Source organism: Nicotiana tomentosiformis, chromosome 10 (assembly GCF_000390325.3).
Source record: "Nicotiana tomentosiformis chromosome 10, ASM39032v3, whole genome shotgun sequence".
In the NCBI taxonomy this organism is placed as follows: Eukaryota; Viridiplantae; Streptophyta; class Magnoliopsida; order Solanales; family Solanaceae; genus Nicotiana; species Nicotiana tomentosiformis.
In genome coordinates, this window is record NC_090821.1 from 2,297,114 (window position 1) to 2,369,202 (window position 72,089).

General features: G+C 37.2%; 4 protein-coding genes and 2 long non-coding RNA genes across 7 annotated transcripts in view; 4 read left to right on the forward strand and 2 right to left on the reverse strand.

Moving 5' to 3' along the window:
- The first annotated feature begins 21,900 nt into the window (after nt 1–21,900).
- Nucleotides 21,901–24,845, forward strand: LOC104099917 (SEC1 family transport protein SLY1-like). 2 transcript variants are annotated; one of them, XM_009607050.4, is made up of 3 exons: nt 21,901–22,059; nt 22,164–22,502; nt 23,102–24,845. In XM_009607050.4, the coding sequence occupies exons 1-3, from the start codon at nt 22,029–22,031 to the stop codon at nt 24,592–24,594; spliced, it is 1,863 nt and encodes a 620-aa protein (XP_009605345.1). In that variant the 5' UTR covers nt 21,901–22,028; the 3' UTR covers nt 24,595–24,845. The 2 variants fall into 2 exon arrangements, with proteins under 2 accessions (XP_009605345.1, XP_070042420.1); XM_070186319.1 differs by having other exon boundaries at nt 21,943–22,059; nt 22,964–24,845.
- Nucleotides 24,846–26,310: 1,465 nt separating this feature from the next.
- Nucleotides 26,311–40,007, forward strand: LOC104099916 (isocitrate dehydrogenase [NAD] regulatory subunit 1, mitochondrial). Its single transcript, XM_009607049.4, has 4 exons — nt 26,311–27,000; nt 38,266–38,505; nt 39,166–39,244; nt 39,467–40,007. The coding sequence occupies exons 1-4, from the start codon at nt 26,479–26,481 to the stop codon at nt 39,739–39,741; spliced, it is 1,116 nt and encodes a 371-aa protein (XP_009605344.1). The 5' UTR covers nt 26,311–26,478; the 3' UTR covers nt 39,742–40,007.
- LOC138899652 (uncharacterized) lies at nt 28,817–29,255 on the reverse strand. Its single transcript, XR_011411398.1, has 2 exons — nt 29,085–29,255; nt 28,817–28,986 (listed from the first exon to the last, which is right to left on the reverse strand). It is a non-coding gene; the product is annotated as an uncharacterized lncRNA (long non-coding RNA).
- A 1,393-nt stretch (nt 40,008–41,400) lies between the features above and the next one.
- LOC138899653 (uncharacterized) lies at nt 41,401–44,416 on the reverse strand. Its single transcript, XM_070186332.1, has 6 exons — nt 44,347–44,416; nt 43,700–44,228; nt 43,383–43,615; nt 43,167–43,245; nt 42,115–43,123; nt 41,401–41,661 (listed from the first exon to the last, which is right to left on the reverse strand). Exons 1-6 carry the CDS (start codon nt 44,414–44,416, stop codon nt 41,401–41,403), a joined length of 2,181 nt encoding a protein of 726 aa, XP_070042433.1.
- A 3,447-nt stretch (nt 44,417–47,863) lies between these two features.
- On the forward strand, nt 47,864–52,384 carry LOC104099913 (O-fucosyltransferase 6-like). The gene is made up of 10 exons (XM_009607046.4): nt 47,864–48,296; nt 48,415–48,474; nt 48,573–48,663; nt 48,846–48,922; nt 49,811–49,899; nt 50,002–50,185; nt 50,515–50,696; nt 50,821–50,923; nt 51,017–51,348; nt 51,435–52,384. The coding sequence occupies exons 1-10, from the start codon at nt 48,090–48,092 to the stop codon at nt 51,916–51,918; spliced, it is 1,809 nt and encodes a 602-aa protein (XP_009605341.1). The 5' UTR covers nt 47,864–48,089; the 3' UTR covers nt 51,919–52,384.
- A 16,784-nt stretch (nt 52,385–69,168) lies between these two features.
- Nucleotides 69,169–72,089, forward strand: part of LOC104099911 (uncharacterized) — a 5,136-nt gene continuing 2,215 nt past the window's right edge. The window contains exons 1-2 of the long non-coding RNA XR_004507975.2: nt 69,169–69,496; nt 69,614–72,089. The exon at nt 69,614–72,089 is cut by the window's right edge and continues 2,215 nt beyond it. This is a non-coding gene — a long non-coding RNA (uncharacterized lncRNA). The remainder of the gene's footprint in view (nt 69,497–69,613) is intronic.

Consider the following 72,089-nt stretch of genomic DNA (forward strand, 5'->3'; position numbering starts at 1 on the left):
AAGGTCACCATCAAGAACAAATACTCGTTGCCGCATATTGATGATTTGTTTGACCAGTTACAGGGTGTTCTCTAAGATCGACTTGAGACCAGGGTACCATCAGTTGAAGATTAGGGACTCGGATGTTCCAAAGACCACTTTCCGTACTTGATATGGCCATTATGAGTTTCTAGTGATGTCCTCCGGCTTGACTAACGCTCCAACGACATTTATGGATTTGATGAACAGGGTGTTCAGGCCATATATTGATTCATTTGTTATTGTCTTCATTGATGACATTTTGATCTACTAACGTAGCATGGATGAACACGGGCAGCATTTGAGAGTGGTGCTTCAGACCTTACGGGAACAGAAGCTATATGCTAAGTTCTCCAAGTGTGAGTTTTGGCTAGATTCTGTAGCATTCTTGGGGCATGTTGTATCATGCGAGGGTATTAAGGTGGATCCCAAGAAGATTGAGCCAGTTCACAGTTGGCCTCGTCCTACTACGGCGACTGAGATCAGGAGCTTCTTGGGGTTAGCAGGTTATTATCGCCGATTTGTGGAGGGCTTCTCATCTATTGCAGCACCTTTGTCTAGATTGACCCAGAAGGGTGCTCCGTTTTGTTGGTCCGATGATTGTGAGGCGAGCTTCCAGAAGCTTAAGACAGCTTTGACTACAACATCGGTCCTAGTGTTGCTTTCCATTTCGGGTATGTATACCGTGTATTATGACGCTTCACGCGTTGGTTTGGGTTGTTATTGATGTAGGATGGGGGAATAATAGCATATGCTTCATGTCAGCTGAATCCCCATGAGAAGAATTATCCTGTGCACGATTTGGAGTTGGCCGCGATTGTTCTTGCTCTTAAGATCTAGAGGCATTATCTTTATGGGGTGTCCTGTGAGGTTTGCACTGATCATCGCAGCTTGCAGCATTTGCTAAAACAAAGGGATCTCAATTTGAGGCAGCACAGATGGCTTGAGTTACTGAAGGATTATAACATCACCATCCTTTATCATCCGGGCAAGGTGAATGTAGTCGCGGATGCCTTGAGCAGAAAGGCAGAGAGTATGGGTAGCTTGGCCTTCATTTCAGCAAAGGAGCAGCCACTATCTTTGGACATTCAGTCCTTGGCTAAAAAACTTCTGAGGTTAGATATTTCAGAGCCCAGTCGAGTTCTTGCATGCGTCGTTGCCTAGTCTTCACTATCGGAGCAGATGAAGGCCCGACAGTTTGATGATCTGCACTTATTGGTCCTCAGAGAGACGGTACTATAAGGTGGTGCCAAATAGGTTACTATCGGCGAGGATGGTGCTTTGCGACTCCAGGGTCGTCTATGTATTCCTAATGTCGATGGCTTAAGGGAGAAGATTTTAGAGGAGGCACACAATTCTCGATATTCCATTCACCCAGGTGCTACGAAGATATATCGCGACCTGAGGAAGCATTATTGGTGCGGCGGATGAAGAAAGACATCGTTGAGTATTTAGCTAGGTGTCTAAATTGCCAGCAGGGTTAAGTATGAGCACCAGATGCCAGATGGCCTACTCCAGGAGATGACCATACCTAAGTGGAAGTTGGAGCGCATTACTATAGATTTCGTAGTTGGGTTGCCACGGACCTTGCGGAAGTTCGATGCAGTTTGGGTCATTGTTGACAGATTGACCAAGTCGGCACACTTTATTCTGGTTGTGACTACGTATACTTCAGAGAGGTTGGCTCAAATGTATATTCAGGAGATAGTTAGGTTGCACGGTGTGCCAATTTCCATCATATCAGATAGAGGCCCTCAGTTTACTTCACATTTTTGGAGAGCAGTACAGAGTGAATTTGGGACCCGTGTAGAGCTCAGCACAGCCTTTCATCCACAGACTGACGGGCAGTCGGAGCGGACAGTTTAGATTTTGGAGGATATGCTCAGGGCATGTGTGATTGACTTCGGAGGTCAGTGGGATCGTTTCTTGTATTTGGCCGAGTTTGCTTATAACAATAGTTACCAATCCAGCATCGAGATGGGTCTATTTGAGGCTTTGTATGGTTGGCGATGTCGTTAGCCCATCGGATGGTTTGATCCCGGTGAGGATAAGTTATATGGTACTGATTTGGTGAAGGATGCCTTAGAAAAGGTAAAGTTGATTCAGGAGCGACAGAAGAGTTACGTGGAGCAGAAAGCACATGATTTATCATTTATGGTGGGTGAGAAAGTTTTCTTGAAGGTTTCACCGATGAAGGGAATCATGAGATTCGGGAAAAAGGGCAAGTTGAGCCCAAGGTTTATAGGCCCATTTGAGGTGTTGAGACGAGTTGGAGAGGTTGCTTACGAGCTTGCCTTGCCTCCCAGTCTATCGGGAGTTCATCCGGTTTTCCATGTGTCTATGCTCCGAAGGTATTATGCCTACTTGTCACATGTGTTAGACTTCAACACAATTCAGCTAGATAAGAGCTTGGGTTATGAAGAGGAACCAGATACTATTGTTAATAGTCAGGTTCGCCAGTTGAGGTCGAAGAAGATTTCTGCAGTAAAAGTCCAGTAGAAGGGCCAACCAGTAGGGGAAGCGACTTGGGAGGCCGAGGAAGACATGTAGATCAGATATCCACACTTATTCAGCACTCCAGGTATGATTCTAAACTCGTTCGAGGACGAACGTTTGTTTAAGAGGTGGAGAATGTAACGACCCAACCGGTTGTTTTGCTTTCTAGAACCACGTTCCCCTAAATAAGACTTTCCATACGTGCTTTTATTATTTTATGACTTGCGGGGATGGTTAGTTCGAGATTTGGAAAGGTTCGGATTGAAATCGAAACACTTGGCTCCTTAAGTTGGCCTTAAAAGGTTAAGTTTGACTTCGGTAAATGTTTTGAGTAAACGGCCTCGAAATCAGGATTTGACGGTTCCAATAGGTTCATATGATGATTTCGAACTTGGGCGTATGCTCAGGTCAGGTTTTGGAAGGCCCGGGAGCGTTTCGGCGCCTAATAATGAAAGTTGGCATTTTGGATGAATTTTATAAGTTTGGGTTGAAGTGGATCTTTACATTTTAGGTGTCCATATGGGATTTCGAGCCTGGAAATAGCTCTTTATGGTGATTCTGGACTTAGGGGAGCATTCGGAATTGGATTTGGAGGTCCGTAGGTCGTTTCGGGGTCATTTGGCGAAAAATGAAAATTTGAAGTTTTTGGAAAGTTTGACCGAGGGTGGAATTTTTGATATCGGGTTCGGATTCTAGTTCTGGAAGTTGGAGTAGGTCTGTAATGTCATTTAAGACTTGCACGTAAAATTTGGCGTCATTTCGAGTTGATTTGATAGGAATCGGACGCGCCAGAGTATTTTTAGAAGTTTTTGAGTTCAAGAGTTAATCCATGCGTTTTGGCATCTGATTCGTGATTTTTGATGTTATTTCAGCGTTCCAATCGTTCGAGCAAGTTCGTATGATGTTGTTAGACTTGTGTGTGTGTGTTTGGTGTGGAGCCCCGAGGGGTCGGGTGAGTTTCGGACGTTAGGGAGGATGAGAAAAACTTCAGTTTTTTGGTATTTCTTGGCAACTGTTGCAGGTCTCACAAATGTGAGAATTTGTTCACATTTGCAAGGAAGGCTTTGCAATTGCGAAGAAGCCTGAGTTGGGCAGTGTTCGCATTTGCGACACTTTGGTCGCATTTGCGACCTTGACAGTGTTCGTATTTTCGACGCTTTGGTCACATTTGCGACTTGACAGTGTTTGCATTTGCGACACTTTGGTCGCATTTGCGACCTTGGCAGTGGAAGCCCAGGGTTCACATTTGCGAGGAGTTTGTCGCATTTGTGACCTTCACATTTGCAAACTAGATGTCGCAAATGCAACATCCGAGGCCTGTGCACAGCTTATTAAATGCGGGACTTAGGCCATTTTGCTTATTTTCTTTCATCTCTGGGGCGATTGTTGGAGCTTATGGAAGGGGGTTTTCACCTAGTACTTTGAGGTAAGTAATTTCTATACAATATGAGTTAGATACATAGATTATGGGTAGATTAACATGTAAAAATTGGTGAAATCAAGGATTTACATGAAAAAAACCTAGGTTTTGGATAAAAATGGGATTTGACCACGAAATTGATTTTGGAATTTAGTGAAAATCATATATTTGAGTTCATGAGGTTATGGGTAACAATTTTCTTCGAAACTTTCAGGAATCCGAGCACGTGGGCCCGAGGGTGAATTTTGAAAATTTTCAATTGGGGTTGGGAAATTGCTTTAATAGTTAGAATATGAACTTTTGAGCCATATTGACTATCTTATATGTTAGTTGACTAGTTTCGAGTCACTTTGGCACCAAATTGAGGGTTTGAGCACAAATCTTGGATCGAGAGTAGGCTTGAGACAAGGTAAGTCACTTTTCTAACCTTGTAAGAGGGAACTAACCCCATAGGTGAATTGAATTAAAATGTGCTTCTATTTGGGGGGCTAAGTACGCACGAGGTGACGAGAGTCCGTACGTAGCTACTAATTATGCTAGTGTCCGGGTAGTCTAGGATCCATACCATGCTATACTTATAATATTTGTACCCTACTTGTTAACTTAATTGCTTAAGTCTTTTGAAACCCGATAAAAGAATTAAATTTCACTTACTTGAACTTGTGAATGGAACACTTGACTGTTATTAAGAATTTATGTTACCTTAAAATATTTTCTATTTGTGGAGCGGGCCAAATGCCTCGGTAGCAGATATATGCATCTATGGTTCGTGTCGTTCGACCCTCGGCAGTGCACATTTTAAATATTATGTTGGATCGGGTCGTACGACCTCGACATAATTTGCGCATGATAAATCTTTGGAAGCAATTATAATTGATATTGCTTCGTTGGCTTGAGATATAAATTGTTAAATGATGAAAAGGGGATAAATTTGGGACTTAATATTGGTGAAGGGATTATTTACTGTTTCCTGTTATTGGGTTTTCAGTATTCTTCATGTAATCCATACTTAAGTAAAATTTTGACATATTATTGTTAGCCCATAGTAAGTATCCAAGTCGACCCCTCGTCACTACTTCTTCGAGGTTAGACTGGATACTTACTGGGTACATGTTATTTATGTACTCACGCTATACTTCTACACTGAATGTGCAGGATCTGAGGCAGGTGCATCTGGATATCAGTCTGGCGCGCACACTTGATTACCACTCTGAGACTTCACGGTGAGCTGCCTTCTGAGCCCGTTTTGCAGCAGCCAGAGTCTTTCTTTTTATTGTATTTTTTTTCTGTCTACTTCACTTCGGATAGTAGATTAGTGTTCTTTAGTATATTCTACCAGATGCTCATACACTTGTGACACCAGGTTTTGTCACACACACTAGTAGACTTGCGGTATTAGTTTTATTCTATGATTATGATCGCACACAGTTGCTTTCGTGTTATTTATTTTAGATCTGTTATTCTCAAATCCTTTTTAATTTAAAGAAATTTTAATTACTTGGAAAAGAATTTGTTAAGGTCGGGCCCAGACGAAATCTCCTTTTCCTAACCGAAATAGGATTTTCACTTTGTAAAAATTGCACAGGCGTGCCGCATGGGGCGACGCACCATGTGGGGCATTAGTTGGGGAAATCTAAAGAGTTGAAATATATTAGGCAGCAAAAAAATACACACGCGCGGCGCCCCACGTGCCGCGGTAGTGGGGATTTCTCAAAGTACGGATTTATTCGTGCGTTTTGACATCCATATGTGATTTTCGACCCCCGAACGCGATCCCGGCTTAATCCTTTAGGCTTTTATTGAGACATCAAAGCTCCAAATAGCTCGAATTCATTTCGTAACATCTACATAGCTCGGAATCACTCCTACAAGGCATAAAACACACAATAAGTACAAAACACTAGCGATTAAAGCTCAAACACAATAAAAGTGTAGTAAATTAGAGTGCAATAAGCGACTAAAACACGAGATTATAGCCTACCATCAAATGTATAAGCAAAAATAATCTTGAAATAAAAATTTAGTACCGTGTTATCCCTTAGTTACTAATCATGAGATAAGTTACCTAAGATAAAAAATAGTACCGGAATAACTTATACCTGACAGAAGGTAGAATAATAATTCAGGATAAGTTATCCCAAGATTAAACAGTAAAATTGACAATCCCAAAATTAATACAATATACCAAACAATCAATAAAAACTAATCCTAGCATAACTTCTCTTCAAACTAAACGACCCCTAAGTCAATTAAATGTTAGGGAAAAGGTATAGTATTAGAATAATCTATATATTATTAAAAGGAGGGGAAAAAGTCCTCTCCTTAAGCCAACTGGCAACCTTAAAATTAGCCACATGTAATGTATAACTAATTAATTATGAACTAATAACTAATTTAGCCATATACCATAACCAGAAAACTATATATTATTAAAAGGAGAGGAAAAATCCATCTCCTTAAGTCAAGTGGCAGTCTTAAAATTAGTCACATGTAATGTATAACTAATTAACTATTAACTAATAACTAATTTAGCCATATGGCATAACCAGAAAAAGCCACATATGACTTATTTCTTAATTAAATAATTATAAACAAATAAATCAAAATATTAGAAATGTTGCTATAAATAATACTTAAAAAATATTATTAATAAATTTAAATAACTTAATAATTTCGAGTATTAATTTAAAATAATATAAATAATTATATCAAGATTAAAAAATCAGACATTGATCTATATTATGTTAAAGGATATAACTGGATAATGATATTAGATAAAGACAAAATTTAATGAAGGCCACATGAAAACATGAAATACTATATATTAGGTAACGTAATAGCAATAATTAAAAATTCAAAAATATTTAATATTAGAAATAAAAGGGAAAGATGATTTGAACTTGAGATTATATTAAATTTATGGTAAAAAATTATGGATAGGACCACAAAATTAAATTTTTACTAGACAAATAAAAATAACAATTGAATAAAAAACTAAAATTTTACGAAGACAAAATAAATGTCTCATGTAGGTAATTTAGTAACGAAAATAAAATTTAAATTTTTATCCTAAAACTAAAAGAGAAAGAAAATATAATTGCATGTGATATAAAATAATTATAAGAAAATATAATTGATTTAAAACATGATAATTTAAAAACTTATTTATTAATATTTTAGAGTAATTCAAGGTTATAACTCAAAAAACAAAGTGATACAATATATTTTGATTATATTACAAGATATTAATATAAAAAGTAATTAGAATTTCATAATAGGGGTAAAAATTATATAAAGAGGAAAATAGTGATAGTGTGAAAATATTTATACTTTTAATTAATTTAAGGATAAGCATATTAAATAATTAAATAATACTCAAATTTATTATTGATAGATTTAAATGATGAAAGAGCTCAAAGTAAGAGGATAAAAGTATAAAACTACATTAAATTTATGGAATAAAAAAATTATATTTATATATAATTATCAAAAGGGTAATAAGCAAGATATTAAGTCAATCGGTGTGCTAACAAAAGATTACATAAATATATAACAATATTAAGTAATGAATAATGCAACAACTATAAACAAAGATTAAAAAGGAATTATTTTTTGGTGAAAATGTAGAAGAATAAGACTTATTCGACTTTGAGGTAAAAATAAAGTGGTAGTAAGAAATTTTTAAAACAATATGCTCAAACAAGACATATTACAACGTGATATGATTGGTATTCTTTAATATTGACCACAGAATAAAATACAAGTACTAAGATCAAGGGGTTGAGTTGTTGCATATATATATATATAAAAAGAATGTAATTCGGGTTGGGTTGTTACATATATAAAAAAAAGTACTAAGATCAAGGGGTTGAGTTGTTACACATATATATAAAAAAAAAAATGTTATCCAATACAAAATATGAAAAACAGTTTCATGTCCTGCTTCTTAATTGATATCTAATTTTTATCTTGAAGGTTTAAATTTTAACGTAATTTGTATATAATTCAAATAACATGTTTAACCCAAAAATAGTTTTTTCGGTCAAAGTCAATATCCAAAATAAATCGGGTTAATGATAACCAAGATTTACTTCACTTTCCCAACAATTTGAAGAATAAATCAAGGAATGAAAATAATTGACAAAGAAAATATGAAATAGATTGGTAATCACTCCCAAAATTACGGTTTAGAACTTTGAGAATAAAGTAAATAATGCTTGCATAAATTTCAATAATTATCTGATAATGTTACAAATGAGGTCTCAGTCCTTATATAGGATCATACAATTATAACGATTACCTTATTTAATTCGGGCTCACTAATGGTATTAATTGTCTTGATTGCCCGTTACCATATACAATTATAACGGAAATATTTATGGCTAAAGATTTATTGTAACCGTATCGATTTTCTTTCATTATTTATGACAGGTTCGTGCATCTTCCCTTCTTAACAACCTTTATTCATTACGTTCTTGTTTCCCCTTTAACAGTTGTCAGATTCGGCTCTTTTCTCAGTATAACTCCGTGGGTGTTTCTCCCGTGCCTTTTCCGCATTCTTTAACTCTTCTAATTAAGGACACCACTTGTCGCTATATGGTCCACATACCATGCTCTGTCACCTTATTGATAGTCCACTTGTCATGTCTTTTTTCACTAATACAGATAGTCCCCCCACTTTCTGAATATTCGGAAAGTGGTAAGTATTTATGGCGGTAATTATTTGCCGTTGTTTCTCGAGTATCATTATGCCCTCTTCAGAATCGATGCGACGTATGTCACATTCATTCAATGCCCATGCCACGCGGCTTCATGTGATTGGTTCTGCAGTTTCTCAGCATTTGTTTAGGGTTTTTTCTGCGGCTGCGTCAGTCATGAAGTGACGGTTCTATTATGACACTTCATAATGATCAACTTTGACGACGGTCGCATCTCCGTATAAATACTTCATCCCATTTGATTTCTTGAAACCTTCTTCCCTCTTCTATGTATCCATCATCTTAACCTTCCTTCGTAGTTCTGTACCTTTCCTCTGTATTTTCTTTGTTAAACATGTCTTCCTCAACCGTGGCTGGTACACCCGTTTTGTTGATGCCCCCACTAGTGGATTAGTGGGTGAAGAAAATATGTCTTTTCCAGAAAAATGGAACTTTGCATGTAAGTTTTTTTTCTTTTTCTTTCTTTGATGTCTTGAGTTCATTTATGTTATTAGATATTCATTTTTTTAGCAACCATGGAAGTTTTCGAAGAAATTCCTGACTTCCGTACTTGGGTAGAAAAAATATTGAATGCTGCTCCCATGGACAAACGATCTTGAAAATTTCTTTCACAGAAATTTGGTTGGAAAGTGAAAACTCACGGTACTCTATATCCTCGCAGTTTCTTTCCTTATTTACTTGTTCATATATAAATATTTATCATCCCTTTTTTTATTAGGGTTTGCTATTCGTGGCATCAGTCCCGCATCTGTTCCATCAACCAGGCTTTCTGTAAGTCTTGCTCAAGAACGGATTTTGAGTGCTTCTTCCTCCAAGAGAAAAATTGTTGAAGCCCGCAGATCTGATGATGAAGAGGATGCAGAAGAAGGTTCTTTGGTGAGAAAACCGCATGGTTTCAGATGACTAAACCCATGTCTCTCATGATCCCCCATCAAGTTCGATTCCCTTCAGACTCATCGATGAGCCAGAGAATGCTCCTTTAGAAATTTCTGATGAAGATGCTAATAACTCATCCAAGATTGAAGAAGCACATGGCTTTGAGGGTGAAGAAGGCCTCAGGCCTATTTCTAAAGAATTGCCACTTACTTCCCTCCCATATTTACCTACTGTTAACCCTCATTTGTTTGTACATGGTGTTACCCCAATGGTTGCTACCGCTACTGCTCCTCATGTAGAAGCTGAGCCTTCTAGCAGCATGCGGGATATGAAAAAAGTTATTATTGAAGTCCTCGAGGGTGGGAATTTGTTGAGAAAATCTAGACAAGCTGAAGTATGGTTAAAACCGATGTTAGGACCCGTGGAACAGAAGAAGTTGGAGGGTTACGGTTCCTTGACTTTAATGAATGAAATTATTCATTCTTCTCTTAAGGTATAACTTTACTTATATCTCCTTCCTTCCTTTTCCTCATTTGTAACTCGTCTTTTTTGCCTCTTTTTTTTGTAGATTAATTTGATAGGCACTGAGCTTATGAAAAGGATCTCTTGGACTAACCAACAACTAATTCAGTTGCGCACCAAGGTTGATAACTGGAGAGAATAATTTGAAGGTCTTCAGTTGGAGAAAGACGTTCTTGAAGAGGAAAAAGGAGCTTTGGAGCAGCAAATGAGAATGGTATCCGCCGAGTTAGCGGTTCTAAAAGCTTCTTCTAGTCAAGTTGATAAGGATAAGGATACACTGGAATCCTCTTTTGCTGAACAACTTTCTAAGGACACTTTAGAGATAAGGAGTTTGAAAGAGCTCCTTAATCAAAAATAGGTTTATGCGGGTGAACTAGTTCAGACGCTTACCCAAGCTCGATAATATCTCCGCGCCTCTAAAGGTAAAATTCAGTTCCTAGAAAGTTCTCTTGCTCCTTTGAAGACAACTTATGAAGCCTCGGAGGCAGAAAAAGAAGAATTAAAAGCTGAAATTAAACATCGGGAGAAGGATTGTGAAGCCCTCGAGGATAAGTCATTACTAGATGTTAGTTGGGCTTTTTTGAACTCTCGCCTCGAGACTTTAACTGAAGCCAGCTAGGAAGGTTTTTACCTTAACGCTGAGACTGCTAAGGCTAAAGAAACAATTGAACAGACTCAGCAACGTCAAAGCTTTTCCACACCCGAAGACGAAGGCTCTAAGGGTGATGGAGATGGACTTGCTCCCGGTGAAGCTGATGTTTAACTCTCTTCTCCCCAAGTCGATCCTTCTTCTCCCGTTGATGATGTTCCTTAGCTTCTCCCATTTCTATACTTTTTCTATTGAAAATGTTTGTTTGTTGGTTTTTGTTTGGAACTCCCTTGTGTTTTTTGGACAACTTTTGGAAGGTTTTTCCGCCCCTATCTTTTTTGGGGTTATAATATAAATACTGCCCCTGTTCGTGGAGGTTATTTTTATTGCTTTTGTCGCATATTATGCTTTTTTCCCTTTTAATATTTGATCTTACACTTGCACTTAAAATGCTTTAACAGACCGTGACTTCAATATACACAGGTTTTTATAAAAGAGGGCCCTTTTATATTAATGACACTGATGAAGATGACTCTCATCTTCATATTGATGCAAATATATGAAACGTGAAGTAGATATGAAAAGAGAAATAATTTGAGGAAGTTTTATTTTTTGAACTCTCAAATGAATAAATTATGTACATCATTTTCATAACTGTTCATATAACAATTTCATAACTACTTTCATTGTAGCAGGTTTACAAATTAGGGTCTATTTTCTCGCGACTAAATTTATGGCCTTAACTTAGAATCTCGTGGGAATATCTTGCATTTTTTTTGCGGGTTTGAACTCCTTTGAAAACTTTTCAAGGGTTTCTTCAAGGTTTTGATTCAGGCTGAACTATGCCCTTGGTATACATTTTTCTTCATTGTGTAACCTTCCGTATGCATAGTCCCCCAGTGTTGGAGCATTGATGTATGAAATCTCGAACACTAGATCAACTCCTTTCTTTTGGTCCTTTCCCTGAAAAGAAAAATACAAACGGGACTCGTAGATAATTTTTTAGATGATGACTGCATAACCTTTTTTCCATCAGAAAAGTTGTAACCTAGATCGGGAATAATTAAGTATTCCTCATGTCTTTCGAATCTAATATTATCATTTGGTACGGGTCAGCTTTTTGTTGTCATCTAAAATAGTTAGTAAAATTCAAAAGAACAAAACAAAATTGAACTCGCGTGATACTTGTCCGTGTGTATTATCCTCATTTAGAAGTAGTACTTCTTCAAATGGACTGCATTCCAGTTCGACGATAATACCTTGCCATCTATGGTTTCCAACTCGTATGCTCCTTTTCCAGCGATACCTCTAACCCAATATGGCCCTTCCCAATTTAGACTCAATTTTCCTGTATTTGCCACTTTTGTTGACCAGAACACCTTTTTGAGGATGAAGTCCCCAATCTTGAAATACCTAAAATTGGCTTTCCTATTATAATATCGTTCAATCATTTGCTTTTGAGCCGCCATTCGAATTAATGCTACTTCTCTCTTTTCTTCTAACAAATCCAAATTTACTTGTAACTCTTCCTCATTTGCCGCTTCAGTGGCATGCGTGTACCTCGTACTTGATTCACCTATCTCAACCGGAATCAAAGCTTCTGCTCTATATATAAGTGAAAATGGAGTCTCACCCGTACTAGTTATTGTTGTTGTTCGGTAAGCCCATAACACCCTTGGTAATACCTCTGGCCATTTGTCTTTTGATTCTTCCAATCTCTTCTTTAAGTTATTGATGATGACCTTATTTGTCGATTCATCTTGTCCGTTGGCCGTAGGGTGATAAGGTGCAGGAGTAATTTGTTTAATCTGCCAACTTTGGAAGAATTCTGTGACTTTCGCGCTTATGAATTGTGGACCATTGTCACATATAATCTCCTTTGGAACTCTAAATCAGAATATAATATTTCTCCAAATGAAATCCATAACTTATTTTTCTCGCACATGTTTCTACCCTATTTGAGAAATAATCTGTTAAAACTAACAGAAACCATACCTTTCCTATAGCTTGAGAAAACGGCCCTACGATGTCCATGCCCCATTTCATGAAAGGTCATGGTGAAATAACTGAATGCAACAGCTCTGCTGGTCGGTGCATGTTATTGCCATATCGTTTACATTTATCGCACCTGGCTACAAAGGTTTTTGCTTCTTCTTCCACTTTTCGCCAATAATATCCTGCCCTTATTAATGTTTTTACCAATGATCTTCCCCCGGCGTGATTACCGCAAAGTCCCTCATGTAATTCTCTCATTACATACTCCATTTGTGACAGTCCGAGGCACCGTGCTAAAGGTCCACCAAATATTTTACGATATAAATTTTCACGAATTAAGCAGTACCAGGCAGCTTTCAGCCGTAGAAATTGTGATTTCTTCTTATCTTCAGGCAAGACGCCATACTGCAAAAACTTCACAAATTCATTTCTCCAATCCCAAGTTAAATTATTGAAATACCTTACTCTTGGTTTGATCGAGTGCTGAATGAAACAAATGTATCATAATGGCATTTTCTGCATTTGTTGCATCTGCGACAGATGCGAGATTTGCCAACGCTCTGCTTCTGTATTTTTTTCCCTGGGTATTTGCACGGCTTTCCATGTTTGAAATTGTCTAAGAAATTCTTGTACCTTTTTAAGGTATTGCTCCATTTGCATCTCTCTTGCCATGTAAGTCCCCTACATTTGATTAACCACCAGCTGCGTGTCACTTTTGATAACAATTTGTTCGATACCAAGTTCTTGTGCCAGTTCCAAGCCTGCAATCACAGCTTCATACTCTGCCTCATAGTTGGTGATCGGATAATATTTTATTGCTTGTCTTATGACTTCACCTTGTGGTGGAATTAAAACAATTCCTAAACCTGCTCCTATAACATTTGCAGCACCGTCAGTAAATAGGGTCCAAGTCCCCGAAAAACACTTGTTGTTCCTTCTCTGCTTCAGAAACTAAATTCGTGATAAAATCCGCTACAAAATATGCTAACACCTGCGATTTTATTGCAGTTCTAGGCTGATATATGATATCATACTCACTGAGTTATATCGCCCATTTAACTAATCTACCTGATAATTCCTGTTTATGCAGTATGTTTCTTAGGGGGGAAAAGAGTTATAACAAAAATAGAATGACATTGAAAAGCTTTTCTAGGTGTGGATATTGTGTCTCAACATCTAGTAAAGACTTACTAACATAATAAATTGGGGATTGTTTATCTTTATCTTCTCGTACCAAAACCGCACTTACTGTTACTTCTGACACAACGAAGTAAATGAGTAATCTTTCACCGTCTTTAGATTTGGCTAACAGAGGCGGATTTGATAGATACGACTTTAGGTCCTTGAGAGCTTGTCGGCACTCGTCAGTCCATTCAAACTAATTTTGCTTTTTCAGCACTGAAAGGAATTTAAAACATTTTTCTGATGACTTTGATATAAATCTTCGCAGAGCTGCTATCCTGCCTGTTAATCTATGCACTTCTTTCTTGCTCGTGAGTATATTTGGTATTTCCTCAATAACTTTGTTCTGTGTGGGATTCACTTCAATACATCTGTTAGAAACAAGAAAATCTAAAAACTTACCTGAAGCCACGCCAAAAGCACATTTTTCGATTTAACTTCATATTGTACTTGCGGAGAATCTCAAAGGTGTCTGATAAGTGTTGAAAATGATCCCCTCCTGTGTTGACTTGCCAACATATTGTCTATATAGACTTTCATAGTTTTTCCCAGGTGTTCTTGAAATATTTTAGTCACCAATCTTTGATATGTGGCTCCAGCATTTTTCAAGCCAAATGGCATAACTTTGTAACAATAAATCCCCCCGTATGTGATAAACGAAGTTTTTTCTTCATCTAGAGGGTCCATTTTTATTTGGTTATATCCTGAATATGCATCTAAAAACTTAAAAGTTCATGACCTGCAGTAGAATCGATTAACTGATCTATATGCGGTAAAGGAAATGAATCTTTAGGACAAACCTTATTTAAATCAGTATAGTCTACGCAAACTTGCCATTTTCCATTCTTTTTTGGAACCACAACGGTATTAGCTAACCAGTCAGGGTACTTTACCTCTCGTATTGAACCAATTTTCAAAAGTTTTTGTACCTCATCTTAGATAACATGATTTTTGAAGGACCCTTGCTTCCTTTTCTTCTGCTTGACAGGTGGGTGTAATGGATCCTCATTCAGCTTATAAGTCATTACCTCCGTTGGTATACCTGTCATATCTGAGTGCGACCAAGCAAAGAAATTTGCGTTAGCACGTAAAAATTTAATTAACTTATCTTTTATTTCTGGGCTCAAATTTGCTCCGATGTAAACTTTTCTGTCTAGCCAGTGGACAAATAATATTATAGCTTCAAGCTCCCCGATAGTCATTTTAATGTTCTTACTTTCCTCTGGCTCTTAAATCATATCGGGTCTCGAGTCGACATCAATCTGACCTTGCATGTCTTCAATTGAGGTTTTAACAGAAATGTCCTCAACTAAATTCTGTAATTGTTATTTCGCATCTGCATCATTAGCTATTGTGCTTGCAATCACTACTGAGTTGATACTTCATGAAGCTTGTTGATCTCCGCGGATTCGACGAATTCCCCACTGTAAAGGAAATTTGATAACTTTATGCAATGTGGATGGGACAACGTCCATATCATGAATCCATGGTCTTCCCAGAATTATTTCATAGGCCATGTCCGCGTCTATCACCTAGAAATTCGTATCCTTGACGGCCCCTTCTGCAAATGTGGTAAGTACAACTTCCCCTTTCGTAACAACGCTTGAATTATCAAACCCATACAAGGACCGTGCTTTTGGTATGACCTTATCATTATCTTGCATTTCATTTACCACCCTTAGTAAAATGATATTCACCGAGTTACCTGGATCAATCAAAACTCATTTTACATTAGTATCATGTACAAGTAAAGATATTACTAGTGCATCATTGTGAGGAATCATCAAGTCGTCCACGTCTTCATCGTTGAATGTTATACTGTCGCCATCCAAGACTTGGCGAACTAGCTTTCCATGAGTGACAGTGACTTTTGATGTCTTTTTCGCGGCTAGGGGTGTTCATGGTTCGGTTTTTCCCTAAAAAGAAACCAAACCAACTAAGTCGGTTCTTCAAATATTGAAACCAAACCAAACCAATTATTTTTTATCGATTCGGTTTTGGTCAGTTTTTCGGTTATTTATCGATTTTTTTCTTAAATATGAGACATACACTACCAAACACATATTTCGGAGACTACATTTTCAACATAACACTATCAAACCAATTGCTCTTTAAGAAATCTATCATTTACCAAGATATATTGATGATAATTGAATCAACTAGCGATGAATAATTTAAGTACTCAATTAAAAATCGATTATTTTTAACATGAAATAAATTTTTGTACTTAGCAAAAGAAAACTACCAATCAACCTAGAATGTAAAGGCAAAGAATTAGATTATTATAATAGCAAAAAACTAGACTAAAAATATAAATGACTAATATGTACCATAAAATTTTAGAAACTTTATATAAAAATATACATATTATCACGACCCCAAATTCCCTCCGGTGTAATAATAAATTTAAATACCTACTTCTATAGTCGGTTTGGTTCGGGTTTTTTTTCGATTATTTGTTTATTAAAACCAAACCCAAACCAAATTTGATCGGTTTTTAAAATTCAAAACCAAAACCAAAACCAAACCTAAAAAGTATCAGTTTTTTTGGTCGGTTTTCTATTTGGTTCGGTTTTTCGGGTTTTTATGAACACCCCTATTCGCGACTATATATGTTACTCCATTGACCTCATCTCGTCCAGTTACAACGCTGACTGTTCTTTTTGGTGATGGAAGTTTTGGAGGTTCCTGTCTATTCTTCATGTATGGTTGTCTCTCTTTTTTCACCGAACAGATCAGTAAGATAACCCTGCTTCAATAAATGTTTGACCTCTCCTTGCAAAAGCATACAATCTACTCTTCTATGGCCATGATCATTATGAAACTTGCACTAGAAATCTGGATTTCTTTTGATCGGATCTGATCTTATTTTTTTTTGCCATCGCACCTTATCCCTCGTACCTCTTAAAACAACCACTAATTCAGAGGTGCTGATGTTAAAGTAGTAATCCCCTATCCTTGATTGCGTACTGGAATCATTGCTTAGGGCATCCCACTCCTTTTTGAACCTGGATGAAGAACTCACATCTTTTTACCTTGATCTTGAATCAAATCATGCATTCTCCTGTTTAGATCGAGAGTCTCGCCCTGCTGGTCCCATGTATTGCTTGTACATATTTTTATCGGACCTCCTTTCTGATTCTTAACGTCTCGAACCTGGTCTTTCATCGGCCCTTGGCTGTGCGACCGTATCTTCTTCTATCAGTAGCTTTCGTACTGTACCTATTGTACACATCATTCCAAGTTGTTGTAGGAAATTCTCTCAAACTTTCTTTCAACCTTCTCGTAGCTTCTGAACTTTTCTCGTTCAAGTTGCTCGCGAATTCCATAGGTGCCCAGTTATTAGGTACCCAAGACAACATCATCCCCCCCGCTAGAATCTATCTACGAATTCCCTATGCAATTATGTACTCCCTTGTTTAACCTTAAAGATGTCTTTCATCCTTTTTTCAACATTTTGAGCTTCCGAATGTGCTTTTATAAATGAATCTGCAAGTTCAGCAAAAGAATCAATAGAATTTTCAAGTAAAAGAGAATACCATGTTAACACTCTTTTTGTGAGTGTTTCACTAAACTTTTTATTCAAAACTGATTCGATTTCCTGCTTGGTTAAATCATTGCCTTTCACGTCGGTAGTGAACGCAATTACCTGATCTCGAGGGTCAATTGTTCCATCATATTTGGGAATATCATACATTTTTAATTTTTTGGAAATTGGTAAAAGGTGCTGCACTTGGCTTCTAGGGTTGTTGTGAATACTTGTCAATATCCACACCTTTGATCACGGGACGCACGCCAGGTATTTGCTCTATACGATCGTTTTGCTCCTTTAATTGTTTCTGTAAAGTTAGCACTAAACTTTGTAAATTAGAATTATTTGGTGTACATGACCCTCCATCACGAAATTCATTAGGAATTTCTCCACTTTTAAAATTATCAAGCCCTGAACGCGGGTTCTCCAAAGTTGTTGTATTAACTGGTGGAGGAGTTTGTGCCACATTGGATAGTCCTCTGGCAAAAGCCTGTAATGCACTGTTCACATGTCCTGCTATCAATTGCTCTAGAGCGTCCTGATCCATGGTTTGGTCGTCTCCCTGTTGTTCATCAGCGCGCGAAGTAGGCATTTAGGTGAACTTCCACGGGATTGCTGAAGGGATCCCGTAGGTGTGTGGTGTGGTGGAGTTTCACCTTGTTGGTTCAATTGGTTGTTCTCGTTAACGGTTGACATACTTGGTTGTTAAAAAATGGAGTTTGGAAAATGAACAGATTATCATATTTCTGGTAACAGAATCAATTTGTTTAACCCAATAATAGATTTTTCGATCAAAGTCAATATCTAGAAGAAATCGGGTTACTGATAACCAATATTTACTTTACTTTTCCTACAATTTGAAGAATAAATCAATGAATGGAAATAATTGACAAAGAAAATATGAAATAGATTGGTAATCACTTCCAAAATTATGGGTTAAAACTTTGAGAATAAAGTAAAGAATGATTGCATAAATTTAAATAATTATCCGATAATGTTACAAATGAGGTCCAGTCCTTATATAGGATCATACAATTATAACGGTAACCTTATTTCATTCGGGCTCACTAATAGTATTAATTGCCTTGATTGCCCGTTACCATATACAATTATAACGGAAATATTTATGTCTAAAGATTTCTTGTAACCGTATCGGTTTCCCTTTCTTAGTTATGACAGGTTCGTGCATCTTTCTTTTTTAACAACCTTTATTTATTCCGTTCATGTTTTTCCTTTTACAGCTGTCAGATCCGGCTCTTTTCTCAGTATAATCCGTGAGTGTTTCTCCCGTGCCTTTTCCGCATTCTTTAACTCTTTTAATTAAGGACGCCACTTGTCGCTATATCGATCGTCCATGTACCATGCCCTGTCACCTTGTTGATAGTCTGTGTGTCATGCCTTTTTTCCACTAATACATAACCCAGATCATAATTTGATATTTGTCCATGCATCGCGCGGGTACTAATACTAGTTTCCTTATATTTGTTTGGAAATTAAGAAAGTCCACCCCAATATCTATAATACTAAAATTGTATGTAAGCAAAATTAATTACAACATTCTACTGCAATTTCATAATATTAAATTTAGCTTGCTTATTTATTGATGGCAGAATAGCCTCACACATACTTGTACTTATTTGGTTTTGACATCCCGGTCCTTTTACTTCACAAAGTTTTATCCAAACACTTGTAGTTGTTCAAAAGTGATGTTTTAAACCCTTTTGACCTCATGTGTTCTTCAAACGCTTGACATAGATGACACGTCAATGCCGACGTCAGATTTTCTATAACACATCATTAATAATTTATTTTTTTATATTATTTAAAAAATTAATATGTCTTTTTTCCATTTCACCATCCTCTCCACCTTCCCCCTCTATTATTCTCCACCATTCACCAGACCTTTACCACCACTTCAAAACAGCCTACAAGGAATAATGTTTTGATAATGAATTTATCAAATTCTTTGCACTTAGCCACATTATTATGTACCTGCAATTTAAGATTTTAATCAAATAATCTTCATGAAAATTCTACTATTCAGAATCCAAAATGGCAGCCTCAATAATATCAAAATGGTCCCCTCGATGACCACTCTTCCACTCCTTCTTTATTTTTAGAACGCAACTCTTAAAATTTGCCTTACCCCTGATGGGTGTAATCCCTCTACGACCACCCTTTATCTAAAAAGCTTTTTCACAATCGCATTCCATCATATCACTAACAATTACCCATAAAAATTATCAACTAGAAATGACTCGCCAAAAAAATCATCACCGCAAACTCCACCCAAAATTATTTAAGATTCCTCTAGCGAAAACTTACCATAAAAGAATTCTGCCGGTAATCTTCTTTCACTTTTTCTATTTCTTTTCCTTGCAAAAGATCGTCTTCGGTAGTGGGGGAAGAAACATGAGGGAGGTGGGAAGGAAATTTCTCATTAAAAGTTGCTCAATCTGGGGTGTCTTCAGATTTGGGGCGACCACGGTGCTACTGGTGGAGAATAGCTGTGTTGCAGTGGATTTTGGATTGGGGGAGGGGGCAGGGAGGGAGTGGAGGAACTGAGGGGAGAGAGGAGAACGTGAAAGAGAAACCCTCTTTGACCTTTTTCTTAAATTTAATTTTTGTCTTTTCTTTTTCTTTTTATCTTTTCTTATTTTAATTATTTCTTGGTTTAAATATTTACTTTCACGCTCCTTCTACGCGTGAAATACATGTATTTTGTCCAACTCAGCTGTCAAGTTGCCACATAGACATGGTCAACGGTTAGAGAGGTTTAAAATATTACTTTCGAACAACTATAAGTGTTTGGATGAAACTTTGTGAAGTAGAAGAACCAGGATGTCAAAACCGAACAAGTACAAGTGTCTATGAGGCTATTCTGCCTTTATTGATTTTATAATAATAGTATCAAAGTATATATTTTTAGAGAATATTATCCGATATTAAACTTAAGAAAATATAAAGAAGAAATAACGTCTTTATTCAAAAAAAAAAAATAGAAAAAAATAAAGATTACCCCAAATTGAATACAGGGAGTACAATACCCTATGCATAGGGAACAAGCAACCGAAACTCTTTGTTCAAACTATGGGTGTTTAACGGGCGGGCTGGGATGGGCTGGACAAAAAAAACCAGCCCGTCCGTTTAACGTTGTGGCCTGTTAGCGGGCTGTACTTTTTCAATTTTTTTTTTGTCCGTTCGGGTTCAGGATTAGCGGGTTGGACCGGGCCGTGCAATTTTATTTTTTTAAAGTAAATTTTATTTTTCTTATTCAATGTTATTGATACTTAAGTGTTTGCAAACTTTTAAGGCTTAGAATTAAACTTTGAAGTTTAAAGTTTTAAATTTTAAATTTGAATTTTACAATTTTAAAATTAAAATTTGAAAGTAAGTGGCTACAAAAAATTATTTAATAAGACCAATAGGCAATATGTAAGGATCAAGCTCTGAAGACTTTCATTTGATATTTTTATTGAATAATATATAATACTTCAAATTAAGTTGCAAGTTCTTTTTTGATTTTGTTATTTTTGAACTTGCAAATTAAAAGTTTACAACAATTATAAAAAAAAAAATAGTACATCACATGCTTTGTATTATTTTTTTAAGTTCATCCATGTCAACATGAAGTTCTTGGTTTCCGGCATTGGTTGAATCAGAACCATAAACCAATATGTAAGGTTCTTTTTTTATGCGACTGTTGAAATCGGCACATTTAGCACGTCTCGAGCTATGGCCGAAAGAACATGAAATTGATTAAAGTTGCTCCTCCACCAACCCAGTGGTAGAAATTTCTTTGTGCGGGGCTCTGCTGACTTTTGCAAGTAGAATTGAAGTTCATCAATATTCCTGCTACTGGTTTGTTGATGCTCCCCTAGTGTAGACCAAATCAAATAATTTTCAACACCATCATTATCATCCAAAGCACTGGTCCCAGATGTTGAAACTGAACTTGAAGGAATATTTGTATCTACAGCAGAAGAAGCATCAACAATGTTAACATAATAATTATATAATATTTCTAAATATTTGTGTAGATCAGAAATACAAGTGTCAATATCAGGAGTTTCAGTTGGTCCAATATCCATATAAGAATATAAAATAGTGATTAATTGGCGACAAGTGATCATCTTGATACAAGGGTTTAAAATAACACCAATTAGGTAAATAGGGGGAATTGAGTAGAAATATTTTTTAAACTTATCTAGCATAGATTCAACAACATAAGTATATCCTTCTTTATTCTTCAAATTATGTACTAAAAGGAAAATTTCAGCAATATGAACTAAACCATTTACAATAGTAGGATAATTTGCAATATTTGAATTTGACCGTTGGCAAAGGTCCAAAAAAAAAAAACCATTAAAAAACGGGCTGAACCGAGCTGTAGCGCGTTAAAAACCTGTTAACGGGTTAACGGACTTAGCGGGTTCCGATGAACCGGTATCAAAAAAGTGTTTATTTGAAACCCGTTCCCGTCCAACCCGACCCACCACGCCCCACGCTACAGTATCGGACTGACCGGGTTCAAAGAGTTGTAAACGTCTCAGCCCGCCCGATCAACACTTATAGTTCAAACCCCCAAAACACCATCGTCCCACTCTCACTCAGAAAAAAGAGAAGAAAACTGCTTAGGAGTTCGGAGTTTGTAGTTACACACGGATCCAATAGAGATTAATGGCGCTCAATCTTCGTCAAAAACATACAGGTAACTGACCTAAATTTTTTCATCAATTTCAGAAATACGAAATGAACTTACTTGATTTTCAATTGATGTTTAATTGATCGATTAATTTCTGGAATTTTGTTCAGAATGCATTACACGGATGTTGAATCTGAACCAGCCGGTGAATGCCGGCGGCACAGCTAACGAGGAGGTTTACAAGATCCTCATTTACGATCGGTTTTGCCAGGACATACTATCGCCGCTGATTCACGTGAAGGATCTCCGTAAGCACGGCGTTACTCTCTATTTCCTCATTGACAAGGATCGGAAGCCTGTTCACGATGTTCCTGCTGTGTATTTCGTCCGACCTACTCACCTCAACGTCCAGCGTATCGTTTCCGACGCCTCTAATTCACTTTATGATTCGTTCCATTTGAATTTCTCCTCTTCCATTCCTAGACCCTTGCTCGAGGATCTCGCTTCAGGTTCCAATTCAATTTCGTCTCTATTTACTTTTTCTTAGCATTTATGTCACACACAACTCACAAGTGATATTGTCCATTTTGGATCTAGCCCTCCACAGTTTTAACACAGTGTTTAAGGCTTGCTTCTCTATATACCCAGCATATCTCCATGTTTTGCCCATGTAGGATTTGGGTAGGTGTACAATTTACCATTCTAGTTAATAGTTTATTTGGCCTAGGTTCATGAAAGCCAAAAATACTTATTTTAAAAAAATGTATTTTGGAGAGTTGAGGTGTTTGGTCAAGCTTTTAGGAGAAAAATAAGTGCTTTTGAGTAGTGGCAGAAACTATTTTTTAGAAGCTAAAAAAAAAGGAGAAGCACTTTTTGAAACCTTGGCCAAACACAAATTGTTGTTCTACATTGGCAAAGATGCTACTTTTTCGAAAAGCACTTCTGACAAAATGACTTTTTAAATAAACAGATTTGGGAAGCTTGCCCAAACAGACTGTAAAGCCCATGTTTTATCCGACGAATTTTTGGGATTTTTTTTGGAGAGACGTTGGGTGTAAGACTTTAAATCATGCAACTTGCTGAATAATGAGACATGTTTTTGGTTTAGGGATGATTAATTCAGAGTCGATTGAGAGGATTGTGAAAGTGCATGATCAGTACTTGGAGTTTATCACGCTTGATGATAATTTGTTCTCCCTTGCCAACAAGAACTGTTATGTTCAGTTAAATGATCCCTCAGCTGGGGATAACGAAATTGATGAGATCATTGAAAATATTGTGAGTGGGTTGTTTTGTGTGTTGGCTACTCTTGCTGTTGTCCCTGTCATCAGGTGTCCTCGTGGTGGGCCTGCTGAGATGGTGGCATCCCTGTTGGATCAGAGACTGCGGGACCATTTGCTGGCGAAGAACAATTTGTTTTCAGAGGGTGGGAATTTGACTAGCTCATTTCAGAGGCCAGTTTTGTGTTTATTTGATCGGAACTTTGAATTGGCAGTGGCGATACAGCATGATTTTAGGTATAGGCCACTTGTTCATGATGTGCTTGGGTTGAGATTGAACAGATTAAGCGTGCCGGGAGACAAGGGTGGGATGAAATCCTATGAGTTAGATAGGTCTGATCCATTTTGGATGGCCAACGGGTCATTGGAATTTCCAGAGGTTGCAGTGGAGATAGAGTCTCAATTGAATAAATACAAGAAGGATGTTGAGGAGGTAAATCAACGAACAGGTGGGAGTGGAGGGGCCGAGTTTGATGGAACAGATTTGGTAGGTAATACTAAACATTTGATGAATGCTGTAAATTCCCTACCTGAGTTGACTGAGCGAAAGCAAGTGATTGATAAGCACACAAATATTGCTACTTCATTATTGAGCGAGATCAAGGAGAGATCCCTCGATTCATATGCTAAAACAGAGAGGGATATGCTGGTGAGAGGTGGCATTGATCGTAATGAGCTCCTTGGAGTGCTGAAGGGAAAAGGGAGTAAGGCGGATAAGCTGCGATTCGCTATAATTTATCTTATCTCAACTGAAAGCATGCCTCAATCTGAAGTCGAAATGATTGAAGCAGCACTTAGGGAGTCCGAGGTTGATACCAGTGCTTTTCAGTATGTAAAGAAGATAAAATCATTGAATGTCTCTTTTGCATCAGCAAATTCTGCAAGTACGAGCAACATTGTTGATTGGGCTGAAAAACTCTACGGGCAGTCAATCAGTGCTGTAACTGCAGGTGTGAAGAATCTATTATCCAGTGATCATCAGTTGGCTTTGACGAGAGCAGTAGAATCGTTAATGGAGGGGAAACCAAATCCTGAAATTGAATCTTATCTTCTTCTTGATCCTCGTGCACCGAAGTCAAGCTCTGCATCTAGCAGCAGTCATCTAAAAGGACCATTTAAAGAAGCTATAGTCTTTATGATAGGTGGTGGAAATTACGTGGAGTATGGAAGCTTGCAAGAGCTTGCCAATCGCCAACAGCCGGTCAAGCATGTCATATACGGGGCAACAGAAATTCTTACAGGAGGTGAGTTCATTGAGCAGCTTGCAGTATTGGGGCAGAAGATGGGATTGGGAAGCAGTGGGGCTGCACCTCCCCATTGATGGGATGGATACAACTGATTAAGCAACTATTTGTTGTTCAGTATCACACTGCTCTTCACTTTGTTAAGCCACAGGTTCATGAGAAAAGCTTACATTGAGCCTAATAGTCTAGTTGAGCGAATGGAGAACTGAGCTGACTGTATTTTTGATAGCGCCAGACTTTGGCATTTGACTGTGGTGCATACTGGTCTTAAAAATATGATTTTTATTTCAATTTTTGAAGATGTGAGGGAGTTAAAGGAGTTTTTCTACATTCGATATACTTGGAACCAAAATCCGCATAACTTCCTATACCTTGTTTCTTTGTGTTTAACATGCTCTTCATTTCCTTTTTTGGGTGAGAGTTCAAGTATCCTTTGTCAGTCCAATTATTGAGATTATACTCATCATAAATAAATAACAAAACTTATTTTGAAAATGAGATAGATGCAATGCTATCTAAGATCAGTATACTTGGAAGAGCCGCATATGGCAAAATACGAACTTAAATGCAGTCTCTGGTTGTTATGCTCATTTGCTCCGCAACAACCTCAGCTGTGTTTATCCTTGATATAACATAATTCACAGATGCATACTTCTGTCATCTTTGGTTTACATTGATCCGAGTTGATAGACCTATAAAGTACAAACCAAGCTTGACCGTTAGGTTCAGGTTTGAGCTTGCTCAAGTAAGAGCTTTTCTATCATGGTTTGAACTTCAAATAGTCCTCATGCGACATTTATGTCTTTGGAAGAGATCATCTCAAAGTGCCATAAGATTTCATTGTTCTCTTTTCAAGTTTAATTTTTCCCCCCCCTCCTTTGTCTCATGTGTGCATACTTCTATTTTTTCACCTTGAAGGCATTGTAAGTTACCTTACTGTCAGAATTTATGTAAATGAAATAGCTGCGTGCCTCTGTATTGTTTCAGGGGGATGCTACGTATTTCCTTGCTATCAGTGACATGGTTTTAAAGGAATTTTTCATATGCTAATGCAAAGAATAATTAGGTAATGGACGAGTGAGTCTTTAACATATCACTTATGTGGTCTGGTTGCATATGATGTCCCTAGTTGTAATGTACCTAACTGAGAATTGAATAAGTCTTGTTGCATATGAGAACATCAAACAGCTCAACAAACGAATTTAGAGGACTGCTTCTGGAGATAGTGTTTGGCGCATTGTAGAAAATTCTTTATAGTTGATTTCTTCTTATCTACCTAAGCCTAGGCCGATAGAATAAACTCGACATCTGTGTTGGTGGGAGGTAATATCTGATGAAATATTCTATATATTCAAACACAGTATAAAAGAAAAGAAATCTATGTTGTTGTATTTATTATCCGAGAGCTAAACAAATTGAGTTGGCGAGGCTGAACAAAGGCTCACACCTTCAAGTAATTGGAAAGTGTGTAGGTTAAAATCAACTTGTATATTGGTATTCTTTGTACCCCGTGCATTAAAAGGTGTCAATATTTATCAAATTGTAGTAAATAAATAACTATAATACTATACTGCATTCAGTTCCTATTACTTATTTAACAATCTTAATCATTAAAATATTTGTCTAAACGACCTTTTGTCATTCTTTAAACGCCTCACTCAATTAATCCTCAATAATTAGAACAATAGATTTGAAAAAATTATAGTAATAAATAATTCTTACGTTACTTTTAAAAAAAAGAAAGTCAAATGGGTAGAATTTTTAAACGTTGGAAGGAGTAATAGAAATGAAATTGGACCCTTTTCCTCTTCCTTTCCTTTTTCCTCGCTCCCTTTTTCAATTTCATGACCTGTCTCTTCCTTTCCTGAAGAGCAGAGCATCATATAATTCGCACACCCTAATTTCCATGCCCCAAATTCAATAGTCAAACCACTCAACCCCATCGATCTATTTTCCGATCAATGGCCAAACGAACCCTACCTCTTCTCAGGCACCTCCTCAGCTCCCCATCCCATGGCTTTTCCCATTCATTAACGTCAACCCGATCCGTCACCTACATGCCCCGACCCGGTGATGGCACACCACGCGCCGTCACTCTCATCCCTGGTGACGGGATCGGGCCGCTCGTCACCGGCGCTGTCGAACAAGTCATGGACGCGATGCACGCTCCTGTGTACTTCGAGCGATACGACGTTCACGGCGACATGAAGAGTGTGCCTCCAGAGGTTATGGAATCGATCCGGAAGAATAAGGTCTGTTTAAAAGGAGGATTGAAGACTCCTGTGGGTGGTGGTGTTAGTTCCCTTAACGTTCAGCTTAGGAAGGAGCTTGATCTATATGCTTCCCTTGTTCACTGCTTCAACTTGCAAGGATTACCTACGCGTCATGAGAACGTGGATATTGTTGTCATCAGGGAAAATACTGAGGGTGAATATTCCGGCTTGGAACATGAGGTTGTTCCTGGTGTCGTTGAAAGCCTTAAGGTACTCTTCCATTAATGTTTGTTTGACTTCATTCCAAATGTGCATTCTATGTGTAGGATTGTTATTTTTGGGATAATATGCATGCAATGTCAAGTGAATAAATCTTTTTTATGCAATCGAAAAGGTTTTGGTGCTATCTTAATCAAGCAGGATTAAAATGACATCTAGAGCAAATGAAAATGACATGAGAATGGAGCAAGTAGAGGCTTGGATTCATTTAAGACCAAAAATAACCTAAATTTTGAAGGTTTCAACTGGACTTTAAAGGAGATTAATGGAACCGAATGACAGGTTTATAAGATTGCCTATCTTTATTTCCTGTAATCTTGTACGGAGTAGTTATCTTATTTAACACAACAATTGCAAACAAGTTAGGGAGATTGAAGTACCCTTGACTTTTGACAAGATTTAGACTTATCTAGCCCAAAGCTTATCCTTGTTGTGTGATAGCCAGAATCATTCTGGATTTAGATCAATTCTGCTTCTACAGGATTTTAAGACACAAAATCCCATTCGTAGTAGGATGTCAAATTTTATACCAGCTGAGTTTAGCCCCATACTTTCTAAGGTTTGTCCCTTCTTGTCTATATTTTCATTAATGTGGTGCTACGCTTTCCTGAGCTGAGGGTTTATTGGAAACAACCTCTCTATCCTCACAAGGTAGAGGTAAGGTCTACGTACACACTACCCTCCCCAGACCCCATGGTGTGGGATAATATTGGGTATGTTGTTGTTGTTGTTATTGTTGTTTGTTTTTTTATCAAAGATTTTTATCATACTGTTTATTACCCTCTTAGGTATACTTAAATGGAGGTCCATGCTTGAATTTTACCAATCATCTTATCAAGATCGTCCTAAACACGTTGGTGGAAAAGCCTAAAGACACCTTAATGGAGTACTGTTAGCAACACTTAATCTCTTCTGTTTCCAAATTTGTTCCATAGTACTTCTTGAAGTATTGAATAAAATCATAGCTTACTTGACAGACCCATGTTTAACACCTCCATTTTTTCTTTCCTTTTAAATCCATTCAGCAACAACATGACGCTCCTCAATTTTTAGTCATATTTTTCCTTTAGTTGAGTCTAATTGTGAGTGACTCATTTGTTTGTATTTAATCTCATGTGCTAGATAAAATAGGATTAAAGGAAATAATCAGAATATAAGAAAACAATTAGAAAAACCGGGAGATAAAAAAGGATTATCAAGAGAGAAACAGTGAAAGCATAAGTCAATAATCTCAAATATCTCTATATTAGTGTTTTAAGAGCGAGAAGCGCAAAAAAGCGACAAGGGCTCGCCTCGGTTCAAAAGCGAAGCGCAAAGCGAAGCGCACGCTTTATTAAAGTGAAGCGCAATTCTTAAAAAACATAATGTAAACCTTGCATAAGACACAATATAAAATTGTAAATAATCAAAAAGTTCAATTTAAAAATTTAAAAGTAGGTACTAGGTACCACCAAATCCTCCACAAACCATAGGACAAGCAAAATCAAAGCTACTAAATTACTAGAATCAACATATTCTCTACTCTTCTTGTTCTTCAAGATTGTCAAACTCTTGAATTTCTCTATTATCTTCATATTGCTCGTCATCTTATTCTTCCCCCTCCTCTTCCTCTTCATGATCACTTTCATCTTCATCAATTAGGGATAAGGATCGACTTGTAGTAGCCACACTTTTTTCCTTCCTAATCGAGCTTGAACTTGAAGTATTCCTCCTTAAACCATAAGGATTCTCCCCAACTCCACTAGCAACCGCAACATCACCCCAAGTGAAATTAGAGTCGCCTTCAAATACTTCTTCATCTTCACAATTTTCGGGGTCTCCGGTTAGCCACTCATTAGCCTCATCAATATTGTCCAAAAGAATTGGATCAATTAGATTGCGGTGGTTGTAGCGACGCCTCAATGCTCTATTGTATTTTATGAACACTAGATTATGGAGGTACTTCAAGGTTAGTCGATTCCTCTTCTTTGTATGAATCTGCAAACAAGATATGTTAACTAATTAGTAGGAGTTGGGACAATTGAGATATAATTTACTTTATCTCAAAACACGAAATAATTCTTTTTATTTCTCACGTGTTCAAAAACGCTCCAGTTCCTTTCATATCCGGATGAGCTACAAGTTAAACTTAGAACTTTGATGGCGAAAGTCTGTAAATCCGGAGTCTCTACACCATATTGGTCCCACCACTCAACTATAGAAGTGAAAAAAAATATTCAAGAGTTAATAAGTACAAAAAATACATTAAAGTTAGAGCTATAAAATATAGAAGCACTTGGTCACCTGACGACTTCATCTTTCTTTGTTTAATAGCAAGTCGGAGCTTAAAAAGCCCCTCAGCTGCCTTGTAAATAGCAAGTTGATCTACTATCTTTTCTTGCAAGTCTTCATCTGGAGTTAACTTGATAACAACCTCATGGAATCCTGTCCACACTTCTCTAGCCAATGAATTATTCTCATGCTGATCATAAAAGAGTGACGGGTTCAGAATAAGTCCAGCTGCATGTAAAGGTCTATGAAGTTGCTCACTCCATCTTGCATCAATGATCTGAAAGACCTTTGCATATTTCTGCTCATCAGTGAATGATGCTTGAATAGCCTCCTTGGCCCTATCCATAGCTTCATAGAGGTAGCCCATTGGTGGTTTTTGCTCCCCATCCACCAAACGGAGTACTTTAACCAAAGGGCCACCAATTTTAAGAGCATGAAGGACATTATTCCAAAAAGAATAAGAAAGAATAATGCGTGCAACATCTTTCCCCGCACTTTCCTTTGCAAATTTACTCTTGCTCAATTCCTCTGAAGTGAACAACTTTCTCAAATTGAATTTTTGCAAGTGGATACTATGCAAAGTCAAGAAAGCAGTGGCGAACCTTGTCTTGCCCGGTTTCACCAAATTTTTTTTTCTCATCATATTCAATAACAAGGGCCGCTGAGAAATATAAGAATGTACCCTAACGCCCTGGCCAAAAACTGTAGAGAAGGGTTTTTCCTTGAAAATGTCCCCGAATATTAAGTTGATACAATGAGCCGCACATGGAGTCCAATAGACATTCTTGTACGCTCCTTCCACCATGCCACCCGCTTTCACATTTTCACTCGCATTATTAGTGACCACTTGAACAACTTTGCTTGGGCCAATCTTTTCAATGGTGTTCTGAAACAAGGTGAACATTTTGATGTGGTCAGTGGATGAGTCGCTAGCATCAATGGACTCAAGAAACAAACTTCCCTTGGGAGAATTCACCAACACATTAATAATCATTTTCCCGGTTCTTGCCGTCCACTTATCCATCATAATGGAGCAGCCATACTTCTTCCACACAACTTTATGTTCCTCCACAATTTTATTAGTCTCCTCCACTTCCTTATTTAGATAAGGACCTCTGATTTCATGATCAGTGGGAGGCTTTATTCCAGGTCCGTATTGACCAACGGCCTCAATAAAGTTTCCAAAAGTGTCGGTATAGCTGACACAATTGAAGGGGAGCCCAGCATCATAGACCCATCGTGCAAAAGCTCTAACTGCACGATCCCTCAAAATGTCCTTAGCAATTTTTTGTACATCTTTTCCACCGCTCTTTCCTTCCGGCTTCTTTGGAAAATAGCAATCTATAGGACCTTTAGTCCTACTCGTACCCGTCGATCCATGGCTTGAAGAGATTGCATCTCTTCCCCGTTTTGTTGGAAGTGACAATTTTTCAATATCACCATCATCATCATCATCATCAAGATTGGTCACCAATGGTTGATGACTCATTTGATTTTTTTGCTACTTCTTCTCAATAAAATTCTTTATTTCATCCCTCACCTCCGGTGGACATTTCGGACAACTTGTGACGTTTCTATCGCCACCAATAAGATGGAATTTAAAGCGATAAATTCCACCCGTTGTAATCTTGTTACAAAACCTGGATACAACATTTGTATTCTTCTCATTAACTCTATCGCCATATCGCCAAGCCGGGTCTTTATCTTTCGATCTTTGAGACATTTTGAAATCCCTATTAAGATATAAGAAAATACATAATCAAATAAACTGAAAATACATATAATATATATAATAATTAATTTTATAAACCGAAATACACATTAAAAAAATCAAATAAACTAAAATATAACATATATAATTTTCTAAAATGAAATACATATAAAATTAATCAAATAAACTGAAAATATAACATATACTCCCTCCGTTTCAATTTATGTGAACCCATTTGACTGGTCACGAAGTTTAAGAAAAGATAGATGACTTTTGAACTTGTGGTGTAAAATGAGGCACATATATTTTGTGTGGCTATAAATCATTGCATAAAGGTAAATTGTTTCTAAATAGGGAAATGGGTCATTCTTTTTGGCACGGACTAAAAAGGAAATAAGTTCACATAAATTGAAACGGAGGGAGTATATAATAATTAATTTTATATACTGAAATATACATTAAAAAAATCAAATAAACTGAAAAATATAACATATATAAATAATAATTAATTTTATATACTGAAATATACATTTAAAAAATCAAATAAACTAAAATATAACATATATATATATAATAATTAATTTTTTAAAATGAAATACATAAAAAATTAATCAAATAAACTGAAAATATAACATATATATAATAATTAATTTTATATACTGAAATATACATTAAAAAAATCAAATAAACTGAAAAATATAACATATATAAATAATAATTAATTTTATATACTGAAATATACATTAAAACTGAAAAATATAACATATATAAATAATAATTAATTTTATAAACTAAAATACATATTAAAATTAATAAATAAGAAGAATAAAAGGAAAAAAAAACAGAATCTGGATGGGTTAGAGATAAAAGGAAGAAGAAGAAGACGCTGAAGTCTGAACAGTGTGCAAACTGGACTGTCAGAGATAAACGAAGAAGAAGATGGAAGAAAGAAGGAAAAAGAAAGAAAGAAAAGCAGAATCTGGACGGGAACAAGAAGAAGAAAGAAAGAAGAAAGAAAAAAAAGAGAAGAAGAAAGGAGAAGAAGAAAATTACCTGGACTGGTCAGCAATGTCGATGAAGTTGAACCCTAGGCTTTGGTCGACGTCGATCGAAGAAGAAAGAAGAAGAAATGGTCAGTTTTTGTCGATTTAGGGTCTGTTTTGTATAATAAAAAAACAGACCCAATTTTTTTTTTTAAAAAAAGGGCCCTTTTTTAACAGAAGCGATCGCTTCATCGCTTTCCTCGCTTCGTCGATTCCTCCATTGAAGCGTGCGCTTCCCTCGGTCGAGTCGCCTCAGGCAGCTAGAAGCGGCACTGGGTCGCGTCGCGTCAAGCGATCGCTTTTCTAAACACTGCTCTATATATATTCATAAGCTTTTCACCTAATTTAAAAAGAAACTCTTTTGGCGCCACAAGAATGAACTAGAATTTTTTTTTGGTTCCACAAGAATTGAAGAAATTTCACATAGACTTTTTCTAACAAATCTGAGATGCAGAGAAATCCTTTCAAAAATCTTGGTCTTCAAAAACTGGACCTTCGTTCTTGGAGTAGACAGTAGACTCTGAGAGTTGAAAGAAGACCTCTTTTTTCCAAATTGAATTAAAGGGGCTTACGGTGAATTTTTGTTGACGTGGGGAAAGGCTTGATAAAGCATGAATAATGATATTGGAAACAAGGAGCAAATATAGGACTTTGAGAATAAAGTTGATAGAACCAGGGGAAGTTAAGGGGAAATTGACACCACATGTCAATGTGGCAGAGAATATGGGAAATGTGGGTCACTTTTGACTTTGTATTTTCTTTGTCATGATTTTCATTAAAAAGCTAGCCCACAGGACCTTAAGGGTAAGATTTTCCACTTTAGGTGATTTGGCAAGAGTCTTCTCCCATTTATTGAACTCTGTGCCTAGTCAAGCCGTGTCATATAAATTGAAACGGAGGGAGTATTTTTTTTCCTGTTTTTTTTTGTTTATTCTAATGACACATCTTTGTATCCACTTTACACCTGTAAAAGTTGTTGAAAAAAATTTAAAACTTAAGTCACTCTACGTGCTCTAAAGAAGTGGAGAACACGTGTTGTTCCATGTCAACTTTACGTATTCAATGAACACATTTGACAACTTTAGTGTTCAATAGGTATGACCTAATGAAGAGTTGCCAAAATGAAGTAGCATGCCAAGTTGAGGGGCAGTCGATATATTTAGTGGAAGAAAACTATTGAAGTAATGATTGAAAAGTTAGGATGAAGGAGAAAATAACATGCCAATTCTAGTTGGAGTAGCTTAATCGATTTGAATTCTTAATAGTTGAAAGTTGTATAAAAAATGGATTGGCGTCAAACATTTTGAATCATCCAAAATTAAAAAGTAATATATATTGAAAAAGTGGGAGTATATTTTTTTCTTATTTAACCCTTTTTACTATTGATAAGTAGCAACCTGCCTCTCCGGTTAAATTCTGTTTGAAAGTGGATGGAAAGTTTGTCATGTGCTTATTTGAATGAGTAAATTTTGCAAGTTTGGTAGGCAGCTCTAGCCTCTAAGTATTAAAGAGAGAACAAAGAAAGTTACAGCTTCTCATATTTTCTTTCTTCCCCTTTCTTGCTTCCTCCTCCTCCTCCTCCTCCTCTTCTGCTGGTCGATCAAAAAGCTTGTAAATTAACACTGAACAACTTATATCAGCAAAGCCAATGGGTGTGTCGCAAGAGAATGGAAAAATTTTATTCACGCGAATGTGCTTTTTGTTTTAAGGTGATAAGAAAAGAGTCAAACAGTAGCATTAATTCTTTCTTTGGGGGAGGGGGTTGGGAGGAAGGAGGAGACCTAGAGAGCTGATCTTAAGGAGGGGGAGGGGTGTTCCTGGTATGGTGGACCTTCAGCCATTGCCAGAAAGAGGTAAAAGTGAGAATGTCTATACCCACAAACTATATAGTTGCTGAGTGAAACTAACAAAAGGTAAACTTATTATCTTTTAAAGAGGTAGTTGAAAAACATTTATAGGGTTAAAGGAATACAACAAGTTAAATAATTGAAGGGGCTCTGTTGCACACTTGCACTTGGTCCTATTGAAAACTGAAAAGATTCTATGGGAAAATGCTAGTGTTTCATCTTTCTTAATAATGAGCCAAGCTTAGATAAGTATCTTACATATAATATTTGTTCGTTACCAGATATCCAATTCGTTGTTAAGAAGTGTATAGCTCTGTCATATTTCTTTCTTGGTTTATTGTGGCCTAATGCATGAACAACCTCAGCCTTCTGGGTTTCTCTGTTATTTTTGGGGATTTTCTTTTGTCAGTCTATCTTCTGGACGTACTCTCCTTTCACCCTTTTTTGTCAAAATCTCTATGTTAAGGCCCAACACATTACATATTTTTTGTTGTTAACCAGCATCTAATATATTCTGCGCAGCACAGCCAGAGAAGTGCTATGAAATTAGTCTGTGTTATAATGAAAAGACCTAGTTCAAGTACATCATATGCTAAGATTTTCTGAATGATTATCTAAACCAGATTACATATCCATCTTTTAAAGTAGTTTGCAAGACAGCTTAATTACACATCTGAATTTAATATTGATGTACAAATCAACCGCTACAATCTTTTTACCTAAGATCTGCTGTGAGCTTTCTTCTTTGCTCTCACTTTTATTTTTCTTCTAAGTAGAATGTGTCACTTCCTGTAACGACTACATTTTCATTATATCAGGACCTAGCTCGTGCTTAGGATTTAGAGGATATACGAATTGTCAACTCCATCATCTGTTTGTCGCAACATTTGAACTTTGTTTGTCTCACTATTGCAATTTCCAAGCTGGGACATTTTGTACATTTTTTTTTTGCATTTTCCAATCACAAGTTACATTGTGGACCTAGCTTGTGCTTAGCTTTAGAGGATGTACGGATTGTCAACTCTATCATCTTTTTGGTGCAATATTTTCATAGAAACCTTGTCTCGATATCGCAATTTCCAAGCTGGGGCGTTTTGTTACATTCTATTTTTGCATTTTCCACTCACTATTACATTGTTGCGGAGTACTTATTTGGTGGTCCCTTGTGCTTTTGTATTTCTCTCTCTCTCTATATATATACACACACACACACACACACAACAACAACAACAAAAAACCCAGTATGATCCCAACAGGTGGGGTTTGGGGAGGATAGTCTGTACGCAGACCTTACCCCTACCTAATGCAGGTAGAGAGGCTGTTTCCAATAGACCCTCGGCTCAAGAAGGGCAAGAAGAAGTAGAGGAAAGCAAGGAAGGAAGAAAGAAGGAAGAGAAGAAAAAAGGAGAGATAAAAGATAAGTAGTGCCAAATAATAGCAATAGGGAATACAATACCTGAGACGGACAAAATCACATAACGTAATAAAAATCTAAGAATATGAATGGACATGCATGCTACTAAGACTATCGGTGAACAACTAAAAACTACCCACTAACCTTCTACCTTAATCCTCGACCTCCACACCCTCCTATCAAGGGTCATGTCCTCAGTGAGCTGAAGCAGCGCCATGTCCTGTCTAATCACCTCTCCCCCGTACTTCTTAGGCCTACCTCGACCTCTTCTCAAACTCTTCATGGCCAACTTCTCACACCTCCTAACAGGAGCATCAATGCTTCTTCTCTTAACATGTCCGAACCATCTCAGTCTCGACTCCCGCATCTTGTCCTCCACGGAGGCTACTCCCATTCTGTCCCGGATAGCTTCATTCTTAATCCTATCTCTCATGGTACACCCACACATCCATCTCAACATCCTCATCTCTGCTACTTTCATCTTCTGCACATGTGAGTTCTTGACTGGCCAACACTCAGTCCCATACAACATAGCTGGTCGAACCACCACTCGATAAAACTTACCTTTAAGTCTTGGCGGCACATTCTTATTACATAAAACACCGGAAGCGAGCCTCCACTTCACCCATCCCGCTCCGATGCGATGTGCGACATCTTCGTCAATCTCCCCGTTACCCTGGATAATAGACCCGAGATACTTAAAACTCACTCTCTTGGGGATAACTTGAGCATCGAGCTTAACCTCTACGTCTGCATCATGGGTCCCGTCACTGAATTTGCACTCCAAGTATTCTGTCTTGGTTCTACTCAGTTTGAAACCTTTAGACTCCAAGGTCTGTCTCCAAATCTCCAACCTCGCGTTAACTCCACTTCGCGTCTCGTCAATCAACACTATATCATCGGCAAATAGCATGCACCAAGGCACCTCCCCTTGGATGTGTCGTGACAGTACATCCATCGCCAAGGCAAATAAAAAAAGGCTAAGAGTCGATCCCTGGTGCAACCCCATCACCACAGGGAAATGCTCCGAGTCACCACCCACAGTCCTCACCCGAGTCTTAGCATCATTATACATAACCTTAATCACCCTAATGTACGCTATTGGAACGCCGCTAACCTCCAAACACCTCCACAGTACCTTCCTCGGGACTTTATCATACGCTTTCTCAAGGTCAATAAACACCATATGCAAATCCTTCTTCCTCTCCCTGTACTGCTCCACTAATCTCCTTACCAGATGAATCCCTTCCGTAGTCGAACGCCCCGGCATGAATCCAAACTGATTCTCGGAAATAGACACGCACCTCCTCACCCTGGCCTCAACCACCCTCTACCCCTATAATTGTTACAATTTTGGATATCACCCTTGTTCTTGTAAAGCGGAACCATCGTACTCCACCTCCATTCTTCGGGCATCTTTTTCGTCTTAAAAATAACATTAAACAGCCCAGTGAGCCACTCCGAACCTGCCCGCCCCGCGCTCTTCCAGAATTCCACCGGGATTTCGTCTGGCCCCGTCGCTCTGCCCTTGCACATCTTACGGATCGCCCCTTCCACCTCTACAGTAATCCACCTATAGTACCCAAAATCCCACCGACTCTTAGAGTGCTCCAACTCACCCAGCACAATGCTTCTATCCCCCTCCTCGTTCAACAGTTTATGGAAGTATGTCTGCTATCTTCTCCTAATAAGTGCCTCGTCCATCAACACTTTGCCATCCTCGTCCTTGATGCACTTGACTTGGTCTAAGTTGCGGGTTTTCCTCTCCCTCACCTTGGCCAACCGGTACAACTTCTTGTCCCCGCCTCTGCCCCCGAGCTCATCATACAAACGAGCAAACGCCGCGTTCTTAGCCTTGGTGCATGCTATATATATATATATATATAAAGGTTTTGCTAACCTACTACATGGTTGTAGTAGGTTAGCATTGTATACATATTTGCTTTCTCATAAATACCCCTAACATCATATCAGCAACATATGAACAAATGGGGGTTTTCCGTCCTTTCCCAATTTCACTCGTCCATTTCTCTTCGTCTCCTTTCCACCCAACACCAAAATTTCTTCAGAAAAAAAATATCAAATCTTGCTTCCCTTATAATTTAATCTCGATTTTTAACTCCTTCACAGGAAACTCCATTAACATTAATCTAAAAACTAAAGTATATCATTTTTGACTCCTCCTCCCTCAGAAGAAGCTCCAAACATTAAACTCAAACAACACCCTCTCTTAAGTCTGTAAACCCAGCAATCAAAAGCTTAACCTAATCTAACCAATTTTATTAGTATAATCGGAAATATAAACCCAACAATCAAAGATTAAACTAAATCTAACCATTTTCCTTTTTTAACGTACTGAAAAGTCCATCTCCAAATGAAAGATTGAGTAAAAAGAATTTCCAAAAGAAAGGTAGGTGCAAATTTTACACCCGCAAAATCCCACGGCCAAATTGTTTTGCAGAATGTTTACTAGAACTATTATTCAGTTCGACATTTGATTTGATATTGCTCTATCAGTGCAACTTTTTTGCTTTGGTTTAAGCATAGTCGATGGAAAGGAGGAGGAAAACAGAGGGGGAGGAGTTTTTACTTTTTGGAGAAAAGACAACAAAGTCCCTGTCAATGTTCTTATTTAAAGTGTTGTTATGGGTAATTATGAGAAAGCAAATATATATACAATGCTAACCTACTACAAAACCCATATATATATATATATATATATATATATATATATATATATATGTATATATATTTTTTTTAATTCCCCCGGGTTTCTAGCCCTAGGACATTGTGGGCCAGTTTCCTCTTTGCTTCTCTCCTTTTTTAGGATATCCCGTGCGGCAGGATGATTTCTTCTCAAGTTCTTTTATACTATAATTCCGCGCCTCCTTTTCAACTTTAAGAGTTCTCCAATATCTTCTTTCTTGCAGATTCTTAATTGTTTGCATCTTTGCTATATGAATTTTCTAGGTGATGACAAAGTTTTGCTCGGAACGAATTGCAAAATATGCCTTTGAATATGCATACCTCAACAATCGCAAGGTAGTGACTGCTGTGCACAAAGCAAACATTATGAAACTTGCAGATGGTTTATTTTTGGAGTCTTGTCGCGAGGTTGCAAGCAAATATCCTGGGATCAAGTACAATGAGATCATTGTGGACAACTGTTGCATGCAACTTGTATCAAGGCCTGAGCAATTTGATGTTATGGTACAAGTTTTGCCCAAATACTCTTTTCTATTTTTTGGTTCTTGATTGTTTTCTTCTTTTTCTTGTATGGTTTTTGTTTGCTGACATGGTGAGTTTTGCTGTATGATGTTAAAGCTGTACTCCATTTTCTACTCTATATGGACCATTTATCTTAATCCTGACAAAAAGGTTTTTCTGTTTTGGAGGTGGGGTGGGGTGGGGATGAATGGGGAGTGGGGCAGGGGGAGAGAGCTAAAAGCTTCTCATACAAGTCTGAGTATATGACCCCGGTGGTACTGGTTACTAGCTTAAGCATCAAATGTTAGACTAGTAAAACTACGTTGCTCGGTTGTCCTTTTAGCAAATTTATCCTTTTCTTTTTCTCTCTCTTGATAGAATGGGTAAGGTGTGATATGAGGATGAAGAGTTTCAGAGAATAAAAAGATGAAGTTCGTACTTTAGGTTGCTGAAATGGGAAATAGTAGCGGCACTTTCGTCTTTGCTGAATTAACAAGTATGGAAGTTTACAAAATGGATTTTGTAATCCTTACCCGAATTGTCGTACAACAGGAACCTACTTTTGTATTCTTCTGTTCAAGTTCAACGTTTGCTTTTTCCTTGTCATTTGCATTGTCACTAAATATTCCAGTCTGGATATGAACTTGAAGTTGTATATTACAGGTCACTCCAAATCTCTACGGAAATCTGGTGGCAAATACAGCAGCTGGTATTGCTGGAGGCACTGGTGTTATGCCTGGAGGTACATATAAGTATCAGTCAGAATTTGTTCTCTCTAAATTAATGTGGATATGTTTCAATGTTTTTCCTGCATTATTCACCCCCTCTGCTATGAAGGAGTATCTGGTCGATTTTGATATGAAAATGATCATTCATCATTTGAGCTGCTTTAAAGCTTGAAAAAGGTCTGAACGGCTTAATATGTTGATTATATGACTGAAGAGATTGGCTATTTGTGCTTCAGGCAATGTGGGGGCTGACCATGCTGTGTTTGAGCAAGGTGCTTCAGCAGGAAATGTAGGAAATGAGAAGATACTAGAGCAAAAGAAGGCGAATCCAGTTGCCTTGTTTCTTTCATCAGCCATGATGTTGAGACATCTGCAGTTTCCTTCATTTGCAGATAGACTAGAGACTTCGGTGAAGCGTGTAATTGCTGAGGGTAAATACATGACCAAAGATCTTGGTGGAAATTGCACCACCCAAGAAATCACGGATGCTGTCATTGCAAATCTGGACTAATTTCAAAACCACTTCTATCTCTTTTATTCTCGAGATGATTCATGCTACATGTCTTTAATTCATCATTCTTGTGATGACTTTAATTGTTCTCTACTTCCGTTGGTGCGGCGTGCCTTTCAAGGTGGCATATTCCACAAAATAATGTGAATCTCCTAAGTGGAAATATTGAAGATACAGGATCCAAGTTTATAGCCATTTCTTTCTTATAGCATGTTTTTGTAACGAAGGTTAATAAATTCAAGGTATACCAACTTTTGACTTGGAAACAGGCTTTTTGACGAACAGTTGGTTTGTTTTGCCTTGAAGCATCAGATAGATTTTTCTTTTTTATCGTGGGGCTAGCATAAATTTGTCCGAGGAACCACAACCACTTACGTGAATCCATCAAATTTGGCTGTCTTTGGGCTATCTACGCAAGATTAGGCACTAAACTTGATCTTAAAGGACCGTTTGAAGAAGGTACTGTATACCAGTAGTTACTAAAGCAAGCACAACCGTTGTGAAGGTACCTCTTTAGGACATCAAATATTGCTCGTAATTCTTACTGAGTTTAATTTCATCGACAATATTGTAAAAGATTTAGACAATGAGGCCATTTATAATCTAATTGTAGTTGAATTTCTATGATGAGTATTACTTATTGGTCATTGTTCCCGTTTAAGGAATTTGTGCAAAAACAAACTCCACTGTACACATCCGCAAGAATGAAAAGTTATGCTTTTAAATGTTATGCTGTGAGGGGCATAGTTTTGGTACGTTTCATTTTACAAGTTTTGCCGGATTGACAAATCTTGCATTATTTACAAGTTATAATAGACGAGCATAATTTTGGCAATCTTCATTCTATCTATTTTGTTAAGTTGTTCATACATCTTGTCTATATTGTTCAATTATCACAAGTTATGCTGGGTGATGTGATGAGTCCTTATCAGTTTTGCAAAGTAGACAAGTCAGACTCGCGTCACGTTATAATGCTCTTGTCTCAGATTTCATAAGTGGTTCTTTGTTCATTATTAATTAACTAACCAAAAACTTTAACAAAACAAAAAAACAAATCTGGAACATGTGACGGTGAAGGCGGCAAACTGTATCATTTCTTAAGCTTGAAATGAGGCATCAAGATAAGAGATAAACGAGTGCAGCTAATAATTAGATTAGTGTTTCCTACAATAATCACTAGTAATATTTTGCTCCTTATCCTAATATTTCAGCTTTGACTTATTTTGTTTTAGATTTTGTAGTATATGGAATAACCACCCAGTATTACTTCCTTTTCATCTAGCAATAAAGTAATTAAAATGTGGTGACATATCAAATTTCTTCACTTATGTTCACATTGTGTTGTTTGACTTATCACTCGTTGAAGTAGAGGGTTCAAATTTTATCAATAGCGTGGCATCTCCCTTCACTGTTGTAATAAAAAAAATATAGATAAAGAAAATGTTTCTGAAAGTGGAAGATCAGCTTTCAACCTTTTTTTTTTTTTTTATTGGTAAAACTGTGATGTATTACCATAGACAAACCAAACTTTACACCTATCGAGCACTTAGGAGAAGCAGCAGTATGTCTACCCTCCTAAGCCTCAGAACAGAAAAAAATAACTAGTTACAAAACTGTTGGATCAGATATTTACATTTGCTTGCTTTCCTAGAGTTTTTTCTACATTCTATTCTCTCCACTATTTCTTTCTTTATCTGTTCTGTTGCTATATCTGTAGTAATATATGTCCCTCTGAATTGCTTCCAGTTCCTCGCCTGCCAAGTATGATAAATTCTTGCTCCCAGTAATGCAACTGCTATTTCCTTCTTGAATTGTTTCCAGTGCCTCCCCTTGATCCATTTTAAGCATTGTATAGGATCTTGCTTTTGTGTTCTCATGCCCGACCATCTTTCCAGTGATTCTTTTACTTCCAGTGTCCAGCTACATTCATGAAATAGATGCTTATGTGTTTCCCTCTTACTATCAGTGCATAGACAGCATGTCGCATCCTCCACTTGGATACACAGCCTTTCCATCCTTTCCTTTGTAAGCAATTTGTCTTGACTAGCCAACCACACTATAAACCTATGTCTTGGCAGCATAATTGAGTTCTATATCATATCGGCTTCTTGAAGCCTGTCCATCTCTCCCAGTAGTGCAATGTAGCTCTTGCTAACAGAATAGCACCCATTCGAGGTCAGATTGTAGACGTCACTTGTGTATCAGCTAGTCATCACGTCTTTGAGAGAATTAAGTTTCCTCCAATACCAGCTACTATCCACAGGAGGTACATGAGTCCAAATATCTTGGTTGCCTCTCATATATAGTCCATGGATCCATTTAATCTACAATGTGTTTTTTTTTGCATGTTATTTGTCATATTAGCTTTCCTACATAAGTAATGTTCCATAGTTTGCAACTTTTCACATTGAGACTTCCATACTTCTTTGGTCTACAGATTTTGTCCCATGATACCAATGTAACTTTCCTATTTCCTTCAGTACTTCCCCATAGATATTTTCTACACTTTCTGTCTACTTCTTTTAGTATACTCTGAGGCAAAACAAAGACTGCACCCCAAAAGTTATAAACTGAAAACAAAACTGCATTAATAATTTGCATTATCCCTGCATATGACAATGTTTTTGCATAGGCACTTATAATCCTGCTTGTTATCTTGTCTACAAGCTGGTGGCAATCAATCTTACTCCACTTCTTAGAGGAAAGAGGCAATCCCAAATATCTTATTGGCAAAGTGCCTATTGAGAACCCTGTTAGCTGTACCAATTGATTCTTGATGTCATCCTCCATACCTGCCATAAAGATGCTTGACTTTTTCATGTTCACCACTAAACCTGTTACTTCACTAAAATGAGTAAGGGCCTCCATTAGTCTAGAAACAGATTTCATGTCTCCTTTACAGAAGAGCATTAAGTCATCAGCAAATATTAGACGGGTGAGTTTAGTCTGCTTGCACATTGGGTGATATTTAAAGTCAGGCAACTCTCCTATCTTTTTCAAAGTTCTTGAAAAATACTCCATAACTAGCACAAAGAGTAAGGGTGACATGGGATCACCTTGTCTCAGACCTCTTCTTCCTTCAAAATATCCATGCCCTTCTCCATTAACCTTAATTGGGAACTTTGTAGATGCAACACATTTCATGACTATTGCTATGAATGCTCTTGGAAAACTATAGCCTTCTAATGATTCCGCAATAAATTCCCAACTAACCATATCATATGCCTTCTTTAAATCTATTTTCAGCATACATCGTGGAGTGGTCTTCCTGCTATAGTGTCTCAAGATATCATGACAAACCAACACATTATGCACTAAAGATCTCCCCTTGACAAAAACAGCTTGGTTCCCTGCCACAATACTTCCCATTGCTTCTCTTAGTCTGACACAAATCATTTTAGAAATGATCTTATATAGAACATTACAGCATGAAATTGGTCGAAAGTGACATGCTTCCATTGGTACTTCTATCTTGGGAATCAGGGAGATCATTGTAGCATTTAACTGCTTTAAGAGATTCCTAGTACTAAAGAACTCAAGTATAGCTTGAGTTATATCTTCTCCTATAATCTGCCAGGCAGCCTTAAAAGATTCACTGTTGTAACCATCAGGCCCAGGGCTCTAGTTCCTGTCAATATTACCCAGTGTTTTCTTTACATCCATCTCATGATATGGTTGTACTAATCTCAGTTGTTGCTCTAATGTCAACCTTTTCCCATTGTGCAAGATACTCTTAAATGCTTTGACTCTGTGATTTGATTTCCTACCTAGCATATCCTGATAGAAATCCACCAAGATCTGAGCTATAGAGTCAAGCTCAGTTTGCAACTGCCCATCTTTATTCTTCAGCTGTATAATAGCTTGGTGAAGCTTCCTGTGTTTGATCACAGGAAATAAATATCTAGTATTATCATCACCCAACTTGATCCACTTAGCTTTATTTCTTTGCTATAAAAACATCTCAACTAGGTAAGAACTCCTTCTGAACTGTTGGTAATTTTCCTTCTCTTGTGCCTGCAGCCGTGCCTCTCCTGGATTCAATTGCAACTCTTTCTGAATTTTCTCCAAGGCTTCTCTATCTTCATTTGCTTCAGTCAGTATATTCCTGAAGTGTTGTCTATTTAATTCCTGTAAGCTCTTCTTTAACTGTTTTAGCTTATACACAATTTGATACATCTTGTATCCCTCAACTGGTTTGCTCCATATTTGATCAATTCTGGATAAGAACTCTGGGTGCTGAGCCCATGTGTTGCAAAATTTGAATGCTTTCTTCCTGCAACTATTAGCATTCACCATTGAGATTCTAATTGGGCTATGATCACTGATACCTTCTGGTAGAAAATTGGCTATGTATGCTGGCATGTTGTCCAACCACTGTCTAGTGACAAATGCCCAATCAATTTTTGAGTCCACCCTCGTTTCCCCCTGTCTATCATTCCAAGTGTATCTGCTCCCATGCTGGGGTAGTTCTATGAATTCACACTCATCTATCCCATTCACTAAAGTCAGTTATCTCACTCATAGTTATTGGATTGCCCCCAATTCTATCATCTATTCTCAAAACAGAGTTGAAGTCACCAACTATTATCCATGGAATGTGCCAACCTCTACTCAAGCTACTCAAATAGCTCCACAGCTCTTTCCTCTCATTCTTGGTGTTAAAAGCATACACCATGGTCAATAGAAAGGTGTGTTGCCCCAGAATGTACAATACCTTGCAAGTAATGGCTTGTGCTGTCATACTAATTGCCTCTACCTGAAAGTAGTCTGGCCTCCATGAGATCCATATCCTTCCATTGTAGTGATTTTCCAGATTTGTTATATACTGCCAACCTCTAAATATGCTGTTTGCAATCTGTGCTATTTTTGTGCTTTTTACCTTAGTTTCCAACAAACTAACCAAACCTGCAGCTTGGTTGTTGCAGAGGAGTTTAACCTCCTTCGGCTTATTAGGGCTATTCAGCCCCCTTACATTCCAACAGAGCAGACTATCCATTCCCAGTATTGGGAATGATTATGCCTCCCCCTTTTCTCACATTGCCTCCTTGGACCTGTATGCTTGGCCCAGACTCCTCTAATACTTGGAATGCATTTGCTTGTTTCTCTTGTTGATTAGGCTGTTTCTGTTGTGGTCTCCTAGAATTAATCGGTGTCACCCATCCATTCTGTATCCTTTCCTTCTGCTTGCCATGAGCAGTTATGTTTGTCTTCATGTTTGCCTCTGTCATTAATGTTGCCATGAGCATTAATGTTCACTTCATGTACTTCCTTCTTTTTTTTTTGACTTCCTAGTATCTCATTTTCAACCTGACTAGTACTTTTCTTCTTCCTGCATTCACCTTCATCATGACCATATTTCTTACAATGCTTACACAATGTAGGCTTCCAATCATATAATACTCGTTGCTCAATCAACATTCTTTTTTTCATTTTTGAACCATATTCTATCAGGTAGTACTGCATCCATCTCCACTTCTATCCACATCCTTGCAAAATTTAATCCAATCTTCTTTTCAGTGTTCTTATCCACCATAAGGGGTTTACCTACCAGACATCCAATCTTACTGAGTCCTTTAGGGCTCCACTATTTGAAATCTTCCAAGAAGTATCACCCAAATTGGGACAGTGTATAACTCATCCCTAGTAAATTCCATATCCGGACTCCATGATTTCACAATAAAAGGCTTGTTATCAAAGTGGTAGATCCCACCTTGAAGTACTTCATTCTTCCCCAATTCTGTATCAAAGCGTACCAAAACTATCCCATTCTTCAACATTGAAATCTTATTTATTCCATGCTTTGCCCATTGCCTCTGGATGAATCCATTCATAACAGTGAATGGAGGATGAGCTCCTAACACATATCATACAGCTGCATTCCTCCAATATTCTATTTCTGAACTTATATCCTCCAATTCAATTTCACATACAGCTGCCTCCCCCTTCGGCATAGGCGATATATATATTCAAGCTTGAATCATGCATTTGTGACCTTTGCAATATCAAAGTTATCCCACACAGACATCTTCGTTGTTACATCCTCCATTAGGTCAGCTTCATCTGCCCACGATAGTTTTATAGAGCTGGATTCACCTCTTGCTATTTCACTCCATGATGTACGCCTAGGCATAGGTGGTTTGTCTCGTCGATCTGCTCCATCCGTAGTCCCCTGAAATTCATTCTCTGTAACTACTGTTCCATTGATTTCCTGTTCATTGTTTTATTTTTCACTTCGATTCGGGATTTTTTCCTTCTCCACAGCTATTTTCTTTTGACTTGTTTCCTTCCTCTGTTGATTATTGACTTTCGTCATTGCTTCCTGAGCCATTAGAGCCTTCTGGGATGGTACACGAGCTCGCTTTCCCATGGATGGCGCACGTTTGCTAACATGTGTCGAGAGAGAAATTCATGCCCTAGTCCCGAAAGAAAGCCCACCTGATTTTAAATGTTGTGCTCTTCAAAATCAGCAGCTTTCAACCTTATCAATGAATGGTAGTGTCAACAGTTGACCAAACCCTTTCTCCGGGAAAAAAAATTGTTTTAAGTTTTAGAGGGCGATAATAAACGCGTTATATTATTGTGTTGTAGGAATGAGACATGATATCCAATTTCCAACAAACAGCTCAAGCTTACGTTGCAGTAAGACAATTCAATGAATATCCCACGTCTTGACATATGAAAGACTCGTACAAATTAAGGATAACAAATGCCACAACTGCAGTCCCAATTAGGATGTTTAATTGTCGCTATCTAAATCTAACACCAAATAATTTGACAGCTTTTCCGTCAATCACCCACCTCTAATGATTAATTAATCTTCCCCGTATGTTTCTAATTTAATTCTGTTCAACAGACACACCATATATAACTTCTCATATACCTTTCAATACTTTCCAAGGTCATCTATTTGATTATAAAGGATTCAAATACTCATGTTAACAAAATTACACCGACAACAAACCTACGCCTCAGTCCCAAATAAACTTAGGATCGACGATATAAATCCTCACTATTTTCTTCTTTAATCACAACTCATATCATCATCATGCCAGAATAAAATAAGAGTAATAGTGAAAGTAATAAGTTTTATATATATGTATATGTATATATTAAAAGATAATTATGAAAGTAAATTATGGGAATTTAAATCGTGCCAAGCATGAATGTGAATTCGAGTTACGACTTTAATCGAAAGCAATCTCTTATCCGTTCTTGAACTACTACTCTCCCATGCAACTTGGCAATAAACAAATTAAATCAGTTCTGTGCGCAAATAGTGACTAATTAGCAAATAGTATTATACTCTCCTGCAGTAATCTCAGTAAGTTTGCTCTTTTTTCTTGCATTAATTATTTGTCTAGCCTAATCCGTCCAATTTCAAATGGTCTAGTCCAAACAATTATTCTAGAGCTAAAATTTAAACCTTATGAGTTTGACATTCTAATAATTTTAAATAACTTAGTTCTAAATTAACAATTTATACATATTCAATAAATTTTTTAAGATAAATGCAATATTGCCTAAAGTGTAACCTATACACTAGCTCCGTCCAGCAACCCATCTCTAACTGGTATTCCCAAATACAAAAAAGTGTTCACTCATCAAGTTCAAACTTGAAAATATATAAAAGTGGTTTAGATCCCTAATTTAATGATTATAGTACTCTCTCCGTCCATTTTTACCTTTTTTATGTTTGACTTGACACATTCCTTAATAAACAATTTTAGAATGATAATTTTATTATATCATCCCTAATTATAATATGTTAGAAAATGAACTGAAAATAATTATTATTAGTACTTAATAATAAGGGTAAAATATGTATAAAATGATAAATTATCTTTTGATTTTCCTAATTGAACAAGTAACATTTTTTTTTTAGTACGGCGGACAAGTAAAAATGATAGGAGGCCAATATTACACTACATCATTTTGGTGTAAAGTTTTGTTTTTACTTAAAAAAAAACAGAAATGAACTCCATGCAGATTTTGACCGTTTGTGTAGACATGCGTTATCCTCATCAGATCAGTTCAAAAGAGAGTGGCACGAGAAATGTGAGTTATTAAAATGTAGATTTCCTAACTAAGATTTTAGGTGCGATTTAGTCGAGGCGGCAGTTATTTTAGTATAGTAGTACAAATTTAATATTTCAGTAGTTTAATTAATAGATTAAACAAACAGATAAATACGTAGGCATATATAACATGCGTATAGTGAGAAATAACAGCGAATACGTTACCGGGAATATTACAATGTCGTTAATCGTTCGACGGAGATTCCAAACAGATTGTTAGCTGCCGGCGCCGGAGTTGCTGAATTACCGGCGATTATTCTTTCTTGTAACGAAATGAAAAACAGAAAGCAACGCCATGAGACGGCGGCGGTGTTTATCGGACTTCCGATCATTCTACTATTTCGTCGACGCCGTCGCATTTATGACCTCCTCCCTTTTCTCTCAGCTTTATCCGGCGCTCTTCTCCTTTTATTTACGTTTCTCTCTTATCTTTCACCTCCTATTAATAGCCGCCATAGTCACTTTATCAGCCGCAGCTCGGTGAGAATCACAAAATGTTATTTACGTTACAAAAAGCATTGTCTCTGTTTTCTTTAGATAGAAAAATTTCTCCACAGTATTTTGCTGTTTTTTAACTTGGTGCGTGTTATTATTTTAGTTTAATAACGGAATGGAGCTTCGAAAGAAGCTTCTAGAAGAACTGGTGTTTCGGGTTCCGGTGAGTGAGCGCTACAGCTTTAATTTCACATTTCATTCCTGCGGTTATATCATGAGTTTGTTTGTTTGATTTTTCGTGTGGGATTTGAATGTGTATAGACAGGTGAAGGGAGCTTAAGCCGAGACCTATGGAATTCGAAGAAATCGAATTTCTACCATGGTTGCAGTATTGCCACTGACAAGTTTCCAAGTGAGTGACCAGTTTCCTTTATATGTTTCCAATTGATTTCTCATTTTGTTCATTAATTGCTAATGGGAGGCAGAGTAGTTTTTCTTTGTTTAAACATTCTGTTTCTAGTTGTTTGTTAGTTTTTGTGTCTAAACATTTCTGTTTCTATTTGTTTGATATGGGACCTGTATAACATTTTGCAGCTGCTGAGATAAATACACTTCCTAATAGGTACTTGTTGATAGCAACAAGTGGAGGCTTGAATCAACAGAGAACAGGGGTATTTCTCTTGTCCCAGTAACTGTTACTGCATTTTTTTTGTTTTCCTAATTGAAGGTCAATAACATGGAGAGCGCCAGACAGATTATTTAATTTCATATTTATTTGTGGACCTGTTTCCCAGCCTAACCTTATTCTGGTTCACTACAATAGCAATTGAGGAAAATGGCTCTTTTGTTGATTTGTTACTTCCTCCTGGGTCCATTTTAGTTGTTGTAGTTGCTAAAAATAACTGATCCAAAATACTTATCACTTTAGACAATCAAGATATAATTAATTGGAGTCTCCATTTTGTCCTTTGCATTAATTGGACTTCAAAGTAAAAATCATTGATTGCATAGCATAGAAAATCTAAATGTGAAGAGTAAACAAGGGTACAGTAATCAGAAAGCTCATCTCATTAATAATTTCTTAAGGGACTTGTAAAAGTGAAACATGGTAACTAAAATGGACCGTAGGGAGTACTAATTTGCAAGAAATGCTATCTCTGTCATTTCGATGAGATCTTCCAGTATTTAAGTTCTTAGTTACAGGTGCATCATTGCCTTTGTATTTAAGTTCTTAGTTACAGGTGCATCATTGCCTTTTGAATAAACATGCTCCTAGTAACAATTTTTTAGCAAATTAGGACATGTTGAGCAAACTGAACCGTAACACCCCCCCCCACCCCCCCCCCCCAAATCTGATATTCTCATAGACCTTGTTCAAATAAGGTAATCACCACTTAATGACATGGAGCGTGTTATTATAAATTCTATGAGCTATGCATGTTAATGGATATTACACTATCAGCGGATCATTTTAGCCTGGAATTCTATTCTTTTTTCTGTTACATTTAAGTGACTGTTGAAATGATGCGAGTTTGAAGTTGTATTCTTTCTGAATGCAGATTATTGATGCTATTGTTGCAGCTCATATCTTGAATTCCATCCTTGTAATTCCAAAGCTGGACCAAGAATCTTATTGGAATGATTCAAGGTTTTACTCGATATGATTTTTACTGTGATGCATTTTTTGAGCAATCACTTTGTGTCATTTAGTGATTTCAAATCTTGGGAACTAATCATTCCTTTTGTGCAGTGATTTCTCCGAAATTTTTGATGTAAATTGGTTTATTTCATACCTCTCAAAAGATGTCAAAATTATTAAGGATCTCCCAAGAATGGGAAATAAACTCATAAAACCGCATACAACACGTGTTCCAAGGAAGTGCAACGCTAAGTGTTATCAGACTCGTATCCAGCCCATTTTAATTAAAAAACATGTAAGTCAGTCTACATTAATAAGAATTACTTCATTGTGTTTGGCCTGTGTCTTGTATCTTAACATGATGTCACTCCTTGACAAAGGAATTTTTGTAAGTTTACATGCAGACTCTCTAAGTTGGAAATGAATTAGCTACCCGTATAGCACAAGTTTAGCTTATTTCCTAGAAGTTTTAACTTTTATTACAGAGCCAAAGTCTGTTGATCACACTTGGAACTTAAATTTTGATGCTCAAATGTTCACCAACTGCACTGGAATCATAATGAAATTCTTTTTGGAGATAAGAGTTGGTATTCTGATTTTGAAGAGTTCTCGTTGCTGATGCAGGCTGTTCAGTTAACAAAATTTGATTACAGACTCTCCAATCGTTTGGATACAGAGCTACAGAAGCTGAGATGTAGAGTCAACTATCATGCACTGAAGTTTACTGATCCCATAATTGAAATGGGAAGAAAATTGGTTGAAAGGATTAGAAATAAAAGCAAACACTTCCTTGCGCTGCATCTAAGGTAATGGGAAGAAATTTTGATACTTCAACAAGATTTTTCTGGTTACTATTATTTTTTCTTACTTAACAATCAATAGAAGCGGATCCAAACTATCTGAACTCCTTTATTTCATCTCGTATGATAGGTTTGAATCAGATATGCTAGCATTCTCAGGATGCTATTATGGTGGAGGAGAAAAGGAAAGGCTAGAACTCGGTAAAATACGAAAGAGGTGGAAGACATTACATGTAAGTCACTTACTATTACAGTAACTGTCAGCATTTACGTTGCTCCTATTACTTACATTAAACATGTTGTTGCTTCTTTGGCATAAAATGTAGGCAAGAAATCCAGATAAAGAAAGAAGGAATGGAAAATGTCCTCTAACTCCTGAGGAAGTCGGTCTTATGCTTAGAGCACTTGGTTTTGGTAATGATGTTCATATTTATATTGCATCGGGGGAAATCTATGGCGGTGAGGAGACATTGGCTCCTCTTAAGGCTTTCTTTCCAAATTTTTACACCAAAGAGACACTTGCCAGCAAGGAGGAGCTGGCACCGTTCTCTTCCTTTTCTTCCAGAATGGCTGCTTTAGATTTCATTGTTTGCGATGAGAGTGATGTTTTTGTATCAAATAACAATGGCAATATGGCAAGAATGCTTGCTGGACGAAGGTACGCTCTTGCTGTTTTCAACTTGAAAGCATTGTCAAACCTTCAGTTAGAGATTTAAACTTACAGAAATCTTTTACATGTTGCAGGAGATATTTTGGTCACAAGCCAACTATCCGTCCAAATGCTAAGAAGCTATATAAGTTGTTTATGGATCGAAATAACATGACGTGGGAAGAGTTTGCCTCGCATGTTAAAAATTATCAAATAGGTTTCATGGGAGATCCAATGGAGGTAAAGCAAGGGAGGGGTGAGTTTCATGAAAATCCATCAGCATGCATTTGTGAAAATTCCAACGTCAAGGATAGAGAAGATATAACTATTCCTGGAAATCCTGCAATGAACTTTGAAAAGGGTACTAATTTTGCTGCTGATGGTGCTAGGACATCTTTTGGTGAAGTGACTAATGGTCACATTAGTGAAGATGAGCAAGATTGGTTTGATACAATAGATTATATGGGGAATGAAGTTGGAATTCAGGAAAAAGGATTTCCTAAAAAACCGGAGACAGATTCTAGCCAACTTTTCTTTAAAACAGAACAACCAGAATTGGAAGAGATTTTCTCGGATTAAAGAGTAGTTTGCAGCTTGTATTGAGAAGAAAGATTATGGCACAAACGAGTTCTATATTGTGACGAACTTTTAGAAATTTGCTCATTGTGACTGCTGGCTTCAATTGATTGACACAAACATAATATCTAGGGGTAGAAAATTTGTACATAAGGCCAGCTGATGATCATCGATAGCATGTATCTATGTTTTTGCTAGTGTATTGAGGGCAAGAAGTTCACCTTACGCTGGTACAGCACAAGTTGGAGGACTAATACTATACGGATTTATTCTTGGATAGACTCAAGAGGGTGGATCATTGGATATGGAAACTGGAAAGAAATGCTTTGAGGTTCCTTCAGTTATAGATTCTTTTTTACTTCTGTTTTCTTTAAAATGGAGGGGAAGAAACAAATGAAATTGTATAGCGTAACTCCTGGAGAGTGTACTCTGATTCTAATGATAATGTTGAAGGAACTGTTGATTCTTATGTTGGGCTTTAGAAGAGTTAATAGGCTGCAATCAATTTCAGAAGAAAACATTGACAAAAACATGCTAACTCCATAAATGCATATTAAAAAGGGAAAAACAAGAAAACACACACACAAAACTCCTATAAATTGGCAATTAGAAGTACAATTCCCTTCATTATAATTGTAGTTTCACGAACCTATACCAAATTGAAAATTTTGAATATACTCCAGATATTGCTCGATTAGTATTTTGAGAATAGTAACTGAATGCTTCTCAATTTTGCCGGGCCTTGGGCACAGACAACCCAAGGACTCGAAGAAGTATTTCGGAAGAAATTTAAAAATAGCCAGATTTACAAGTGGTAATTGAAAAATAGCCGCAATTTTAAAAGTAATCGAAATTTAGCCACTTTTCATGCAAAGATAAATCTAAACGAAAACATTGTTCAAAATCCGGAAAATATTCCAGCACAATATACTGGAGTTCGAATTTTTTACATGTGAACGTCTAGCATAATATACTGGAGTTCCAGCATAATATGCTAGAAGTTCATATACAGGTGCTCCAATCTTCAATATATTATGCTGTAACTTTCCCTGTGTTGGAGTTCCAGCATATTATGCTGGAAGTTCATACATAGGTGCATCAATCTCCAGTATATTATGCTGGAACTTTCCGTGTTGCAGCAAAATAGTGACTATTTTTCAATGACTTTGCAAACACTGGCTATTTTTCAATTATCAGTTCGAAAACTGGTGAGCTCGTGCTATTTCTTCACGATATAAAGGATCATTTTCTTTGGTAATTTGGACATGTAGGTGCTCATTGTGTGGATAAAAGAGTCGTGTGACAACGGACGTATAAAAAGATGACTACGATATACTGGGAGAAAAAGTTTGAACATTCAACTCAAAATATTAAGGTAATTGGTTAAATAGAATAGCCCTTATCCTTATAGACCTTCTGAAGATTTGCATAGAAACAATGTGTCCCAGAGGCGGCATAATGGTGTTGGAGGCCTAAAGACAAGTCGTGATAAGAGGCCTTAAATTATATTTAATAATTTTAGATATTTTTATTTAAAGTTTATTCCTTTTACTTTTTGAGATACAATTTAAAGTTGACGATGTAACCAACTTTTGATAAGATTTTATTAAGTTTAATTTTAATTTTTTTTCACATGACCATCAACATAATTCACTATACATCATTGCCTCCCAAAGTAACAATCATGTGGGAATTTGTATTTACAAATATGATAAACAAATCAATTATACCTTTTTACGATCTAATTAGCTTGAAGCATATCTACGGAGACCTTGAAAGAAATATTTACAAAGTTAAAGTTGTAAATAAAATTTGTTCAAGTTAGAGTGAGAAGAACTAGCGCAGAAATTGCTTTTCACTTTCACTAGAATTTTCTCAACCAACTACCAAAAAAAAAGACCACATAATAAGTATAATAAATATTAAAATTACATATAAGAAGAGTAGTTTTTGGGGCCTCTAATTTTATGAGGCCTAAAACGGCCGCTTTATAATCTCATTATTTATAATATTTTTAATCTCAAATACTAGTGTCTTGGCACGTGTATTGTCAAGACCCAATTTCACTTATAGGTCATGATGGCGCCCAACACTATATCTAGGCAAGTCAACTAATACATTAAACATATATCGATAAAATTTAAATCCAAGAAATATAATAAGACACCAAATTGCACCAATATTTGTGCCAAGACCTGGGATCACAAGTGTATGAGCATCTATTAGATTATACAAAATTCCAAATACTGTCTGAAATGAAAATAGACAGAATTAAAAATACAAGAAGAGGCACTAGTAGCTGCAGGACGGCTCAGAAAGACAGCTCACCACTATGCCCCTCGATAACGAGGATGTGCGATGATAGGTCCTCCACTAGTATCTGTCTCAGATCCTGCACAAAGAATACAGCAAGTGTAACATGAGTACGTAAACAACGTGTACCCAGTAAGTATCAAGCCTAATCTCGAAGTGGTAGAGACGAGATGACCAACTTTGACACTCACTAAGGGTCAACAATAATAAATTGAATAAATTATAATTATTCAAATCAGCATGATTCACACAGTTAACAATAATTTATTCAATTAGCAGAAATAATAAAAATCATTCAAATGCAACAATTTCCAATCTATTAATTAAATCATTCAATTTCAATAAAACTTTCAATTTATCAAATAGCTTTACAAGCTGCAATTCAATTTCAATAAATTTCCAATTTATCAAATAGCTTTACAAGGTGCAATAAACTGTCTAAGTATCGTGTAATTATTATTATTATCAAGCACGATTTTTTGCCGAGGTCATACGGCCCGATCCAGAGTTTCGTGTACACTGCCGAGGGACGTGCGGCATGATCCATAGATGCATCTATCCTGCCGAGGCGTTCGGCCCGCTCCACAAGAAAGGAGGATATTTTCTTATATACCTCCGGAATAAAAGTATATTTGTTATAAGATAAATTCAGGAGGAAGAACAATTTCTCTTAACAATTAATTAATTTAAATAGAAAATTTAAGCATATGAGATTTTCATCCTTTAATATTTTTATCTAACAATTCACAACTTATATATAAATATATCAAATAATTTAATTAAGTAAAAGCTACCATTTACACAAGTAATTCATGCTTTTGAGTCCTAAACTACCCAGATTTTAGCATTAATAGTAGCTACGCACGGACTCTCATCACCTCGTACATATGTAGCCCCCACAATTAGCAATAATTATTTAATTTAATCACCTATGGGGTAATTTTTCCCTCACAAGATTAGACAAGAGACTTACTTCGTCTTGCTCCAATTTAATCCGCTAGTAGGACTTTTCCTCGATTATCCAACTTCAATTGGCTCGAATCTAACCAAAATAATTCGATACAATTACTAAATTTATAGGAATCAATTCTATAAGGAAATACTACATTTTCAATAAAAATTCCGAAATTAATTAAAAATTCGTCTGTGGGGCTCACGTCTCGGAATCTGACGAAAGTTATGAAATCCGACAACCCATTCAATTACGAGTCCAACCATATCAGTTTCACTCAAATCCGACTCCGAATCGATACTGAAATCTCAAAAATTCGTTTCTATGAGATTTCTAAAATTTCCCAAATTTCAATCTCAAAACACTAATTTATGGTGAAAACAATGATATACTTGTATATGTAGACCAAATCCGAGTTAGAATCACTTACCCCAATATTTTTCCCTTGAAAATCTGTCAAAAGTCGCCTCTACTCAAGCTCAAGTTCGTCAAAAATAGCAAATGAGACGAATGCCTTCTTTTATAAACTGCCCAGGCAGCCTTCAAAATTGGGCCTCGATCGTGGCCCTCGAGCCTGGGCTTCGGTCATGGCCTCGAGCATGGGAATCAGTCATGGCCTCGATCATGGCATCGAGCATGTGCCTTTGATCGTGACCCTCGATCTTGGGTCTTGATCCTGGCCCTCGAGCCTTGTCTTCGATCATGGCACTCGAGCTGGACCTTCGATCGTGGCTTCGATACACAAGCTCGAGCCTGAGCCTCGTCAACCTTGGGCTCGATACCTGGGCTCGATACCTGGGATCGATACTTGGGCTCGATATCTGGGATCGATACCTGGGTTCGATCACAGCCCAGAATGTCCAACAGAAGAGGAAAAATTGCAGCAGCTTTTTAAGTCCAACTTTTGATCCGTTAACCATCTGAAACTCACCGGAGGCCCTCGGGACCTCAACCAAATATACCAACAAGTCCTAAAACATCATACGAAATTATTTGAAACCTCAAATTACATAAGACGGAGCTAAAACCACGAATTATGCTCCAATTCAAGCGTAACGAAACTTAAAATTTCCAACTTCTACATTCGATGTCGAAACCTATCAAATCAAGTCCGATTGACATTAAATTTTGCACACAAGTCATAAATCATATAACAGAGCTATGAAAATTTTCAGAACTGGATTCCGACTCCGGTATCAAAAAGTTAGCATCCCGGTCAAACTTCCAAACTTAAATTCCTATTTTAGCCATTTCAAGTCTAATTTAACTACGGACTTTCAAATAAAATTCCGAACACGCTCTTAAGTCCAAAATCACCATACGGAGCTGTTGGAATCATCAAAATTCTATTCCGGAGTCATTTTCTCAAAATGTTGACCGAAGTCAAACTTGGCCTTTTAAGGCCAACTTAAGGAACCAAGTGTTCCGATTTCAACCCAAACACTTCCAAATTCCGAACTAACCATCCCCGCAAATCATAAATCATTAAAAGAACATACGAGAAATTTTATTTTAAGGAACGAGATTCTAAAATTTAAAATGACCGATTGGGTCATTACATTCTTCACCTCTTAAACAAATGTCCGTCCTAGAACGGGTTTAGAATTGTACCTGCAGTGCCGAATAAGTGTGGATATCTGCTCTGCATGTTTTCCTCGGTCTCCCAAGTCGCTTCCTCAATTGGTTGGCCCCTCCACTGGACTTTTACTGTAGAAATCCTCTTGGACCTCAACTGGTGAACCTGTTTATCAACAATGGCAACTGGCTCCTCTTCATAAACCAAGCTATTATCTAACTGAACTATGCTGAAGTCTAACACATGTGATAGGTCAACATGATACATCTGGAGCATAGATACATGGAAAATCGTATGAACTTCCGATAGGCTGGGAGGCAATGCAAGCTCATAAGCAACCTCCCCAACTCATCTCAACACCTCAAATGGGCATATAAATCTTGGGCTCAACTTGCCCTTCTTCCCGAATCTCATGGTTCCCTTTATCGGCGAAACCTTCAAGAGAACTTTTTCACCCATCATAAATGATAAATCTCGCGCTTTCTTATCTGCGTAACTCTTCTGTCTCGACTGTATTGTACGAAGTCGCTCCTGAATCAACTTTACCTTTTTCAAGGCATCTTTCACCAAATCAGTACCATATAATTTAGCCTCACCAGGCTCAAACCATCTGATGGGCGAACGTCATCGCTGACCATATAAAGCCTCAAATGTAGCCATCTCGATGCTGGATTCGTAACTGTTATTATAAGCGAACTTAGCCAAAGGCAAGAAACGATCCCACTGACCTCCAAAGTCAATCACATATGCCCTGAGCATATCCTCCAAAATCTGAATTGTCCGCTCTGATTACCCATCGGTCTACAGATGAAAGGTTGTGCCGAGCTCTACACGGGTCCCCAATTCACTTGGTACTGCTCTCCAGAAATGTGAAGTAAACTGAGGGCCTCTATCTGATATGATAGAAATTGGCACACCGTGTAATCGAACTATCTCCTGAATATATATATCTGGGCCAACCTCTCTAAAGTATACGTAGTCACAACCGGAATAAAGTGTGCCGACTTGGTCAACCTATCGACAATGACCCAAACTGCATCGAACTTCTGCAAGGTCCGCGGCAACCCAACTACAAAGTCCATAGTGATGTATTCCCATTTCCACTCTGGTATAGTCATCTGCTGAAGTAGGCCACCTGGCCTCTAGTGCTCATATTTAACTTGCTGACAATTTACGCACCTAGCCACATACTCAACTATGTCCTTTTTCATTCGTCGCCACCAATAATGCTGCCTCAGGTCACGATACCTTTTCATAGCACCTGGATGAATAGAATACTGAGAGTTGTGTGCTTCCTCTAGGATCTTTTTCCTCAGTCCATCCATATTAGTAACACATAGATGATCCTGGAGTCGCAGAACACCATCCGCTCTAATAGTAACTTCCTTGGCAACACCCCCGTAGTACCGTTTCTCGAAGAACCATTAAGTGTGGATCATCATATTGGCGAGCCTTGATCTGTTCAAATAGTAAAGACTGGGCTACAATACATGCAAGAACTCGGCTGGGCTCTGAAATATCCAATCTTACAAGTCGGTTAGCCAAGAATTAAATATCCAAAGCTAATGGTCTCTCCTCTGCTGCGATGAAATCCAAACTACCCATACTCTCCGCCTTTCTACTCAAGGCGTCTGCAACCACATTTGCTTTACCCGGATGATATAGGATAGTAATATCATAATCTTTCAGTAATTCCAGCCATCTGCGCTGCCTCAAATTTAGGTCCCTCTGTTTGAACAAATGCTGCAAACTGCGATGATCAGTGTAGACTTCACAAGACACCCCATAAAGATAATGCCTCAAAATCTTAAGAGCGTGAACAATCGCAGCTAAACTCCAAATCATGTACTAGATAATTCTTCTCGTGGGCCTTCAGTTGACGTGAAGCATATGCAATAGCTCGCCATTCTTGCATCAATACACAACCCAAGCCAACGCGTGAAGCATCGCAATACACTGTATACATCCCTGAACCGGAAGGCAACACTAATACTGGTACTGTAGTCAGTGCTGCCTTGAGCTTCTGAAAGCTCACCTCACAATCATCGGACCATCGGAATGGAGCACCCTTCTGGGTTAATTTGGTTAAAGGTGCTGCAATAGATGAAAAACCCTCCACAAACCGACGATAATAACCTGCCAAACCCAGAAAACTCCCGATCTTAGTAGCCGAAGTGGGACGATGCCAATTCTGAATTGTCTCAATCTTTTTGGGATCAACCTTAATGCCCTTGCCCGATACAATATGCCCCAAAAATGCTACAGACTCAAGCCAGAACTCATATTTAGAGAACTTAGCATATAGCTTTTGTTCCCGCAACGTCTGAAGCGCTACTCTCATATGCTGCTCATGCTCATCCTTACTACGCGAGTAGATCAAAATGTCATCAATGAAGACAATGACAAACAAATCAATATATGGCCTTAATACCATGTTTATCAAATCCATAAACGCTGTCGGGGCGTTAGTTAAATCGAAGGATATCACCAGAAACTCATAATGACTATATCTAGTCCAGAAAGCAGTCTTCAGAACATCCGAATCCCGAATATTCAACTGATGGTACCCCGACCTCAAGTCGATCTTAGGGAACACCCTAGCAGCCTGCAACTGGTCAAATAGATCATCAATACGTGACAATGGGTACTTGTTCTTAATAGTGACTTTGTTCAGTTGACGATAATCAATACACATCTGCATTGTTCCATCCTTCTTCTTCACAAATAATACTGGTGCACCCCAAGGCGATACACTTGGTCTGACGAACCCTTTGGCTAGTAACTCCTCAAGCTGTTCTTTCAATTTTTCGGAGCCATGCGATACAGTGGGATAGATATAGGCTGGGTATCTGGAGCCAAGTCAATACATAAATCAATATCACGATCAGGTGGCATACCTGGAAGATCTGAAGGAAATACATTGGAGAACTCCCGAACTACAGGCACTGAATCAATAGCCGGAGTCTCTACAGTAGTATCCCGAACATAGGCCAGATAATCCAAACAACCCTTCTCAACCATGTGTTGAGCCTTTATAAAAGAAATAACTCGATTAAATGAACTAATAGACGAACCCTTCCACTCCAGCTTAGGCAATGCTAGAATAGCCAAGGTAACAGTCTTGTCATGACAATCCAGAATAGCATGATATGGAGATAACCAGTCCATGCCCAGAATAACTTCAAAATCGGTCAATTCAAGCAATAGGAGATCTGCTCTAGTTTCATAACCACAGAATGTAATAATACAGGACCGGTAGATCTGATTCGCAACAACAGAATTACCCACAAGAGTGGATACATAAATAAGAGTACTCAAGGACTCACGAGAAACACACAGGAATGAAGTAAATAGAGATGACACATATGAATACGTAGATCCTGGATCAAATAATACTGAGGCATCTTTGCCGCAAATAGAAATAATACATGTAATCATGGCATCTGAGGCCTCTGCATCTGGTCTGGCCGAAAAAGCATAGAACTGAGCTGGAGCACCAACTGGCTGGCCTCCGCCTGGCTGACCTCCACCTCTAGGACGGCCCCTACCCACTTGTACTCCACCTCTTGGTGGTTGGACTACTGGTGGAGCAACGGGTGTGGTAATCATAGGTTGCTGACCCTGCTGCACTGGTCTACCCCGCAATTTGGGGCAGAATCTTCGCATGTGACTGGGGTCCCCGCACTCGTAACAACTCTTCGGTGTGATGGGCTGCTGACTAAGTGTTTGGCCCTGGGGATCTGAATACCCACTGGAAGGACCCAGAATAGCTGGTGGGCGATAAGAACTCTCTGGTATAACACTAAGATAAGGTCACACTGGAGCACCTCGAGGAGGCTGTGGTGTTGGATGTGGGGGCCTGCTGGACCGCCCTCTCACGAACTGACCTCTGCCCCTAGACAGAGCACCTTTGAACTCTCCAGAATACCTAAACCGCTTATCTCTCGTAATCTACTCTCGGCTCTACTGACGTACACCCTAAATCATGCGGGCTATCTCCACGACTAGCTCATAAGAAGTACCCATCTCAACCTCTCGAGCCATAGTGGCCTGAATGCCAGTATGTAAACCTGTAACAAACCTCCGCACTCTCTCCGCCTCAGTAGGGAGTATCATAAGTGCATGGCGAGATAACTCAGAAAATCTCGCTTCATAATCGGTCACTGACATCTGACCCTACTGGAGCTGCTCAAACTGAAACCTCAACTCTTCCCTCTGGGAGGGTGGAATATACCTGTCCAGGAAGATACGGGTGAACCTGTCCCAAGTTATGGGAGGAGAATCCGCTGGTCTGCCAAGAACATAAGACTGCCACCATCTACGGGCTCTGCCCTCTAGCTGAAAAGTAGCAAAGTCTACCCCATGAGACTCCAATATCCTCATGTTGTACAGTCTATCCTTGCACCGATCAATAAAATCTTGGGGATCCTCATGTCGCTCACCCCTAAAGACAAGAGGATGTAGTCTAGTCTATCTGTCCAATAGTTTCTGCGGATCAACGGCTACAGCTGGCCTGGGCTCAGGTGTAACTGTTGCCACTGGCTAGGCTCCACCCACGGGTAGTGCACCCTGGGTCTCATATACAGCAGCTTCTTGTCCATGAGCCTGTGCGGTAGGGGTCTGTGCTCCCCCGCCCGCCTGAGATGTGGCTGGGTCTGCCAGATATAAACCGGCCTGAGTCATATTGTCCATGAACCGCAACATACGACCCATGACATCCTGAAATCCCGGTGCAGATATGAAATCAACCGGAGCTGGCTCTGCCACAGGCACCTCACCCTGCTCCTCAATAATGGGATTCTCTGCTGGACCCACTGGCGGCATAACTGGAACAGTCCTGGGACGTCCTCGCCCTCTACCACGGGCTGGAGCCCTCCCTCGGCCTCTGCCTCAGCCTCTAGCAACTGGGGGAGTAGCTCTTCCCTGGTCTGGAACCTCATTAGAGCGCGTTCTCACCATCTGTGAGAGAATAAAAGAAGGATATTTAGAACTACATCAATTGCACGATGGAATATGAAGAAAGGTAATTTCCTAACACCTTATAGCCTCTCGAAGATAAGTACAGACGTCTCCGTACCGATCCGCAAGACTCTATTAGGTCTGCTCATAACTTGTGAGACCTACGTGAACCTAGTGCTCTGATACCATGTTGTCAAGACCCAATTTCACCTATAGGTCGTGATGGCGCCCAACACTATAGCTAGGCAAGCCAACTAATACATTAAACATATATCGATATAATTTAAATCCAAAAAATAATAATAAGACACCAAATTCTACCAATGTGTGTGCTAAGACCTGGTATCACAAGTGTATGAGCATCTATTAGATTATACAAAACTCCAAATACTGTCTGAAATGAAAATACACAGAATTAAAAATACAAGAAGAGGCACTGGTAGCTGCAGGACGGCTCAGAAAGGCAGCTCACCACTACGCCCCTGGATAACGAGGATGTGCGATGATAGGTCCTCCACTAGTATCTGTCTCAGATCCTGCACAAAGAGTACAGAAAGTGTAGCATGAGTACGTAAACAATGTGTACCCATTAAGTATCAAGCTTAATCTCGAAGTGGTGGAGACGAGATAATCGACTTTGACACTCACTAAGGGTCAACAATAATAAATGGAATAAATTATAATTATTCAAATCAGCATGATTCGTACAGTTAACAATAATTTATTCAATTAGCAGAAATAATAAAAATCCTTCAAATGCAACAATTTCCAATCTATTAATTAAATCCTTTAATTTCAATAAAACTTTCAATTTATCAAATAGCTTTACAAGTTGCAATTCAATTTCAATAAATTTCCAATATATCAAATAGCGTTACAAGATGCAATTCAATTTCAATAAATTTTCAATTTATCAAATAACTTTACAAGCTGCAATAAACTGTCTAAGTATTGTGTAATTATTATTATTATCAAGCATGATTTCTGCTGAGGTCGTACGGCCCGATCCAGAGTTTCGTGTACACTATCGAGGGACGTGCGACACGATCCATAGATGCATCTATCCTGCCGAGGCGTTCGGCCCGCTCCACAAGAAAGGAGGATATTTTCTTATGTACCTCCGGAATGAAAGTATATTTGTTATAAGATAAATTCAGGAGGAAGAATAATTTCTCTTAACAATTAATTAATTTAAATAGAAAATTTAAGCATATGAGATTTTCATCCTTTAATATTTTTATCTAACAATTCACAACTTATATATAAATATATCAAATAATTTAATTAAGTAAAGACTACCATTTACATAAGTAATCCATACTTTTGAGTCCTAAACTACCCAGATTTTAGCATTAATAGTAGCTACGCACAGACTCTCGTCACCTCGTACGTACGTAGGCCCCACAATTAGCAATAATTATTTAATTTAATCACCTATGGGGTAATTTTCCTCTCACAAGATTAGACAAGAGACGTACTTCGTCTTGCTCCAATTTAATCCGCTAGTAGGCCTTTTCCTCGATTATCCAACTTCAGTTGGCTCGAATCTAACCAAAATAATTCGATACAATCACTAAATTTATATGAATCAATTCTATAAGGAAATATTACATTTTCAATAAAAATTCCGAAATTAATTAAAAATTCGTCTGTGGGGCTCGCGTCTCGGAATCCGACGAAAATTATGAAATACGACAATTCATTCAATTACGAGTCCAACCATACCAGTTTCACTCAAATCCGACTCCGAATCGATACTGAAATCTCAAAAATTCGTTTCTATGAGATTTCTAAAATTTCCCAAATTTCAATCTCAAAACACTAATTTATGGTGAAAATAATGATATACTTGTATATGTAGACTAAATCCAAGTTAGAATCACTTACCCTAATGTTTTTCCCTTGAAAATCTGTCAAAAGTCGCCTCTACTCAAGCTCAAGTACGTCAAAAATAGCAAATAGGACGAATGCCCTCTTTTATAAACTGCCCAGGCAGCCTTCAAAATTGGGCCTCGATCGTGGCCCTCGAGCCTGGGCTTCAGTCATGGCCTCGAGCATGGGAATCAGTCATGGCATCGAGCATGTGCCTTCGATCGTGACCCTCGATCTTGGGTCTTGATCCTGGCCCTCGAGCCTTGTCTTCGATCATGGCACTCGAGCTGGACCTTCAATCGTGGCTTCGATACACAAGCTCGAGCCTGAGCCTCGTCAACCTTGGACTCGATACCTGGGATCGATACCTAGGCTCGATATCTGGGATCGATACCTGGGCTCGATCACAGCCCAGAATGTCCAACAGAAGAGGAAAAATTGCAGCAGCTTTTTAAGTCCAACTTTTGATCCGTTAACCATCTGAAACTCACCCCGAGGCCCTCGGGACCTCAACCAAATATACCAACAAGTCCTAAAATATCATACGAAATTATTTGAAACCTCAAATTACATAAGACGGCGCTAAAATCACGAATTATGCTCCAATTCAAGCGTAACGAAACTTAAAATTTCCAACTTCTACATTCGATGTCGAAACCTATCAAATCAAGTCCGATTGATATCAAATTTTGCACACAAGTCATAAATGACATAACGGAGCTATAAAAATTTTCAGAACTGGATTCCGACTCCGCTATCAAAAAGTTAGCTCCCCGGTCAAACTTCCAAACTTAAATTCCTACTTTAGCCATTTCAAGCCTAATTTAACTACGGGCTTCCAAATGAAATTCTGAACACGCTCCTAAGTCCAAAATCACCATACGGAGCTGTTGGAATCGTCAAAATTCTATTCCTGGGTCATTTTCTCAAAATGTTGACCGAAGTCAAACTTGGCCTTTTAAGGCCAACTTAAGGAACCAAGTGTTCCGATTTCAACCCAAACACTTCCAAATTCCGAACTAACCATCTCCGCAAGTCATAAATCATTAAAAGCACATACGAAAAATTTTATTTTAAGGAACGGGGTTCTAAAAGTTAAAATGACCGGTTGGATCATTACATATATCCTACGTTACTTGTTGTCAAATTATATATAAAATAACAAATTCTAATTCCATAGATAATATTACCAAAAATAGCATGAAAATTAAAAAGTTTAAAAATTAGGCCCCTAACAGTAAACGTTGTGTCTTTGCTCCTTTCTCACTACTCTTACCACTAAGTTTAGAGGACAAAAGAGATCGTAATTCACCATATATAGCTGTCCTTCAGTATCGTAAAGACCAAATGACTCTTAAAATCTTAATACATTTAATGAATGAATAGAAAATAAAACTGGACTGGATTTTTGTGTATGTTTGAGGAAGCTATTTGTTTTTCAAGTAGAGTTGGGAACTGAAACCACCATTTACATGTCCCATTTAGGAGATGCCCTTTGCTGGAAAACCGAACTAAAACAGTATTTCGTAAATGCGACTAATAAATCGTAATTCCTAAATGCGACTTATACATCACAATCCACAAATACGACTTATAAATCGCATTTGCTACTTATAAATCGCATTCAGTCTGAATTGCAAATCGAATTCTATAAATGGGATATAATCACATTCGACAAAAAGACTTATAAATCGATTCAACAAATGCGCCATATAAATCGCATTCGACAAATACGCCTTATAATCGTATTTGACAAATGCGACTCTTCGTCAAACGTAAGTTATAAATCATATTTGTCGTTATAAATCAATAAATAGCATTTTACTAATGCGATTCAACAGGAGCGTTTTTCTTATTATTCCAACAAAGGGGATTTTGCTCCAATAGGTTTAATTCATAAATAAATAAAAATAAAGCGGGAGAGATTGCTTTATTGTCCAACACCACACCCACTATTTCACAGATTTCAAGGCAAAACAAAATAGGAGTAACATAAAATTTACGAACAAAACAATTGAAACTTGAAAAAATATGCACAAAGATAAAGTACCACATATAGTGACATTCATAACTAGCAAAACCCACAAAAACTTTTTCAAAATAATTACACCAATTTTCAAGGCTAAACAGATAAATAATATAAAATTTAAGCAAAAAAGAATTGGGACTTGAAAGGAAAAAACTAAAGAATAGAAAAGGGCATACCGTCTACTTCAAAAGAAACAGAAAGAGGATTTGAACATGACCCTTTCTAATTCCACTGATTTAATATAAATAATGAGATTATAATAGTATTTTTTATTTACTCTCAAGTTTAAACTTTAGATAACTGACTTTCAAAATAGAAGTGCCCAAAAGACAATCTTTCACTTTAGGATTAAGAGCTTCACTTGTAATATATATGCTAGTTTCTCTACACGTGCGTTGCACGTGTATTATGTTAATTTTTTATCGAATATATATATCAAATACTAAAAATAACTAATGCATATATATTTGAAAAATATTTGATTTAATTATAAATTACAAAGTTAAATGCAAAAGCTAGCATAATGTAACCTTTGTTATTATACTGTATTTGTAAAATAATTCGGAGAAGAAAATAACGTATAGACAGAAATGTAGAAGAAGTAGAAATTAATCTGAGCCCACTGAATTCACAGTGCATCCTTAAGGAACTTAATCTCCTCCTAGTACCCGAGGTTGTGGATTATTTCCTCCCAAGATAGAACGGATTACACACTGGTATAGCGGTACTTCAAACCCCAGTGTTTCAACGAACACAAATGGCAGCAACAAATCACACTTACTGTTGCATTGTTGTAGTTAAAACAATGCAGAAAGGAAGAGGAGAATTCATTTTCGTATGGAGAATCTGAGGGAATAGTGTGTTATTTATAGCCAACATGTTGAGTTTAAACGAAGAGGTGCAACTCTTCAAAAGGTCTGTCATGACTGTTCACGTAAAACGACCATAACATAAATGGCTATTTACGCAAAATAAAACGGGAATTCAAAACGCGGAGAAAAATTAATTTTCCGTTACAAAAATGGATAATTTGGATTAAATAATATTACATTAATCTTTGATATTGACAAATAAATTTGGTCCAAAAAATTAATCAATCAATCGTTTGACCAAAGCCGAAGACGGCGCGAGGCTTGTTTTCTTCTTAACTCTTTAAGAGCTAGAAGAAGAGCAATTATATATATACCCATCAAAAGTCTTTTTCTCCTCCAATATGGGACAATATCCCTTTGTCAAGGAGGAAAAATCAAATTTTTATTTTTCCCTCCATTTCCCATTCACCCTCTTTTATGCTAAAATAAGCTTAAAAACCCAACCACCTTAAGATCTTTTATATTTAAAGTTAAAATTATTCTCCTCGATCAACTCTATCTCTAACTTCTATTCTTCTAGATATCATGGTATCACTTATACTTCGATATATCTCGCTTTTTAAAATCGATTGCTCCCATAGACAATGTCGAAAGAGATATAGTTTGATTAGCTTTATGATCTTCTCCATATTCTTCAGCAATAACAATATCAATTGTGTCTTAGTATCATTATCTTCTCAAGGTTAATTGCTCTTTTCTACAATATTTAAGCATCGATTTTTATATTTTACGGTACATGTCAGGCGCAATATCTTCAATTTCATCATATATACATATAAGTAATATTTATTTATACATTGTAGAATTCAAATCTCATCGGTGGATATGAAAGGTTGAATTGTATAACAATAATTATTTTTAGTAATTCTTATCTACTGAATAAAATTAGATAATCATAACATAAAATTAAGGGCAAAGATTCACAAACCTCTGGTACTATTCAAAATTATTCGATTTCTGATTCTCCAATAAACTCTTAGAGCTTGATATCTTCCTCGGGTGACTAAACTTGCAAGGATATTTCCTTCTCTTTTCATTTAATCAAATGAGACTTAGATAATTAAAGGCAATGCAAATTCAACAATGAAATATTTATAAGTTTTGAAATTAAAAAAAAAATGGTACTTAGATAAGATGAAAGTATTAAAATAATTGATACATCTATTAACAAAGTTTTTTCGATTCTTCATTAGAGTTATTTTATAAACTTGTTTCACATAAAGAAGCTTAGGATACATTAGAAGGATAGCTAAAAACAATAGTCAAACGCCAATGAGAAGAAAGGATGGATAGTTAAAGTTACTACTCAAAACGTACAATTTTGTTTTTATAAGGAGTTGTTTCCGTCTTGAATTTTTGTTTTGGTCAAGCCATATTCAATATGAAAATAATGACAAAAATCCAACCGCGTTGCAGATGTCTAAATACCTAACTTCTCCACGTTGGGAAATAACATAGCATTTGAAATAAAGGTTTTAAATACATAGTTTTTGGGTTCAATATATTTAAAATTACATAAAGATGTAATTTTATTTTATTTAATTTTTTGGATAAACTGTTGTCAAGGAAAATGATTATTTAACTCAAAAAGAAGTAAAGCAGAACTCTATTGACACAATTTCTTTGCTATATGTCGATCGGACTAATAATTTTAAAAAGAAAAATTAAAGGCACATAAACTAAAATATGAATAAAGTATAGATTGAAATGATTCGATAAATTCTTTTGGAGAGGTCTATTGTCAAAGAAAATGATTGTGACTCCTAAAATGTAAAATAAAACTTTTTTTTTGGTTGGGTCTTATCTACCCGGTGTTCGTACCCGTATTAGAACTCGATTATATTCAGATTCTCGTTGGGTAAGGCCCATTGAAGGGGGAAGCGCTCCTTAACGGGATTTTTTTCCATACTCAAGGCTCAAACTCGAGACCTCTGGTTAAGGGTGAAGGGATCTTATCCATCTTATCAGATGTGATATAAAATAAAACTCCATGTACACAATTTTTTTTGGTGAATGTCTATTATTGATATAGTACTCCTACACTATCATCTTTTCATACTCCCAACCCTACATCCTATGCAAAGAGCAACTTGAAGAATTGTTTGTACGCTTTTAACTTCAGGTTCTAAATCGAGAATATAGAGCACAAATCATAGAGAACTTGAAAAGAAAAATAATCAAAAGAAAGTCACATAAAAGTGAGTAAAGGACGGAAAACAATGCATCATTTCAGGAATGGTAATAGTGAGGAAAGGAATAGCTTGTGGTAGAATCTAGCAATGAAACTAATTCTTGCAGATTTACCATAATATTCTTATAAACTCCATCTTGTTGTTTTCCGCTTCATCCTCATTTTACTATGTCAGTTTAATAAGGAAAGACTTTTCTGCAATTCAAAAGGCACTTATGCAATTTCAATGACCCTTTATAATGTCATCAACCCTTGCAACTTTAATAATCCATTATAATGTCATCAATCGTTACAACCTTACATTTTAATGGTTGCGTTAGGTTTTTCTACTTAATTAGCATAATTAGGTATTTAAGAGGGGTAAAATGGTAATTTAACTTTTATATTTAGGAGTTTGATGCTTTTAATATATATATATATATATATATATATATATATATATATATATATATATAAAATGTGAAGGGGTGTACGAACACAGCAGTACAAAGCTGTACAAAAAGCAGTATATATTATGATAACTGCTCGAATTGTTTCTTCAGTCCAATTCAGATTTTCTTCCTCTTTTTTTAAAGTTTCTCTATTTCTGCCTCCCAAAAACGATTTTCGTTCTCTTTTGTTTCTTTATCTGTGTCTCTCTGTATTTGCTTGATTTGCGTGTTTTCCCGTTTCGTTTTATGTGTTAATGCTTGATTTGATTATGTGTCTATGTATTTGTTTCTGTAAAATTTAGCTTTGCGTTTTGGGTGTCCTCAAAATCCGACAATGCAGATCGAATGGTTCAAATAGAGATTCCGACATTGATTTTCATCCTAGGGTAAGCATAATATTTTCCTGTTCATAGAACCTCCAGCTTATATTCTTTAACTGTGCTTCATTTTTTCATTATTTTAATTCTGAAGTTAAATTGTTTAATTTTACTTTCACTTCGTAGGCCGATGAGCAATTCTTTTTTAATACTGGAGGATCTTGTGCTCCTTTTTGGGAAATAGGGGAATATTTCAGGTATTTGCTAAACTTGCTAAGTGCTAACAAAACTGGTACATGAATCATGAGATAGAGGATTATCCAGTTTTAATTCCCTCGGTTACTTATAATGGGACTTTGGCCGGTATATGTTAGTTTTTCTATTCTATTGGATAATTCATGTCAGTAGTTATCGCTAATTTATAAATGCATGCTTGGAAATTAAACCTACATTCATGATTTTGGATATTTGGTTGATACAAATATGAATTGTTTTGGGGTAACCAAACTTAATTTCTTTTTCCTTCCTCCTTTGTTATGAAGTATGTTCCCATTTCTTGGTATTGCAATCAAAAGGTAAAGCACTTGGGAAAAGAACCTACACATTATCAAGAAATTAATGTGCTTAGGTTCCATTAAAAATAAGTTTTATAAAATAGTTGTGGAAGCAACTATCACATGGTGCTAGATCTTGTTTGGAGTGTGACTGTGAATATTTGAGTTTGATGGGCCATTTCAGATTGAAAAGTATGAAGCAACATATGTTGCGTGCACCCTGTTTGATGATATCCCTAAAATGACCGAATAGTTTTTATTTATTTATCAGTTTTTCTATAACATGTCATCTATTATTCAGGAATGCAAAACATACATTATAGGAGTATACTTCTACTTGACAGAATTGGGGAATAATATTTGTTATATTTGTATTGTGTATAAGAAACATGTTGAAATGTACCCTATTTGCTTGCATGTGTTTTCTAGTGCACTATTGCTACTTTTGTCTAATTTTGTGTTAACAAGAAAAATGAAGTAGTGCTCACCCGAAGGGCAGAGGTTGTAGCGGCTGCGGGTTTCCCTTCTTACCCAAAAAAAAAAAGAAAAATGAAGTATGACTTTTAGTTATTCAATATATCTCGATTTGTTTCCATGTATATTTGAACTGCTGGCTGACTAAGGTTAGAAAGCCTAGAAAGTGGAATAAAAATGGTACAAAAATCCTTAGGATTACTGCCATTAGACTCCCTTATGGATTGTGAGGTTGACCATAATCTTCAAGGAATATAAGAAATGTTAACAGAACGCTGACATACATAAATTATAAGGTATCTGGCTTGGTTTTAAGATTGAGTCCTGTTGTGGGAGGAGGCTTGCAAAATATTGGGACTTCTATTACAGCAACTCTATCTGATATTAATTGGCACAACAGTTAGATCGCCAACCTTAACATATTGGGAAGTGGTAAGGATTTGTAACTAATTGTTAGTTGATAAGAGATTCTACCATATGTACTGTTAATCATGTTGCAAGAATATTGAGAAAAGGCAACCATTGAGACTAAATCAAGAACTATGGTCCTCTGGCTCTTAATACACATAAGCTCGGCATGGATAGAAGTGGTCGGGATCACAGCTATTGCCTGTCTTGCTTGGTGCAACTTGTGCATGGTATAGATTTTGCATACAGTAGGAATATGAAGAACATGGAGAATATCATTAAAAAACCATAAGAGACATCAACGTGTAATCAAGTAATATATGAGCTTTAGGTTACTCCGGAAAAAGTCCATTATTGTGCTCGACTAATGAATGATATACACAAGTGATGATTTTGCATTATGAGTCTGGAAAAGACATTGCTATTTCGCTGCTATATCGTAGCATTAGAAAGGTCATGAAGTTACTAAACATGTATATAATGAATATACAACTAAATTCACTCTTCTCCATAGCCGAGGAAGCATTGGCCATATTGGTGCCCTTAAATACAGAGGCGGAGCCAGGATTTGAAGCCTATGGGTTCGGGATTTTAATCATGTTTAAGTTACTAGGTTCTAAATTAATAATTTGTACATGTTTAATGAATTTCATCAAACAAATACAGAGTTTGAACCAAAGCTACTGGGTTCGGCTGAACCCGTAACTCGCTCTCTAGCTCCGCTCCTGCATAGATACCTTGTTATGCTGTCCTAGCCATCTCGTTCTTGTTTTGCATGTGTTCATACAGATAAAGGTTACTTTACCCTAAAAAGAAATTAATGATAGCCATTTTTGGTACTTCTTTGTTATTCTTACCGGTGAGAATCTGAATTAAGTGTTCTGTCTTTCCATCCTTTGTAGCCATAGGAATGCAATAGCAATTTTGTCGTATGAGTTTGGTTCAAATGGATACCTATTATCCCTTTACAGGTAAAGCTGTAAATATTTAACACCTCTTATCAAATGCAAAGATCTTGTAACCTTTCTTACTCTGTATAAGGTAAATACTTAGCTTTTGGGTGGCATCCTTTTGAAAAGACATGTTCTAGCTATTTTTACATGTGGTCTTTGAGTCCTCCAACAATAATCAGTTGCACAATCTATTATAAAGATCTAGCAGTGTACAACATGATGTCCTCTTCTAATAAATTCTCTTTTGTGATTTAGAAGGACTTATGACATTCT

Coding starts and splice junctions, on each gene's coding strand:
- LOC104099916 (XM_009607049.4), top strand. CDS start 26,479: ATGGCCAAACGAACCCTACCTCTTCTCAGGCACCTCCTCAGCTCCCCA. Junction 38,506..39,165: donor CTGAGCAATTTGATGTTATG/GTACAAGTTTTG, acceptor TGTATATTACAG/GTCACTCCAAATCTCTACGG. Junction 39,245..39,466: donor CACTGGTGTTATGCCTGGAG/GTACATATAAGT, acceptor TTTGTGCTTCAG/GCAATGTGGGGGCTGACCAT.
- LOC104099913 (XM_009607046.4), top strand. CDS start 48,090: ATGAAAAACAGAAAGCAACGCCATGAGACGGCGGCGGTGTTTATCGGA. Junction 48,923..49,810: donor TGAATCAACAGAGAACAGGG/GTATTTCTCTTG, acceptor TTCTGAATGCAG/ATTATTGATGCTATTGTTGC. Junction 50,186..50,514: donor CCATTTTAATTAAAAAACAT/GTAAGTCAGTCT, acceptor TTGCTGATGCAG/GCTGTTCAGTTAACAAAATT.
- LOC138899653 (XM_070186332.1), bottom strand. CDS start 44,416: ATGGTGTATGCTTTTAACACCAAGAATGAGAGGAAAGAGCTGTGGAGC. Junction 44,229..44,346: donor TTTGAGTAGCTTGAGTAGAG/GTTGGCACATTC, acceptor TGAATGGGATAG/ATGAGTGTGAATTCATAGAA. Junction 41,662..42,114: donor AACTATGGAACATTACTTAT/GTAGGAAAGCTA, acceptor TCATGAATGTAG/CTGGACACTGGAAGTAAAAG.
- LOC104099917 (XM_009607050.4), top strand. CDS start 22,029: ATGGCGCTCAATCTTCGTCAAAAACATACAG. Junction 22,060..22,163: donor TCTTCGTCAAAAACATACAG/GTAACTGACCTA, acceptor AATTTTGTTCAG/AATGCATTACACGGATGTTG. Junction 22,503..23,101: donor GCTCGAGGATCTCGCTTCAG/GTTCCAATTCAA, acceptor TTTTTGGTTTAG/GGATGATTAATTCAGAGTCG.